The 72,089-nt window shown below is 42.8% G+C and overlaps 4 protein-coding genes across 9 annotated transcripts in view; 1 reads left to right on the top strand and 3 right to left on the bottom strand.

The window, feature by feature from the left end:
• Window positions 1-13,002, bottom strand: part of unkl (unk like zinc finger) — a 24,494-nt gene extending 11,492 nt beyond the window's left edge. The window contains exons 1-9 of one of the 2 annotated variants that reach the window (XM_023816564.2): window positions 12,860-13,002; window positions 11,868-12,077; window positions 5,495-5,671; window positions 5,342-5,407; window positions 2,014-2,147; window positions 1,792-1,927; window positions 776-893; window positions 544-628; window positions 20-171 (exon numbers count right to left, since the gene is read on the bottom strand). In XM_023816564.2, the coding sequence (XP_023672332.1) occupies window positions 20-171; window positions 544-628; window positions 776-893; window positions 1,792-1,927; window positions 2,014-2,147; window positions 5,342-5,407; window positions 5,495-5,671; window positions 11,868-12,077; window positions 12,860-12,924 (1,143 nt within the window). In that variant the 5' untranslated portion in view covers window positions 12,925-13,002. The remainder of the gene's footprint in view (window positions 1-19; window positions 172-543; window positions 629-775; window positions 894-1,791; window positions 1,928-2,013; window positions 2,148-5,341; window positions 5,408-5,494; window positions 5,672-11,867; window positions 12,078-12,859) is intronic. The other variant, XM_023816566.2, reaches the window with a different exon arrangement.
• Window positions 13,001-16,028, top strand: LOC111846422 (histone H3.3A). 4 transcript variants are annotated; one of them, XM_072705271.1, is made up of 4 exons: window positions 13,001-13,084; window positions 14,406-14,536; window positions 14,615-14,768; window positions 15,570-16,028. In XM_072705271.1, the coding sequence occupies exons 2-4, from the start codon at window positions 14,409-14,411 to the stop codon at window positions 15,696-15,698; spliced, it is 411 nt and encodes a 136-aa protein (XP_072561372.1). In that variant the 5' UTR covers window positions 13,001-13,084; window positions 14,406-14,408; the 3' UTR covers window positions 15,699-16,028. The 4 variants fall into 4 exon arrangements, with proteins under 4 accessions (XP_072561372.1, XP_023672337.1, XP_072561374.1 ...); XM_023816569.2 differs by lacking the exon at window positions 13,001-13,084 and adding an exon at window positions 13,266-13,424; XM_072705273.1 differs by lacking the exon at window positions 13,001-13,084 and adding an exon at window positions 13,513-13,531.
• Window positions 16,029-31,575: 15,547 nt separating this feature from the next.
• On the bottom strand, window positions 31,576-35,220 carry gper1 (G protein-coupled estrogen receptor 1). Its single transcript, XM_023816573.2, has 3 exons — window positions 35,154-35,220; window positions 33,386-33,537; window positions 31,576-33,195 (listed from the first exon to the last, which is right to left on the bottom strand). The coding sequence occupies exon 3, from the start codon at window positions 33,141-33,143 to the stop codon at window positions 32,034-32,036; it is 1,110 nt and encodes a 369-aa protein (XP_023672341.1). The 5' UTR covers window positions 33,144-33,195; window positions 33,386-33,537; window positions 35,154-35,220; the 3' UTR covers window positions 31,576-32,033.
• Window positions 35,221-49,918: 14,698 nt separating this feature from the next.
• LOC111846430 (probable G-protein coupled receptor 146) lies at window positions 49,919-57,913 on the bottom strand. Of its 2 annotated transcripts, none has more exons than XM_023816577.2 (2): window positions 57,695-57,913; window positions 49,919-52,263 (listed from the first exon to the last, which is right to left on the bottom strand). In XM_023816577.2, the coding sequence occupies exon 2, from the start codon at window positions 52,255-52,257 to the stop codon at window positions 51,433-51,435; it is 825 nt and encodes a 274-aa protein (XP_023672345.2). In that variant the 5' UTR covers window positions 52,258-52,263; window positions 57,695-57,913; the 3' UTR covers window positions 49,919-51,432. The 2 variants fall into 2 exon arrangements, with proteins under 2 accessions (XP_023672345.2, XP_023672343.2); XM_023816575.2 differs by having other exon boundaries at window positions 49,919-52,473; window positions 57,695-57,911.
• Between the last annotated feature and the right edge of the window lie 14,176 nt (window positions 57,914-72,089).

The raw sequence follows: 72,089 nt of genomic DNA, 5'->3' as shown, positions 1-72,089 counted from the left end.
TGGAGGCAGTCTGACTTACGTTGCCTGGTTGGCTGCTGGTGGCCGTGTTCACTGCGGTTCCCCACTCGCTGATGGGACCCTCGGAGTACGGCTGGGAGTCACCCTTGGCCTGGGACCCCGTCTGCATCACCGTGAGTAATGATGTCATCGTCTCTTCAGTGGAGGGAATTCCTAAAGGAGCAGAGACACAAGTAAGCAGCCAATCAAATCAAAATTACATTAATCATGTTCAGATATATTAGCTAAGGTATTATCTCATATAATCAATGCTAAAATAATCGGTTTTATGAGGTATATAATTATATATAGGCATACAATCATAAAATGAGGTATTTATATATTTAAAATTTAAAAAATAAACTGTTACAAATGTTTATTTCTTAAAATCAACAGAAACTAGTAAACTATTTAAAAACAGAGTAAACCCGATGTTATAAAAGCATTTTAAGGCTTAACCAAACATATTTCAGACGCTGGTTAGAATGCGAATGAGCTGACACTACAGCCCTCAGCAGGACGGCCAAACGCTGCCCCTCAACTTACTTTCCACGTGTGCAAAAGCACAGAACGGCCCCCTGGGACAATAACCAGTCTGCCTCATGTCATTGCACTTTGTGGATTTGTAAATCTAAAAACAAACACAAACACACCGTTAGAACACCGTCACACGTGACGCATGCCAGGCGGACGCAGAACAGACAGTAAGATCGCTAGGCTACATGCAGGACGCCTGCTGGCGTCGGTGCCGCGGAGCCGGCCTGGGGGCATCCCTCACCTCGGGGTGGAACTGCTGCTCGGTGCGGGAGTGGCAGCACGGGCAGCTGTCCCCGCTCTCACACTTGGACGGCTCCCCCCACTCATCCCCGTGTTTCACATTCGGACAGGGCGTAGACCTGAGGTAGCATCCAAACCGTGTTATTCCAAATCACACCCAAGGGGGGCACCACTACTACTCAGACTGACTCAGTGTTTACCAGAGTTAAAAATATATAAACATACAAAAACTACAAACACAAAACTAGCATGCACACACTGTACTGTAGCCGTCTACACCATAGCCATCAACTTTACCTTATTTATACTCCACTGTCATGACATGCCCACTGCTGCTATCTGCTTATAGTGTTCACATTGGCGTTTATATCATCCTGTTACTGTATCCTATTGCTGCTATAAATCAAATGCTGGCACTTTTATTTATTTGGTCTATTTCCGTCATTTTTATGTGTATCTTCATTGTTGGTACTTGGTGCTTATCATAACTTAAGTGCCAGGCTGCGCAGAGCCACACAAGTGTTTCATTGTATTACAGTATATCCTGTACTTGATACATACAATAGATCTTATACAAATACACCTGAAAGCATAAAAAGGTCCCAAAGACATGCCAGAAAGTGAATATTACAAGGGTGGCAGGTAGGGCTGGGCGATATCATATCGATATTATATCGCACATGTGCAATAATCACCAGGGCTTCAGATGACAGGTGAAACATTTGGCCAGGTGCCAGCTTTTCAGTGCTATACGGATGTATATTTACGCCCACATGTTAAGCAGAGTAGTAGTATCGCTAAAATATTAATGAGGCATTGTATGACGCCCAGCCCTAGTGGCAGGGGAACTACACAGGTCCTGAGACCCTGACCGGGATACGGGGTCGGGAGGCAGAGGAATGAACTAAACACGTTTTTCAGCAGCATGCAAGACTTAATAAGAATATTGCAAGAGTACAGCTCACATATTTGAAGGTTCCATTTAAAGAGAAAACGCTGTGTGGCAGCGCGTCTGACCTGTACTTGAACTTGCGTGGATTGCGCCGGCGGTCCCGGCTGTTGTGGTAATGGGGGCAGGCATAGCCCTGTCGGCACAGGCGAGGGGGCTTGGTGCACTGCTCAGTTTTGTAGTTCGCTAAAACAAAGTTGGTGTCTAGAAAAAGAAAATTAACAAATTACCTTTAAATTAAGAGCTAAGGAGCTACAAAGTTCATGCTCTTTGCTTGAGCAGTTCCATACCTTGCCAGCGGGGGTCCTCAGTTAGCGTCTTTTCAATCATAGCTTGGCTGGCCAGTACCCCAGGTTGCAAGTCAGGGATTCCCTCTCCGGTACCCAGCTGCCCGTTCTGTAGCGCTTCCTGTGCCTGGATCTCTCTGTGAATGCAGTCAGTAACGCAACCTGTAACCAATGCCATTTCTGTAATACCCCATTACAATCACTTAGCAGAATGACCGGAGCGTTCAGAAAATCCTGGGCCTGATGTCTAAGTTATCTGACTGTTCAATTTGCAAAGCAATACAGCATCCATGCATAAAAATTGCCATGCAAATGCCAGACATTCTGATAATTATATAGTCTAATAATGTCAATACAACATTCATTTTAGCAATCTTCCCACTGAGCTGCATGTGAAAAGCAGAGCAGGACCCCCCAAAATCGGGGGCAACGGAACATTGCTGTTCATCTCCCCAGCACCACTCCCTACTTCCCAGTCTGGGCTAGTTAAGTGTGTTTGAAAACTGATGTTCAACCGCAGGGTAAGGAGTGACGAGCATTTTTAAAGCATATACTCAAAGCACAATGGACACCAGTGAAGCCCCAAACGCTGTTTTGGTTTCCATACAGAATTTTTCAAGCAGCAAAAGCTAAGACAGTATCTGACAGATTTGGCTTATGCATGAGAAGCCCATGGAAATGTATTGCTATTTTTAAATGAGTGACAAAAAGGCTTCCTTCTTTTCTTATATTTATATAAATGACCATATGGTGTTTAATGCCTGTACATTTCATCTTGCTATAGAGTCTAAGCTGTGAAAATACACTTGCCAACATGGCACTAAGCAAAGTGTCCAGAGAGGCATTTTTTGGCGATGACACTACCTATAAGACAGCAGCTCAGCGGTTACACTGTCTCAGTGTTTGGTTATTAAATCATAGCGATTGGTTATTATATCATTATTAATGGTGAGACAGCAGCTCAGCGGTTACACTGTCTCAGTGTTTGGTTATTAAATCATAGCGATTGGTTATTATATTATTATTAATGGTGAGACAGCAGCTCAGCGGTTACACTGTCTCAGTGTTTGGTTATTAAATCATAGCGATTGGTTATTATATTATTATTAATGGTGAGACAGCAGCTCAGCGGTTACACTGTCTCAGTGTTTGGTTATTAAATCATAGCGATTGGTTATTATATTATTATTAATGGTGAGACAGCAGCTCAGCGGTTACACTGTCTCAGTGTTTGGTTATTAAATCATAGCGATTGGTTATTATATTATTATTAATGGTGAGACAGCAGCTCAGCGGTTACACTGTCTCAGTGTTTGGTTATTAAATCATAGCGATTGGTTATTATATTATTATTAATGGTGAGACAGCAGCTCAGCGGTTACACTGTCTCAGTGTTTGGTTATTAAATCATAGCGATTGGTTATTATATTATTATTAATGGTGAGACAGCAGCTCAGCGGTTACACTGTCTCAGTGTTTGGTTATTAAATCATAGCGATTGGTTATTATATTATTATTAATGGTGAGACAGCAGCTCAGCGGTTACACTGTCTCAGTGTTTGGTTATTAAATCATAGCGATTGGTTATTATATTATTATTAATGGTGAGACAGCAGCTCAGCGGTTACACTGTCTCAGTGTTTGGTTATTAAATCATAGCGATTGGTTATTATATTATTACTAATGGTGAGACAGCAGCTCAGCGGTTACACTGTCTCAGTGTTTGGTTATTAAATCATAGCGATTGGTTATTATATCATTATTAATGGTGAGACAGCAGCTCAGCGGTTACACTGTCTCAGTGTTTGGTTATTAAATCATAGCGATTGGTTATTATATCATTACTAATGGTGAGACAGCAGCTCAGCGGTTACACTGTCTCAGTGTTTGGTTATTAAAGCATAGCGATTGGTTATTATATTATTACTAATGGTGAGACAGCAGCTCAGCGGTTACACTGTCTCAGTGTTTGGTTATTAAATCATAGCGATTGGTTATTATATTATTATTAATGGTGAGACAGCAGCTCAGCGGTTACACTGTCTCAGTGTTTGGTTATTAAATCATAGCGATTGGTTATTATATCATTATTAATGGTGAGACAGCAGCTCAGCGGTTACACTGTCTCAGTGTTTGGTTATTAAATCATAGCGATTGGTTATTATATCATTATTAATGGTGAGACAGCAGCTCAGCGGTTACACTGTCTCAGTGTTTGGTTATTAAATCATAGCGATTGGTTATTATATTATTATTAATGGTGAGACAGCAGCTCAGCGGTTACACTGTCTCAGTGTTTGGTTATTAAATCATAGCGATTGGTTATTATATCATTATTAATGGTGAGACAGCAGCTCAGCGGTTACACTGTCTCAGTGTTTGGTTATTAAATCATAGCGATTGGTTATTATATTATTATTAATGGTGAGACAGCAGCTCAGCGGTTACACTGTCTCAGTGTTTGGTTATTAAATCATAGCGATTGGTTATTATATTATTATTAATGGTGAGACAGCAGCTCAGCGGTTACACTGTCTCAGTGTTTGGTTATTAAATCATAGCGATTGGTTATTATATTATTATTAATGGTGAGACAGCAGCTCAGCGGTTACACTGTCTCAGTGTTTGGTTATTAAATCATAGCGATTGGTTATTATATTATTACTAATGGTGAGACAGCAGCTCAGCGGTTACACTGTCTCAGTGTTTGGTTATTAAATCATAGCGATTGGTTATTATATTATTATTAATGGTGAGACAGCAGCTCAGCGGTTACACTGTCTCAGTGTTTGGTTATTAAATCATAGCGATTGGTTATTATATTATTATTAATGGTGAGACAGCAGCTCAGCGGTTACACTGTCTCAGTGTTTGGTTATTAAATCATAGCGATTGGTTATTATATTATTACTAATGGTGAGACAGCAGCTCAGCGGTTACACTGTCTCAGTGTTTGGTTATTATCGTATTATTATTAACGGCGAGACAATGGCTCAGTGGTTGTTTTTATTCCGAACCTGGTTCTGTGTGTAGGGTTTGCATGTTTGGTTGATGGAATATTATATAGGGATATGAATCTCAGTAATAAATCAAACGGAATGCTTAAAAGTATCCTAAAATTAAGATAAAACTCTGACCAAAATTCACAAAAAAAGTTCACACATCCTGTTACCAGCCTCCATAACAGCAAGCAATCTAGATCTAACCACAGGAATGGGGAACCACCAAACTTCCTTATAATATAACATAAGAAGAGCTCACTGCACGATTCTATTTGCAGCAAGAGCAAGCAGCTATCTGCTGAGGGAATATCGACAGGCAAAATCCTCACCGGCACCAGCAGCCGACTTCATGGTAGCGAGCACTGGGGACAGTGTCATGTCGCCAAAGAAAGTCGCTAAGGGCAAGACATCAGGTCTGCTATACATAAAGACGTCAGGGAACATTTTTAAAGAAGGCATCCGTAAAGCGCGAGGATCAGTACCGGATGTCATACACCGGGGGGCGCAGGTCATGCGGACCATGAGCAAAGGCGCAGTGCAGGCCGTTCTTCACACAGTGCCCCCTAGCATCCGTCTCATGGATACATGTGCCGGTCTTGTAGTAGCGCAGATGGTATTTCCTCTCTGTATCGCCAGTTGTTCGGTGTAGGTAGGGACACCTAATAACAGGGACAGACAAAGTTTACTATGTATTATTTATTATTTCAAACAGGAGAACACTGGACAATATAGCATGCATGACAAATCAAACTCTCATAGTAAAGCAACGTAAATATAAACATGATATCAATAACAAAGCAAACTGAAGTATTTTAAAATGTGGTATTTTTACAACACAAAAGTCCTTGCACGTCAGTCATATACTGCAGGAAAGATGTTAGGATTCTTAGACCTGATTCTAAATTTCAAAGACAGTAAAGACAGGAGATTTACATTTTTGAGATGCCAGAATTTTTAATTTTATAGAATATGAGCTTTCCTTGCTCATATTTTCATGGAATTTTAGCTTACATGACCAGTAATATTTAATTTGCAATAAAGACCAACCACTTCAATTTGTGGGGATATTATATTAAAATTACAGTTAGAAAAACTGAGTTTTTAAAAGACAATAGAATTTTAGTAATGATTTATTTCAGTGTTGCATGTTTAATAATTTATTCTCAGAAATACAGGAGGCAGCACTGTGGACCAGCTGCCTCTGATATACGGAAGTTACTGTGTGTGTGTGTGTGTGTGTGTGAGTGTGTGTGTGAACGTGTGTGTGAACGTCCTTATCATTGTGGGTCATGTAATGATCGCCTTTCTAAAGTGTGTGGGAGTTCATGACAGTGCAAAGGAGATGCTCAAAGGAGATAGCGGGCTGTTCTTTTTAAAACTAAACTTTTTTTGTGTCATTTGCCCTTTAAGTTTGAATAGCAGCAGAACTCAGCTATTTAAATTCACAAACCACCACAAACCATCTGATGTTACATTATGCTTTTTAATGACCTAATTCATTACGGAACTTGTCAGTGGGGGAGACGGGGGAGACGGGGGGGGGGGGGGGGGGGGGGGGAGATTCAAAATAAAAAGTGTGCATCATATTTCTCTCCAGACTTTTTTTATTTTATTTATTTGTTATTCAACTTTCTGTAAGAACTCTGTTTACCATCTCCTTTCATGACCACTACATGCTGCACTTTGACAGCACGGTGCTCTTTGTCCGAGATCAAGTCAAATATACACAAAATAAAATAACAAATAAGACTTCTAATAAGTGCTACGCATGACCACTTTACTGATTAAGACCAGCCTTGTGTACCATCCCTGTCGAGGCAGCTAACACAGGACAGTAAAGTATGACTGGACTACAAGTCCGTCCGTCCGTCTGTTCATCCACCCATCCATCCTGGTATTTAGAAATCCTGGTATTTTTAAATTGTGTTGTACATCTTAACCTTGAAGTGGTATAAGATAGCTGTACAAGATGTTTGAGACGTGCACACAGACAACTGCATAACTGAAAACAAATTCAGAATAGTTCTGACATTATATACTAATTATGTACTGATAGCTAACCTTCTTACTAGTTAAACTGAAAAATCCCTGCGGTAGCCATGTTAACCCAGTACACTTGAGAGTTTTTACATGTATTTTTTTCATGCGTTAATCCACAGCAGATTTCAGTAGCGGGAAGGGGTTACAGGTCGTCTGCTGTCTGGGATGCTTCCCTCATTCCCTGTAATGATCAAAGGCAGCCTCGAGAGAGCACTAGGAAACGCCAGAGCTAACCATCACCTACTCCAGTAAGTATACTTCGGATTCATTTTCTGTCAAAGGGTAAAATTACCTTGGTTTGTTTAAGACAAAACAGCTTTGTTTATTGACCGCTGATTATCTAGAGTACAGAATAGACTACAATCACAGTCCATGGCTCAGAAAATATTCGGAATGATTTGCTAGACGGCCCAAGAATCAACAGCCTTACCCGATGCTTCGTGTTAGCTTAGCGAGCGACTTTGGCTGGACTCCCAGCTCCAGCGTGATGTGCTCAACACCTCCAAAAGGAAGGCACATAAGTTGTGTATAATAGATACTTTATAGCTACTGCATTTACACATTTAACATTAATGATAAAAACATTTCTGGCTTTAACCAAACTAGCTGTAAGAGGATTTTCTTCAACAAAGGCTTGTAAGTTTGGAGGCTGTATCAGCAATGACCCATCGTCCAAGAGCCACAAATTTCCTTCGGTACTTTTCTTATTGATTAAAAAAAATCCATATACTGAAGAGTGGACCTGGACTATTTTATGACATTAATGTCATGTAATGTCATGCATTCAACGTAATGCATAAATTCAACACACTGCCGTGCAAAGGTTTCTCAGTTTCAGTGCCAGCGTATTTACCCTGCTTTGCCTTTGTAGTGCGCCAGAGTCCTTCCAGGTTCAACCAGCCAGCTAAGCAGCACCACTATCCACATGCCTTTATGAGATTGTTTCCACTGCAATTTATGTTCATTTGCAAAATCCCAGGTATCTTCATTAACCACAAAAAATGTTACAAGAAAGTGACATATTCGTATATTGTTACATTACTTTGGATTAGCAAACTTTTGTCCAAACACGAACGCATTGCTGGCAGCACTGGCCCTAACGCTTAAGGTGTGCCTAGTCAAACACAGGACTGCAGCTGGGCCTTAATGCATCTCAATGCCCCCATTATTTGCCTACAAAAATGTCTCCTTGGCATTACTTACACACCAAACAGGCGGTCTATTTATTATTATTTTTTTAAAAAAGGCTGACAGCATCTGTAGATACATTTTCACCATGCTGTGGTTACAGGCTGTGATTGCTGTTAGAGATTTCTCAGTGGTCCTGTATTAGGCAGCCAATGTGAGTATGTGACCCTGGCCTTGCATGGCAAATATTTGGCATTACATTTTTTGTGATACATATAATACAGTTGACTTGTCATACGCATGGGTTCCACATCCGCACATTCGACCAGCTGCAGACCGAAAATATTTGAAGAAAAAAAAAATCCAGGAAGTTCCAGAAGGCAGTCTGCACAGGAATAAGATAATGCTCCTCCCATTGCACAATCAGCACTTTACCGCTAAACACACCAGATAAATTCACCAGCCTCAAAATGTTTATCATTCACATTCTCTGCGCCTTAAGTACCATGACTAGGTGTTAGTTAATCTGAGGCAAATTAAGCTCCATCTGTTTATATTTAGTATTTATAGTCTAATTTTGGAGTATAAGTAGAAACTAATTTATTTAGTAATTATTTGTAATCCAAGAGTAAATCATTGGGTCTATATTACTACTATTTAAAGTCTCTCACATATTTTCACTTCATTTCACATTTCACTTACATTTCAAGTTTGTGACAAACTTGAGGACCTTAGAGACTCATTACCTTGCCTGCACAGCTAGAAGTGGTCATAAATACTTTAACACATGTAGTTCAAACAAGCCACCATCTTGTACTGGATCTTCTAGGGGTCTTTTAACCATCGTCATGAAGCTGGAAAAATATCTTGGATGTATTGTATCCAAAGGTGGTTCTCAAACGGGGATAGTACAAGTACAATTTACAATAGGATTTTTGTACAAAGTGGCTACAAAGTTATATGTAAAATCCAGCCTCACATCCAAGTGACAGGCTCTCTTATTGGATCCGAGTTCTTCTCTGTTAATGACCGTAAAACAGAAAATACACCCAGAGCTGCCCAAGAGGAACTGAAGACTTAAAATGATCTGAAAGTGGGTTTTGTAATCATATATCCTTGCGTTATATTCTATGCATATCCAAATATCTAGCTCAGGGGTGGCCAATCTTATCCGCAAAGGGCCGCTGTGTGTGCGGGTATTCGCTGCAGCTCCTTAATTATATTACTAATTAGAGGACTGATTGGCTGAGCAGTCCTCACACCTGGGTTTGAACAGCTGACCTAAAGGTTACCCCAAAAACCTGCATACAGACCAGCCCTTTGCGTATAAGATTGGCTACCGCTGATCTAACTCATCAGATTCAGGTAAATGTGAACGTTCATAAATAAAATTCCCTAAACATGCCTGGGAAACTGAAAAGTATTTACACCTCCTTGAATGAGGAGGATAACTACCACTATTAAATTAAGATTTTAAAAGACAGTCTGCTGCTAAAAGACCTGACTGAAAATCTTTTAAATCGTTGTTCCAATTCAGCAAGTGGCAGGGAAAAAAAGCAGGAGGGAATTAGTCTCTCGACACATAAAACCAGACACAATTTAGTCTGTTCGACAGATAATCACAGGAACTGTGACAAAGCAATAAAAACGGATTCATAAGTATTGCAAGAGATTATGGGGAAAACTAGCAACTCATTTAACCTGCTGTTATTCATCAATCCAGGCAAGCCTGTAAAACACAGTAGCTGGCGAAGAATAGCACTGACATGACAAGATTACCGTGAACGTCATGGTCCAATCTGATTCCCTAGCAACCTTTACTAATGCTTTTATTTCATTTAATCTCCTACAAGGTCAACTAGCCCAATAATAATCAAATGGTTGAGCTTCACTGATAACTCCAACATGTAACAGAAAGCTACACAACATGTGCAAAGCACTACTTCTTTTAAATTTAATTCTGCATCCTCTGACTTGTAACTTTCTCTGGCTCCATAGAAAATGCCTTAATTATTCCATGATCTGCACACAGAGACAACTCCAAAAATTGTAAGAACATATATACAATATATCAGTCTTCGCAAGATCCTGCATTTCAGTAAAGATACTGTATTCCTTTACTGTGGCCAAAGACAACAGATTCTGTAATGTCTGTATTTAACTAGGTCACAGCATCAGCTCTGAAAATGACACTTAGTGTTTTGATTCCATCACTGATTATATGGATAATTATAGCATTGATCTTGGTGAAAGCTGCAGCCAAACCTTTCTTCTTTACAAAAAGTAAACTGTAAAAATAACACCAGTCCTATCCATCCATCCACCATAGCTCTTCCAGTAGTTGTCCTGAGCCAGCAATACATCCAAGGAAACAGGAGACACTAAGAAGAAACATCTTGAATGAAAAGCCAGTCAGAATGGTAACAGCATGTTATATAACATGCCATGATTTATGGTGGATTATCAGTCATCAACAGTCTTTAGCAGATTTCCTAATCGTGAAACAAACCTGAAGCAACACCGTTTCAATATATGAATGAAGCAGAAGTACTGTAACAGTTTTGTATTGTCATTCATGCAGGTGTAAAAGCTGGACTTTTTAAACGAATCTCCTATACAAAGATCTACCAGGCAAGCTGCTTCAGGCACAGCCTATACCACCGAACAGCAAATCTTAGCAATCTATCAAACACCAAACAACATTTGCTTATGATAAACTTATTCATTGGTCATATATAGGTTCTTCATTTAAATTGCTTATTTAAAAGCAAAACACTAAATATTACACTGTAAGATAAAAACTGTACCAAAGGCTTCTTAAAGAGCCCAGACCAACAGATCCTAAACACAGATAACAGGAATTGTTACCTCTGGCAAGAACAGTTGCGGAGGCTAATAAGCATGAAATAAAGGTGTGAACAACTCACTTTGAGAAAAATAAAGCAGACCGTGGTCACACTTTATTAACACCTCTGATCTGTTTCTGATCAAGCTGAAAATCCGCCATGGTCCCCTCGCTGCAGCCACAATCACAAAGCAACGCTCATGCTTGCAGATAAATCCGGTCACACAAATCCCTACCAGGCTTTAACTGGTACCTTAAACAAACTGCATTTACGAATTACTTACTGACTGGTCAATGGCATGAACCTGGTGACTGAGTAATATAAGAAATTATAAGAAACTTTCCTCACACCCATAGTTAAAGAGGCAAAACAATCCTGTAATTCAGTATCAGCGTGTGTGTACGTATGCATGTGTGTATGCTTTTGTCCACAGCAATCGACGCAAGAAAGATTGAGAGCAAGATCAACCAGAATCTCGGGGAGAGTAGGGGCTAGGGGCCATACTCAAGGGTCTAACACTGATATGGGTAATCTGCCAACCGCGGGATTCAAACCCATGAATGTCCGGATATGGTTACGGATGCCTAATCTCCTGAGCTGCATACGTTATGGTTAAACGCTTTTAAATCCACATGGTAAACAAGAGGTGATTACGTAACAAACCACATGTCTGTCAGGGAACGAGGGGAATAACATTTTTGAATCTGAGTAGTATTACAGGAACAACCTCTGTTGTGCCATGAAGATCGTAAGCAACCTGCCAACAGCAAGATTAGTAGCAAATCCGATGTCAACTGACGCTTGCAATTGCAGCACCAATTCTCAGCGTCTTTGTACTTACTCGTCGCCATCTGGACACGTGCCTGTAGTTTCGTCGTACTTTGTACAATAGACGTCAGGGCTGTAGTTAAAGGTCCCATCCCTCCTCCGAATCGGGCGTCTTCTCCGCTGGTTCAGAAAATGCCAGTGGAAACACGTGAAGGGTCTATGCTGAGTGCACTTGTGTTGCAAAAACAAGGGACATTGCTCCGTCCTGAACTCCTTTAAATAGCTGCAGAGAAGATGCCAGCGTTAATAGAAATACTTTTCTGAAAGTCGATGAAAGAACACCAGACGGGAAGCTTTGAATTTACTTCGGCGTTTACGCTCGATGCCTTGTGATCATACATTTACTAAAACTGCCCAATTCCAGCGTTTCCCACTCTACCCATTACTGAACTGCAGGCACTAAAAACTGAGCGAATGCGGGGTAAGTCAGGAAAAAACATCCAAATCACAGTTTCAAACGTTTGCAGAAAAAAAAATTATTTTTGCAGATAATATGAATCAGTGGGAGCTGGGTAAAGCAGTTAGCTTAAACACGGCAGCGCGCTATTCCGGTACACATTACGCACTTTATGAGCGTGAAAGCAGCTCAGTGGGCCGCCGCGTACGCAAAGGGGGCGCGCACGGAGCAGCAACACGGGCCGTGGCGGAGGGAGAAAAACAAAATACTAGCGCCACCGTAACTTAACGGTGCCAGGTACGCCACCAGGAAACGAGCCCATCTGCACAATGTCTACGGCGCGCTTCCATTATCAGCCATCTAATCTTTGGCTTTAATCGAGGAATTAAGTTAATTAATTTGACTTGCAGTACACTTAGCAGCATAGCTAAATGTGGCCGTGTAGCTACGTGTATTCGACAGAACTTACTAAAGGGGGGAAAAGCGCCGTTTTTCAAAAGCACTTTAGCACCATACTACAAGCCGCTACGACCATGCGACGCACTGGCACCGTCGCGCAGTTTTTCTCCATGACGCGTGCGAGTGGTTCTAACGCGGGCTTTACTCACGTATAGTGGGTCGGTTTCTCGGTCTGAGGAGAAGCGCTCGCCGCCGTTTTCGAAACCGACGGCATCTTCGGTCAAAACAATGGAGAGCGCCTGCGCGACGGCGCGCGCCGCTCGCCGCGCATGCGCGACCGTACTCTCACTCACTGAGGGGAGCAAAGCTGCTGGAGACACGCCGGGCACAGCCACGTACAGAATACGTATCCTCCGTAAAACAGCTCTTACAGAGTAAGCGGAAATGGCAGTACCTTGCCGAATTAATTGTGCGTAACTGAAACCAGTCCCTTCCAGGCTTATGGTTAAAGACCATTGCCTTGTGATATTTCAGCTACAGTTTCACAATAAACACGACGTCATGAAAGCATGATTTTAATATTTGCAAACAGCAAGAAATTGGCATGACGACACGGAGGATGGGCGTGGGCGGGGCTTGGCCGAGGAGGGCGTCACTACCAAGACAAATATTCGGTTACGGGGCGATACTTCGGTGCAGACAGCCTTTTTAAAAATTGTTTATTTTGTGGTCCCTCTTGGTTTTTTAAAGGACACTGGTTAGTCTTGATTTGGTGTAAGTATGTTTTTTGTTGATATATAGTATATCTGGAAAGTTGCTGTGGTGAGGTGTTGTGTAAGCTAAGCGTTCCTTCCTGGGTGTCCGAGGCAGGGCGGCCGCCGGTAGGCTTTTCTCCTTCCCATAATGGACTCCATGCAGTCTTGCATGGCCATGTTTGTCTGGCCGGCTTTCCTCAGGGCGCCATGTTAGATGGCCAAACCTAAAGTGGGACCTACGGGTCCCTCTTCTGTCCGTAATGGAGGATCGGCCTGGGAATTTTAACAAACCAAACCCATCACACGCCTGGAAAATCAGCACCTGACGCAGTGTGTTTTTATGGGGATTATCTGTTACATTTGTCTGTTAAATGAGGTTGTTGGAGACCCAACGAAGCTGCCTGGATAGATGCTGCATAGCATGAGTGCTTTAAGCAACTTGGCGGCGTCCAGTGACAGCTGGGCTTGTGGCGGAGAAGCCGGATCAAGCCTTTGGCTTTTGGTCGCTGGATCCTAAGTCACCTGGACGCCATCAGTGATGTTCACCTGGCCATTACTGCCATAATATTAAGCCAGTTTGACCGCTTTGAAGATCTGTATGAAACCCAGTTTGTTTTTTCCTCTTGTCGATGTGGGTTCAGGCCTTTTTTTTTTAACCAGTACGAAGCTGTTCCTTTTAGTTTGCCAAGCAGAGATCAGAGTCGGATTATTAATTTGATACCGCCATTTTGAGCCTGTATTTATGTGACAGTAATCTTGTAAAGTACGCCTTAACCTACCGGTGACCAGTCGATTTTTTGAGCCATGAGGTAACGAGTGCCTTGTCATTTTCTTTTCTTGTGAGTTTATTAATAGATATTGGGTCAGCGACGATTACTATACCTCAATTAATGGCGTATTCAGTATGGAAACTGAATGGGGGGTTCCTTCGTTGTTACATTTGGTTGATTTTTATGATAATAGCCAGTTCGTTGAGAAAGCACTCTTTATCATCTTTCAGAACATGGCTCGTACGAAGCAGACTGCCCGAAAGTCCACTGGCGGGAAGGCGCCCAGGAAGCAGCTGGCCACCAAGGCGGCGCGGAAGAGCGCGCCCTCTACCGGCGGCGTGAAGAAGCCGCACAGATACAGGTAGGCGCGCCTCGGGCGGCCCTTCTCCATGCCGTTGAATTCTCCGCTGAGACTAATGCTCCCCATATTTCCCTAAAGGCCAGGCACCGTGGCGCTCAGAGAGATTCGCCGCTACCAGAAGTCCACAGAGTTGCTGATCCGAAAACTGCCTTTCCAGCGGCTCGTTAGGGAAATCGCCCAGGACTTCAAGACTGATCTCAGATTCCAGAGTGCGGCCATCGGTGCTCTGCAGGTGAGAGTTTGTGTCTGGTGTATTAATCAGATTGACTTTTGAAGCTTGGCGGCCTTAGCTGTGATTTCCATATAAAGGGCCTCGGCTGTTACTGTGATCTGTGAATGATCTCGGGTCTCTTTTAGGCCCAGTACAACCACTACTTGTTTAGTGACCAAGTTCTATTCCAACAACCAGGTCATTAAGCTAAGCGTTAAGTGAAAATCACAGTAGGCTATGAATAACTGCGACTGCTCACAGCTTAACTGTAGGTTTCCATACTTGATCCTGTCCTTCCTAAAGTGGACATTTTGGACAACATTTTGTACATTCTGAAAGATCACTCTCGCTCCGGCATGTGGTGTTAGGAGTACAGAATATGGTTGCAGTTGGTTGCATATCATGTGGTGCAGGGCATCCAAGTCTCATGCAGGCTTTGCTGTAGCCAGAATAGCGTGCTTGCTTTTAGTCTCTGAGAGCTTCTCTTATGGAAACAATTTTATTTCCCATGACCTTTTACAATGACTATTTTCATCACACGCAGGCATCTCCCAACACGACAACACGATAACTAGACAAATTTTAGTTCAGTCTGATTCCTCTGCAAGTAAACATTTTGGCTGCTTTAATCTGCCTCAGCTCCCACCTGTTTTCCTATATGAGTAGTATGTGTGTAGTTATCAGGGGTTAACTGGGGTGGGCGTGTGTATCCCTCCTGTGGCCAGTTCAGAGTTGGAATGAGCCTTGGATCTCGGCCCAGTCTAGCTTGGCAGATGAAGAACGGCAGCTGACTTAAATCACTATGTCTGGTTTTTGTTACAGGAAGCCAGTGAGGCGTACCTGGTTGGCTTATTCGAGGACACTAACTTGTGTGCCATCCACGCCAAGAGAGTCACCATCATGCCCAAGGACATCCAGCTAGCACGTCGAATCCGGGGCGAGCGTGCCTAACGCGCCTAAGTCTGGGTGGAGCTTCCACTTTTGTTTTTATTTTGTAAAATTTTCCTTCATTTATACTCACCCCCGTATTTAGGTTGTTTTGTATCATATTAGCACTCAATGGTTTGCATTTGGGAATAGTAGCAGGGTTTTTTTATGTAAAACATTCCTCCAATGCCTTCTCAGGTTTTTAAGATTTATATTGTACATTGTTATACCTCTGACTCTGTGACAAATTAAGTAGCTTGTATGCTTTGGGGATTAGGCAGCTGATTAGGAAACGTGTAACATCTGTCTTTGTATTGTGATTATTGGGTTGTAAATAAACTTTCTACTACCTCACCTTCTGATTCTGCAGAATTTCTTCATGTGAACTAGCGGTGCCTTGCTGTCTTTGTTTCGTTTGGGGGGGGGGGGACTCTCACCAAGTCATTGTCTGTAATGACATTGTAAGCTCAGGGTTTTATCTTCTTATCGGTGCATGTAACATGTCAGAGTCGGCTTACCATGGTAATCCGTAGCACGTCATCAGCCCAGCAGGTATGAGTAACCTGGCTTTGAGGATCTGAGAAATACTCCCTCGTGTCCAGTGGCAGTTCTTCAGAAGTACAAATAAACACTAAACCTGGAAGTAATTTTGCTCATACAGTGCTCACAGGAAGTCTTGGGACATTTACTTAATTCAGTAAAAATATGTCTTTATTTGCTTATAAAACCACATTTATTGGTTTTATAACAAAATCATTATTTGTTTACAAAATAATATGTATCACATTAGAAACAACAATTTAGTTTTAAGCAAAACATTCAAGTAGTAATTCACTGAAGCCCAAATTATAGTTCTGAAATAGCTGTTCTAAGTTAACAAGTTCATTGACAAGCAGTCTCATTGGGGGAATTTTAATTATTAACACCTTTGTATAATATAAAACATCAAACATTTGGGATACTAATAGATACAATTGCAATTAATAGCGAAATGGCAAAAAAAAAAACAACTGAATTAGTAGAAAGAAAATGTTTGTGCAGAAGATATGTGCAAATGTTAAACATTGCTTGTCAATTGTGAAACCAATACATTTGCGACATTGTTACAGAATTAAGCAAGCGCCCCGGACTCTGAGCGCAGTATTACTTCATATTAGAAGCACTAAAGCAAAGAATATTTATAGAATGTAATTCTGTTCTCCCTCGCTAGATGGCCTCACCATGCAAGCAGGGTTGCCTGAAAACAAGAACAAATGTCCCATGAAACGGCTACCCCTAGCGGCATTGTGCGAAGCTCAGGTGGCTCATCTTAAACGTGGAGCAATCAAAGCAGATGTTACCCTCTTTGTATGCCCAGTGCAACCCAATTACCAGCAGAAAGCTCTCCACCACAGCAAAATCAATTGTGAAAGGAGACACAGATTTTCACAAAACTGTCATTAATTTAATATCATCGCTAGAGCATTTACATTTCTGTTCCACAATGCTTACTACTATGTCACAATGAGCGAAATTCGCCAGTGAGGAATCCTCACATCTATCAAAAGGAGCATTCTGATTCAACACTGCTGTTTGCTACGCTGTTTATACTGTAGTATACTGAGCTGTTAGTTAAGTTCACCCCAAACGAGCTTGATGGGCCGAATGGCCCCCTCTCGTTTGTAAATTTTTTATGTTCTTATGTAGTAATTCTGCAACAAAAATATGCATATGTGATATTGATAAGTTTAGAAAACTATTCCCTTTGAAATAATTCATTCTTAATTCGTTTTTATTGACTCGGACAAAATGAGAACAATTAGCACGACGAGTCTTGATACTAGATCATAATAACGCAATAAAGTTGCCTTGCAGTTCAGTTGTGTGGCATTTTTAGGTGCTGTTTGCTTATTGTTTTAAATCACCGTGGACTTTGCATATCTAATTATCAAGGTGTTTCACTATCGATAACTAAACCGTGTCACTTGTTTAAATTACTACCTCCTATTTATTGTTTGTTTGTTATACTGTATCAAGTAATTGTTATACTGCTTTCAAGTAATTAAGTTGCGATGTTATCCTTGGTGCTGCCACTAGAGGGAATTGCTTCACTTCTTTGAAACACAGGCAAATCAATCTGGATATGCTTTCTTTAGATATCTTACTTTTTGGTAGAATAATTTCCCTTTAAAACAGTTCAGAAAGACGTAACTGCCAGTAATTGTGGACCAAACCCCGTCAGAAATATTTTCTTATAAATATTTAGCTTCATGAGGGATACAATGGACAAGATGCTGTGTATGGGACAATGGGGACACATCAGAGCAGAATCTCCAGCATACGAAGTAAATAGCAAATACAATACAAAACAGATACTGGTGTGACATACGCAGTGACTCAGGGCAGAAATGCAATAAATGAAAAAAAAAACCAAAACATTTACTGTAAAATTAACAATTGAGTTTCTGTCAGGGGAGTGCGGGAAACAGGCATGGCCTCATTTTGGATGGAGACGGGCTGGATATTCCCCCGTTCTTCCTGATCAAATAAGCGGAGTCCTCCAATCTTTCAGTCCAGTCTGTGCTTATCTGTTGCCGTCCATACTGATCTCTGTCTGTTCCTTCAAAGGGAACTCACCAATTCCATCTTTGCAGTATAGATCTCTGTCCATCTTTGCAGTATAAAGATTATATAGCAGTCATCACATGTCTGCCTTTCTCTGCGTCTCCATTGTAGGTGAAAGGCAGAGGTTTGCCATATGAGGAATCCCTCCAGTCCTGACTTGCACGTCTTCCCAGTCACCTGCAGCACCCGTCCACAGATCATCTTCAGCTCAGCATTTAAATTTACAAATGCAATCATAGTCAGTTGTATTATTCAATAGCCTTTCTGTTCTTTGTCTGTATTCCTACCTCTGCTATTTCTTTCAATCTTTTTAATTACTCTCCTGAAGGAGGCAGTGAATCACACCACTGCTTACTCCAGTCAAATGGCAGTGATTGAGGATATATGCACCTATTATCAGGGTATTGAAACTGACAGTCAGGATAATTGTCCTAGAATAACAGCCTTTGTCATACAAATACAAATGCCATATTTTGTATGTCTGTCATACATGTTGGTCACCTAAATCAAACCTTGTTTTAGGTAGTGAATGTGTCAGCTGACAGGAGCTGCAGTTCTTAGAGTTGATTCAGTTGCTATGGTTACAACATCCAAGATGGAGCAAAGTAGTCTAGAGAGACTGAACAACCTGAGACAGGGAGCAAGCAAATGCCACCTTTCAGATCCTTCTACACAGGGATTGTAAAACGTGTTTGCAATGAAGGGTTTGTAACCCTCTTCTAGTATTTGTGGAAATGTTTTTGGTTTGTTTTTTGTTTTTGGTTAGAAAGCCGCTATACAACATTCTGACAGATTTTCCAGCCACTCAACCCTGTCTTTCAGAAGATTAGCTGTGAGAAAATGCTTTACTGGCTTGGCTATTAATTGGGCCATTATGAGAAGCCCTGGGCATTGAAAGCCTGTGATTTACCTTGATTTCAAGAACCCTTTGCTGAACTTGAAACCCTAGAAAATAATGGATGAATGTGCAATGCCTTCTGTAGCACTGAATCTCATAAAATACCCTGCGTTTTGATTTGAAAAAAAAAAAAAAAAAGCTTGGTATCCTTACTAAAGTAAAATTCAAATGTTCAACCAGCTTTGTTGTACATATTGTGTATGTTAAGACCACTGGTGCTTTTTTGTGCTTTAATGATAACCCTGGACATCCAATACCCAGAATATCGGTTTGTGAGTGATCGTCATTCTCATTCTCACAGTTCAACAACAATATCTGGGCCTCTCAGATAGCAAGTTCTTCTGGTTGCATGTCTCTGTCTCTGCGTATTAATCTATCTGCTTTTTTTGTCGCTACATCTCACCGACATCTAAATGAGATACTTACACTCCACTGTGCCGTTGACCACGCCCGCCTTTGACGCTCGGCTGATCCTAGCTGCACATGCGTCACTCCTCATCTACTCACAGTAGCTACTTGTTGTAGCTCCTTTTGGCCATCAGTTCTCAACACGCTGTTACTTGTCACCACATCTTTATATCCCGAGTCACATGCAGTCCAGTTGTTCATTGCTGAGCGATCCCCAGGGAGGGCGCTGAGGGATCCCCAGGGAGGGCGCTAAAGGGATCCCCAGGGAGGGCGCTAAAGGGATCCCCAAGGAGGGTGCTGAGGGATCCCCAGGGAGGGTGCTAAAGGGATCCCCACGGAGGGCGCTGAGGGATCCCCAGGGAGGGAGCTAAAGCGATCCCCACGGAGGGCGCTGAGGGATCCCCAGGGAGGGAGCTAAAGGGATCCCCACGGAGGGCGCTGAGGGATCCCCAGGGAGGGCGCTAAAGGGATCCCCAGGGAGGGCGCTAAAGGGATCCCCACGGAGGGCGCTGAGGGATCCCCAGGGAGGGCGCTAAAGGGATCCCCAGGGAGGGCGCTGAGGGATCCCCAGGGAGGGCCCTAAAGGGATCCCCAGGGAGGGCGCTGCCTCTCTTGGCTCCTGCAATACATGTCATTTGTGAAAGACACTGTCCATGTATTTTCACCGGAGAAATTAATGTCATTATCTCTGCAGAATGGTGGAGTTCATGTCTGGATCTTATGAACAGTTAATACAAAATAAATCAGCATGTACAAGATCTAGAGCAGAGCTGACATTTTCCCCAGTTCCCTCATTTTTCCTGTTTTTTTGAACAACACTAATTTCCCAGGCTAGGATGCCTCAGCTGGAATAACAGTCGACGGTTTTCCCTCTTGCATCGTTCCCAGGCCGCACCTCTCCTGCACCCAGCTGCTTTTTCCACAAATAGTGATCAGAGCTTCACCGCATGCTGACCATGTCTCGCCCTACGGTCACCCAGCTCACATTTTAATCCACTCCAGAGGCAACCGCTGAATTGTCTTTACCTCAACACAGACTTATTACCAGTCATCGTTTTAGCAAAGAAAGGAACTGCGTGAATTCATGGTGGCAGTGCGTGGCTCTGTGGGTGAGGATGCTGTGTCTGTGAAGGTTGTGGGCTCCAATCCCATGCCTACTGTAATGACATCACAACTGGGCCCCTGAGTGAAGCCCTTAACCTGCTCTAGGGCAGCTGACAAACCCCTGCTCTCTGATCCGTAATCATATCTGCTAAACTAATGTAAACATAACATACACATTCAGGAAGATTCAACACTTTTTCCACACTCTGAATCAAGTATATTTTGTGATGTTCATGCAAGTATCTTGATAATCCACTAATACTGGTGCTTTAAAAATACAGTTATTTTTCAAAACCTCTACACACAATGCATACGGCTCTTTAGCTTCATGTCACCAGCTACAATGCTAGGAGATGGTACATTTTATGGTTATGTTCTCGACCATTTAACAATATTTCAGAAACTATAAACCATTCGTCTGTAGTGCAAAACCTTGTCCAATGTGTAAACGAATCATAAAAAAATTAAATGCATAAATATTACAGAGTTGTGATGCTTTTAAAGTAGCTTACACTGCTTTTTATTTCATATATATATATATGTGTGTGTGTGTGTGTGTATGTGTAAGTATATATGTTCTGACTAATATATTGCATAATACACCTAGACCTATTTGATGTTTTAGTAAAGCCTTTTAACCTGTTGTACACTCCTTGGATTTAAATGTTTATTTCTTACTTTCACATGAAATTTCATTTTTTTTTTTGGATTTGCTGGTGCTGCAGTTTGAAAATAAAGACAGAAGATCAGCTGGATGAAGGTGAGATGACGTGCAGGATAACAGACTTCTCACATGTCATCCCTGACATAAGTTTGCTGATACAGGAGAAAATGAGACTGTTTTATCTTGTATCTGGAATAACAAGGAACAAAGCACCCGCTGCTGGACTGCTTTGCTTTATTTGCAGGTTGCTGTTCCCCAATGTGCTCTGCTAGAGTACTTGCGTGCCTGGGGGGTGCAGTATCTGTGTCTGCTGGAAACTGACAGCATGCTGGCGATAGGCAATAGGCCGGAGCAGCCATGACATCCCAGCCTACTTAAAGTATGTGTCATTCTGTACAGCAGAAAAATGCTAATTTTGCTGCAGTGAAACACAGCTCAGGTTCTGCAATGTAAGTATAGCATATAGACTGTAGCATACTGACATTCTGTTCAAGCTGCAAAGGGGATTCCCTCGTTTTTGAGGTTTGCTGATAAAAGTTGCTATATACCAATTTGTGCAGAATGTGACATTTTGATTCTGTTTTTAGGCGTTTTCACACAAAGAGAATGAATGTGATTTTTCCCCATTAATTTTGGAAGTTTGACTGTAGAAAATAAAACAAATGTGAAGAAACAACAGAAATGTGGAGAAGGATCAGCTGTTTTTTTTTCTTTGTTTGTAGTGACATAGGAACAGGAGTCTTGATGGGTGTGCCGGTATAAAGCATAGTATAAAGCATGGTATAAAGCATGGTAATAAGCATAGTATAAAGCATGGTATAAAGCATAGTATAAAGCATAGTATAAAGCATAGTATAAAGCATGGTAATAAGCATGGTATAAAGCATGGTAGTAAACATGGTATAAAGCATAGTATAAAGCATGGTAGTAAGCATGGTACAAAGCATGGTAATAAGCATTGTATAAAGCATGGTAGTAAGCATGGTAGTAGGGCTGTCACGATCATGAAATTTTAACTGACGATTAATTGTCATAAAAATAATTGCGATTAACGATTTAATTGTCTTTTTCCTGTTCGTTGTATAAAGTGAACATATTCATAGTTTAATAATACGCATACACCTTATGAAGAAACCCTGTTTATTCACTTTGAACCTTATATATAACATATAAAAAGGCAGAAACAGTCAGTAACCAGTAATAATTACCAAACCTATCATGACAATACAACAGTCAATATCCTTTTCACACATAACCGATCATGCTCATTACTGGCTAGGCAGATTCCGATTTCTTTTAAATCCTAGAGAACCTCATCCTTTAGTTGGTTGTATAAATTGGGGATTGCAGTTTTGGACATGTAAGTTTTGCCTGGTAATTCATATTGCTTGTCAAAGTTTTGCCTTGTTTCTATTGATCGCGCGACAATGCGTCACAGCGAGCAGTGATCAAAGTTCAACAAAATTCAACTTTGACCACGGTGCTCGCACAAGCTCCGTGAGCGGCGCGCGGTACCGCTCTGGCGCTGCGCTTGCGCTTTGCTCGGCGCAGCGCGAAACCGTCCTTGCGCCGCGCAAGCCTTAGGAAATAATGGATTTCAGAGCGCAGCGCATTGCGCGCCGCGTTTGGTCTGTGAAGCCGTTTACTCTGCTAGAGTGGGACGGTGCGCGGCTAAATAGCAGCGTACGGAAAAGACGTCATTAATCAAACCAATCAAACGGGAGTAACCGAATGAGAAAAAGAAGATACAAGCACAAATCCAAAACTGTACTGCAAAGACTATTAAATAGTGAGTAAAAACATTTCAATTTATAGGTATAAATAACGATTATGACAATTATCCAAAAAATGATCGCGGTCAGCTCAAACTATCGCGATCAGGCAATTAATTGATAATTGCGACAGGTAGTAAACATGGTATAAAGCATAGTATAAAGCATGGTAGTAAGCATGGTATAAAGCATGGTAGTAAACATGGTATAAAGCATGGTAGTAAGCATGGTATAAAGCATGACAGTAAACATGGTATAAAGCATGGTAGTAAGCATTGTGTAAAGCATGGTAGTAAGCATGGTATAAAGCATGATAATCCTGCAAATGTGTCTTATTGTGATTCCTTTACTGACCCATTTCAGACTGATGTTTCGTTTATGGAGGCTAGACAACTGAGTGACTGCCAATGTGTTCCAGTCTAAGTATCAGGTAAGTTTAATCAGGCATGAAGTAATTCTAGTTCCTCACTGTCTGTCTGCTGTGTACATTAGGAAACCAGAACTAATTGGAATGACTGTATACGGTCATTGTGTTCTGTCACTCATTCCATTCTCTCGAGGGTCCTACGCAAGCCAATGTCTGCTGTGTGTATACTGAGAATTCTGCTTGTGGAATAATTTATTTTGTTGCTTTGATAGGATTACAGACTTCCCCATTATACGATTAAGTAAAGACACTCAATACTTTAGTGAAATAACCTGACATTGCAAAAATGCATTATCATCAGAGGTCTGTCCCAGCTGTCTATGGAAATATTACTTACTGTGAAAATCTATCCAGTCTTCTCCAGCCACACAATGCAGGGTTGTGGGGGTATTGTGAAAATAAATTATTAAAATAATTTGATAAAAAAACAGGATGCCATGTATTTTGAACATAAATGCTGGTCCAGTGAAATGCATTTTTAAATCTTGAAACATCCAAAATATATCTTTCCTAGATGCTATACAGTGTATGAAACAATAGTTGCTGGACTTACCGGTATCATAATAAAAATTATATTAAATTGTATTAAAATCTGGCATTCATTCAATCAGTTTTTGGTTTGGTGATATACAATGTCATTTCAAGGTATAAAAATTCAAAGATGTTGTACATGTCAGTTTCACACAACAATGGAGAAATGGTGCATCAGCCTATCTTTCTCTCCATTTAAACGTTCAGCATGTATGCTCAGACCATACTCTGTGATCAAAAGGCTTCTCAGTAAGCTCACAGGAATCTCTCAGGTTATAGGGATTTAGTGTCATTTGTACTTTTTGCACTTAAACTAACAATTTGCCAAGAAAAGCAGGTGTTGGTCTCTCAGGCATCAAATTCCTGCTCCGCAGTCAGACACAATGGTTCTGGCCTCACCGTGTCGAGCCCCCAGCATCGCCACACCCAGCTTTACCTTAGCATGCTGGGGAGAGGGGCAGCAAGTGGAAAATAATAATAAAAACAACAGAAAACAGGCCTTGACACCCAGCACTCATGCATCCTACCTCCCAGGCTGTTCTCAGCCTAGAAACTTTGGGGGCTTTTTCCACAATAAAAGGCTTTTTCCTTTCTCTTCTTGAGCCTTCGTCTCCCGAAAAAGTTCAGCTTTTTCGCCACTTCACATACTCTCCCCCAAAAACGATCACAGGCCCAGAGCCAAAAATCCAGCCTTTCTTTCTGTTAGCTAGGCTGGCTGGCAGTGACAGCCGCTTATGACAGATAAGTGATAATTATCTGGGTAATAGTGCCCAGTGCCAGACAGATCTAAATGAAATAGGACTATATCTGATAGCATAACCGTCAGAATACAGTCCATAGTAATGCTTCAGCCTGCAAATGTGTATTTGTATATGCATGCTGAAAATGGACTTTCTTGTGTAAATTCTGTATTGGGAACATTGACTGGTAAATCAGATCAAACGTTAACAATGTAGCAGAGTTCAAAGTATGAAAAGTGTAACTAAATGCAAATTGAGGTTTAGTAATACGATACTATAGGTTTCTGCCCGTGAGAGTGAATCGAGCCACATGTGGACAGGATCTGTATTTGCAGGAATTCTGTTTCCAGGGCAACATAGATTGGGTAGATGGGAGTGACAAGAGACAACAAACTCACAGGAAAGGAAAACTGCCATTTTAGGGGGGACCACAAAGAAAACACCCCCCTCCCCAAGATGACTGCTGGCTATTTCCCCCCAAACCCACATAATCTATCCATCAGCGTTCCATAAATATTCATCCAGCACACTGCTGTGGGAAGTCTTAAGTCTATTCTAGGAGACATGGTTCTGGGAGACACAGTTCTAGGAGACACGGTTCCAGGAGACATGGTTCTGGGAGACACAGTTCTAGGAGACACAGTACATGCCAGACCGAATCTTACCCTCACATGGTACACGCTGATACATGTGTTTCTACGCGGGCTGATGGTAACTTGCTGCTCACATAATCATAGAAATATGGTGGCTTATGTTGATTAATTTCCCCTCGCTGATAGAAAAACATGTAGTTTAAGTAACTTAGTGTCCCTAAATTTCCCCCTGGGCATGAGTTTGTGAGTGTGTGCCCCGTGACGTATAGAGTTTGTGAGTGTGTGCCCCGTGACGTATAGAGTTTGTGAGTGTGTGCCCCGTGACGTATAGAGTTTGTGAGTGTGTGCCCCGTGACGTATAGAGTTTGTGAGTGTGTGCCCCGTGACGTATAGAGTTTGTGAGTGTGTGCCCAGTGACGTATAGAGTTTGTGAGTGTGTGCCCAGTGACGTATAGAGTTTGTGAGTGTGTGCCCCGTGACGTATAGAGTTTGTGAGTGTGTGCCCCGTGACGTATAGAGTTTGTGAGTGTGTGCCCCGTGACGTATAGAGTTTGTGAGTGTGTGCCCCGTGACGTATAGAGTTTGTGAGTGTGTGCCCAGTGACGTATAGAGTTTGTGAGTGTGTGCCCCGTGACGTATAGAGTTTGTGAGTGTGTGCCCAGTGACGTATAGAGTTTGTGAGTGTGTGCCCCGTGACGTATAGAGTTTGTGAGTGTGTGCCCCGTGACGTATAGAGTTTGTGAGTGTGTGCCCCGTGACGTATAGAGTTTGTGAGTGTGTGCCCCGTGACGTATAGAGTTTGTGAGTGTGTGCCCAGTGACGTATAGAGTTTGTGAGTGTGTGCCCCGTGACGTATAGAGTTTGTGAGTGTGTGCCCCGTGACGTATAGAGTTTGTGAGTGTGTGCCCAGTGACGTATAGAGTTTGTGAGTGTGTGCCCCGTGACGTATAGAGTTTGTGAGTGTGTGCCCCGTGACGTATAGAGTTTGTGAGTGTGTGCCCCGTGACGTATAGAGTTTGTGAGTGTGTGCCCAGTGCCTTGGATACAGAGCAAGCTCACCTGAACACTGAGCTGAATACACGCTTTTGGAAAATAGATGGACATTTGAAAGTTATTTATGGAAATGAAAGTGTAATAAATACATTCAGTTACAAAAAAAGTGAAGCACCCAGACAGAATGGTGACAATGAAATGAAAAATAAAGTGAAAGGTCATGTGACTGTATGGCAACAAATATAATATCGGATCAAACAGATAACGTAGTTGGCTGCATAGACAGACTGCTGGTCCCATGTTATAGGGTGTGCCCCCCCCGGGCCTGGATGCACACATCGATATGGTGCAGAAGGGAGTCGTACAGCCGTTGTATCTTCTCTTGGGGCAAGTCGGCCCACAGCTGTTGTAACTGGCCCTCGAGATCCTGCAGATTGGCTCTGGGTCTGAGTTGACGTCTGAGCTGATCCCACACATGTTCGATTGGGGAAAGATCGGGGGACCTGGCTGGCCACAGGAGGAGCTCAACATGACGCAGGCAGTCCTTAGACACACGTGCCCTGTGTGGACGGGCGTTATGCCAGCTCCATATAAATCCAGTCATCTACATAGCCATCGCTGGTTTGCACGTGTACCAAATTACATCCAAAATGGACCATTACTTCTGGGTGCGTAACTTTTCTGTGTATATAAAGCAGGGGTGGACAATCTTATCTAGAATGGGCCGCTGTTTATGTGGGTTTTTGCTGAAACTCCCTAATTAGATCACTAATTAGAGGACTGATTGGCTGAGTCCTCACACCTAGGTTTGGAGCTAAAGGTTACCCCAAAAACCTGCACACACACCGGCCCTTTGCGGATAAGATTGGCCACCCCTGGTATGAAGTAAAAATATAAAGTAAAAGACATCCCATCCAGAGTTGCTGCCTTGTGCCGTCCGCTGCCAAAATCCATGACCCTGAGCAGGAGAACTGCTTGGATGATGGATGGATGAATGGACGATACAGTAGATGATGAATGGATGATGGATGGATATTCCACCTGAATAAAAAGTGAAACCAACCACCTATGTCAGTATGTAGAAAGTTAAAACAGTAAAAACACACAGGTCTAAGGAACTGAGATGACCAAAGATATACATTTCAAAGCAAACAGAATAAACAGCCGCAGAGAATCCAGATGGCTGTTATCAGCAGTGAACAGCATTATTTCGTAACACTCCTAACACTAAGCATGTCTTAGAGTTGCTGGAATGTTGATGTTGTTCAACATTAACCTAGAAACCTTTGCGATGTACTTGATATCTCAGCCTATATAGAGAGGTGAATCCAGCTTTGTTCATATTTTTATTTATAGCTTTATAATAATATAATATTATATTTATCCACTATCTACAATGACAACAGCAACAAACAAATTTATTTTTTGTATAGCGCGTTTTCACAACATTACATTGTCCCAAAGTGCTTTACAGCATCCCCACCCAAAGCCCCCAGTGAGTAAGCCATAGGCGACAGTGGCAAGGAAATACTCCCTAGAAGGAAGAAACTTTGGGAGGGACCAGACTCAAAGGGGGGGCCCATTCTCCTGGGGCCGGCAGGGAGAGTCAATGCTATCTGTAAAGACACAATATTATACAAAATCATATGGTAACATCTGGAAATGTCAATATTTCACAACATTTTGCAGTTTTTTTTAAAAAACATTGGAAGGTTGCAAAACCAAAGAGCAATGTATTCTTTTAAGTTAAAAAATTGATCAAACTTGTAAAATAACATTATATCATAAAAAATAGATTCTCATTTCTGCTCAAACGAAAAATAAAAACAAACCACTGGCACAGTTCAGACTGTTTCACGCCTGTCGTTTATTATGTGGTAATTCAGCAGGAATGAAACAGGCATAAATAACAGCCGTATTGCTGTTCGCATTTATATTCAAATCCAGTTGCAGAAATTTGTCTGTCAAACTGCCTACTGTCTGCCTGTTGGTCATGTTGCTTTCATATAAGCCACCAGTGTTATATGTTAAGCATAACTTGAAAACAAAGATGAAAAAATAATTTGTTGTTATCAAATGGTTTTCAACAAAAAGCAGTGCATTGTGCAAACACGATGAAGCTGAAAAATGCTTTATTGAAACATCTGACAATATAAAATTCAATAAACTATGAACTTTGTTTTTATTCATCTTTGGAAAAAACATTTTGTAATCTTAAGAACTGGAAACAAATACTCAGTGGCTGAGTTAAATATTACATTCACATTTAAGGCCAGGTAGCAAACTAACTGTATCTGGAGACAAACAGGTCATGCTGTGGAAATAAAGGGGCACACATATTAATTTCACTTGGAACCACTTCTTTTTTGTGTTAATGTAAGTGTTGTTGCTATGATGGTTTTTGGTGTGTTTGTAAAGGATCTTCATACTCATTCTGTGTTATTTTTCTCCATTTAAAAGGTGTGTCATTTAAATCCTGCTCCCCTGCACCTTCGTCCTGCTTATGAGGTCTCTGTCCCTCAACCAATCACGCCAGCGGTTACTTACACTGTGACTAATGCATTCTGGGGAAAAAATGGAAAATCATGCAGATCCCATGGGTGAGATTTTGAATGCCATTGTTCCTGCATTTTACTTTTGTTCATCCGGCATGGAAAATAAAGTCTAAGCCGGCCATTTGGAATAGGTTCAGACACAATGTACAATACACAATGCAATGACTTTCATATAGATATTGCACAGATATTGTGTATCTTGCACAACTAGTCATTTTATAGACATATATAGATATCCAGCTTAATGACAGCTAGCTTGATTACGGTGTGGCTCAAGGATAATAATGATAAGAAAAATTTCAACAAATTATTATTCTTATTTTTAAATCAAACATACTCTCAACATGGAGTGTCGACATGCAGTTATAGAATGTCCTGTATTTTCATAATATCAGGAACACAAATAACAAATGCGTTGATACATAGTTGCACCACAAATACGATAAAATTCAGCAAAGTCTGGATTTTTCATTGTACGGGATATTAATAAGGAACGGTGGTCACTTCCATGGTTACCTATGTGTTTTGTCTTGTGCAGTGTCTGGTTAAAGCATTTGAATATCTAAGATTAACTTCCTTAATATACTACATCTATTGTATAAGTACCGATAGTCAGCTAGCAGTTCCGGAGTCATCCCAATTACCCAGTAGTCAGTAATTTAACATTCTCTCACTGATCATATATAATGAGTAAAAGTTATTTTGACTGCATATTCAGATACACTCACCTAAAGGATTATTAGGAACACCATACTAATACGGTGTTTGACCCCCTTTCGCCTTCAGAACTGCCTTAATTCTACGTGGCATTGATTCAACAAGGTGCTGAAAGCATTCTTTAGAAATGTTGGCCCATATTGATAGGATAGCATCTTGCAGTTGATGGAGATTTGTGGGATGCACCTCCAGGGCACGAAGCTCCCGTTACACCACATCCCAAAGATGCTCTATTGGGTTGAGATCTGGTGACTGTGGGGGCCATTGTAGTACAGTGAACTCATTGTCATGTTCAAGAAACCAATTTGAAATGATTCGAGCTTTGTGACATGCTGCATTATCCTGCTGGAAGTAGCCATCAGAGGATGGGTACATGGTGGTCATAAAGGGATGGACATGGTCAGAAACAATGCTCAGGTAGGCCGTGGCATTTAAACGATGCCCAATTGGCACTAAGGGGCCTAAAGTGTGCCAAGAAAACATCCCCCACACCATTACACCACCACCACCAGCCTGCACAGTGGTAACAAGGCATGATGGATCCATGTTCTCATTCTGTTTACGCCAAATTCTGACTCTACCATTTGAATGTCTCAACAGAAATCGAGACTCATCAGACCAGGCAACATTTTTCCAGTCTTCAACTGTCCAATTTTGGTGAGCTCGTGCAAATTGTAGCCTCTTTTTCGTATTTGTAGTGGAGATGAGTGATACCCGGTGGGGTCTTCTGCTGTTGTAGCCCATCCGCCTCAAGGTTGTGCGTGTTGTGGCTTCACAAATGCTTTGCTGCATACCTCGGTTGTAACGAGTGGTTATTTCAGTCAAAGTTGCTCTTCTATCAGCTTGAATCAGTCGGCCCATTCTCCTCTGACCTCTAGCATCAACAAGGCATTTTCGCCCACAGGACTGCCGCATACTGGATGTTTTTCCCTTTGCACACCATTCTTTGTAAACCCTAGAAATGGTTGTGCGTGAAAATCCCAGTAACTGAGCAGATTGTGAAATACTCAGACTGGCCCGTCTGGCACCAACAACCATGCCACGCTCAAAATGGCTTAAATCACCTTTCTTTCCCATTCTGACATTCAGTTTGGAGTTCAGGAGATTGTCTTGACCAGGACCACACCCCTGAATGCATTGAAGCAACTGCCATGTGATTGGTTGATTAGATAATTGCATTAATGAGAAATTGAACAGGTGTTCCTAATAATCCTTTAGGTGAGTGTATATTGAACTAAGACATTTTTATTTTCTATATCTTTGATTTTACGAGTGAATATTTTGATTGTAAGACATTTGTTAGTTTATTTGCTCTAACAGTGACTCTTATCAAATATTTCTCAGGCGGGATAAAATACTCAGTCTAATAATTATATATTGATAATTATATGGCCAGATTTATTTCTTCTGCAATAAATAGATTAACATTTAAATTAAGCACTTTATTGGGATCAATGTTCAATAGAAAACCTTTAAATTTGAAAATAACTATAAATAAATAACAAACAAGCTACTGTTATCATTTTGCTGAATACACGTTATTATTATTATTGTTGTGCGTGACCATTTTCAAAATCCTGGGCCATTATGGTACGTCTGTTGTCATTTAAAGTGCCATGTATTGATATACATTTTTTTTTAAACAGCTCATTTATATGTTGAAGAACTTTGTTAATGTGACTGTATTTCTTGGTCTATGTTGTGTTACAGTTAAAGCATTTCTTGTTACATAACAGTCAATGTAAGACATATGGTCTTAACACTGTATTATGCTCCCATTTGTGACTGACAGGGATCCTGTTTACTCACATTTACATCCTGCCAGTTTTAGTCAAAGTGGACGACAAAGTTTGAGTAAACAGTAGAAGATCAGCAATAACACTTTCAAATAACAATTTCTTACCAAAGCCGTTTATTGTCTTCAGAACAAAAGATATTTGGTGCATACTGATAAGCAGGGGAAACAAAAATAATAATAATAAAAAAACCTCTAGCTCTGAGTGGAAATTAGAATTTGTTATCCAAGTGTTCATTGTAGTAAATTGCTTTTGCTTACCTACACAGTGCAGTATGATTGCATTGGTAAAACGAAACTACAAGTCCTCCGATGTCTATTCTATTTTGTTCCTTTGTTCCTGTTTTATTCCTCAAAACCCCCTTTTGGTGTATAAACCCAGTTCCTGAAAACCAATCCCAATTTATGGTTCTTGGCTTGTCCTATTAATTTATATACGTCTTATAAAAACTGAGAAAAGCATAGTTTGGATCATTCACAAGTGTCGGACTTTGATGCTCTAAAAAGGATCTTGCTGGCTTCATGTCGCGCTTTCTTGCCTTAGCTCCACAGCGTCCCCTAAACCTCTGAGACTTCGCTTCTAACAGGAATGCGTAAATCCAAAGTGTGCTGGCAGAAGCGGTAGAACATAGACCAGCTGGCCTTTTGTTTTATGAAGAGCCTCAGTTTGTCTCGGAAGGTCTCCCCCAGGAAGCTGTAGATGATGGGGTTGAGGCAACTGTTGGAGAAGGCAGCCAGGTTGACGACGTGGCCGGTGAGGGGGTAGTCATGCCAAAGGGTGGCAGCACTACGACGCAGGGGGTCGGCGGTGCCCTGCAACAGCTGGATGCTGATGAAGACATTCTCAGGGAGCCAGCAGATGAAGAAGACGAGGACGACGACTACAATCATGCGCAGGGCCTTCTGCCTGCGAGGCCAGAGGCCTCGGTGCTTCTGTGCCCGCATGAGGATGCGTACGATCAGGGAGTAGCACAGCCCAATGATGGAGAAGGGTACCAGGAATCCGATGGTCACTTCAAGCCACTGGATCTCAAAGACGTTCGCAAAGCAAAAGTGCACCTCTCCCGTGTGCTGAGTCTGCACTATGGTGAAGGGCAGCAGTGTGGCCAGAAGGGAGGCCATCCAGATGAGGCTACAGCTGACCTTAGCGTGCTGCATCGTCCTAAGGGGGCAGCGGCTCATGGTGCTGGCCAGGGCCACATAGCGGTCAAAGCTCATCCATGTCAGGAAGAAGATGCTGCTGTACATGTTGACCTGGAGGAAGAGGGACATAAAGGTGCAGAGGATAGCAATGTCGTAGTACTTTTCATTCAGGTTGAAGACCTCGATCAGGGAGTCTGCCACTAGGATGAGGTCGGCCACCGCCAGATTTACGAAGTACAGGTCTGGGATGGTCATTTTGTCCCGGTGATTTAGGTTAACCACTAGGATGAGTATATTACCGATGAAGCCGATGGGAAAGAGGAAGATGGTGTACAGGCAAGAGAGGAACAGGCTGATGATGTAGAACTGGTACGTGTCTGAAGTCTTTGCCAAACCAGTTGTATTGAAGCTCGAGGAAGCGTTGAGTTTCTCTGTGTTGTTCTCGTGAATCTGAATGAGAGACGATGGCCACGCTTCCATGCTGATCATTTCTTGGGCTCGCATGCCCTGAATGGCAGGTAGCATGTCCGGTAGCCGCCGCTACATCTTGCCGCCGTGAAAAACCCCAGTCCTTTAGCTAAACAGGGTTCCTCGTCTAAGTGGTGTTCACATTGTTGAATTATTTATACCTCTGCTTTGTTTATCACTTAATCAATCTCTTAATTAGACTACAGCCCATCACTTGATAGAAAATGAGCTGGACAGAGCAATCCAGAAAGAAGGACATCTAGGGTTTAATCATGCCGCTCTTATCTGTAGGGACTCACGTGACCTGGATGATGTCCTCAGGTACTCTTTTCCGCCATTTGGACACTTGGCTTTCTGCGAGTGCCGCTACGAGCGCTGGCTTCTTCAGGCTCGGCCATTAGCATGTTAATTCAGAGCCACAGCTGCTGATGCTAACAGTGCGACACCTGAGCTGGAAAGGAAATAGGAGCAAAAGGTCATTATCTAAAAAGTCTATTAGGTGCCTTTGTGTACATTTGCATTGCCTGTCTGGAAGCCTTTGTTGCCACTTGAGGTACTTTCAGTATATAATTTCAGGTAACAGGCCTCCTATAATATATTATATTCTAGTGTTAAGTGAATAGCGTTATGAGGTCGAGCTTCTAGCACTGTGCTCCAGCCAGTTCTTCTCCTGTAGTCTAAGAGCACAGGGCTCAGGTGAGGGAATCACAACAGACTCATGTGACAATGCGAGTGTTTATATGCCAGCCCTACCCTTACATTCAAGGGTGTAACTTTGGGTTGAACATTCGTGGGTGTGTGTGTGGGGGAGTAGAGGTCTCCAACCATTTTGTGATTATTTGGGGGGGGGGGGCTATATTGGCTGGTTTTGATTTTTGGGGGGAATTACAACCCCCCAACTCCGGTTATTTACGCCCATGCTTACATTCTATGATAAATCATCTACAGCTTCATTGAAGCCTCTCAGTCACACACATGTTTAAATAAAAGAAGTTCTAATTCATTTATAAAGTTCATAGAAATGATAGAATTACACTAAATTCCAGGCACGTGTGTGTATGTATGTGTGTGTGTGTGTGTGTGTGTGTGTGTGTGGGGGGGGGGGGGTGATAGGTTTCTTACATCCAGTTATTATATCTTATTATTTCAGCTAGGTGATGGTAAGGTGGCTGTCAGTTTTAAAATGCAAGGCGGGAGCTTAAACAGATGCATTGAACAGGGCTGCTGAAATCCTCTTTCAATCCCGCGTCACGGTCACACCTAAATACGCTTTTTAAATGACATGAGGGTTAGAACCTCATTAAGTGTCATGATTAATTACATTTGCATGTCTTGTCGGAGTTAAAACACATGTATAAAAAGACAGTATAACAGTGACTAAGCCATTTTCTCTTCAGCTTTCTATGTCACTCTACAATGTCCGAAGTAACATCTCGCTTTACCATAATAAATGTCACTTTTTTATTATAATTTTTTTAATCGCCAAATGTATCAATCAGTCAGTATGAATTAGTCAGAAATAAATAGTTTCTGGATCCTTTAAGAATTATATCTCACCCGTTCCCATTACAGATAGCTCATGTTTAACTTTTTATACTAAGTTTTTCCAGTTCACTTATGAAGAATTTAATCATAACCGTGTTCGTTACGCGCCGGTTATTAATTGCAGTTATTCTACAGTATATTGCTGTATTTTTAAATGACAAAGACAGTCTACATTGTAAGGAATAGTGTTTGAGACAGTTTCTATCGAACGAATGTATGCGGATTTTAGAGAAATAATATCATTGCCCATGTCCTTTTTGTTTAATAACTTTTATTGGTTATGGTAACGACGCGTGATCTAATGTATCTATAATTACTCCTTTTGTTTTGTAAACAGGCAATATTAATAAACTTTATTAAATCTATTTCCTTCAAACGAGTTTTACAAAGCGTTTCGTCAGATTTTTCTAAAACCTTACAGCCTTTATAAGGAATTTGTTGTTTGTAGCCTGAAAGACAATATAAAGCATTTAATTAGCGTGATAATAACATCGATCCACAAAGCTGCCCTATTCGCCCTACCTGCGTCTAGTCCCTCTGTCCCGTCAAATTTCCACCGATTTCGCGTCTTCGCAAATCCGCACTAACTACAGCGCCCAGTAAGGGAACAGAGCGCAGGACTGCAATACTTCGCAAAGTCATCCCATCAGTGTTTACGGAGCGTGCAGTTCAGCGGGGATAACAAAAAGGAGAAAGACACACAAAACAAAGCATATCAGCAATTTTAAGCCTAATGGCATCTTTCAGATGCGGGACTGAATGTGTAGCGCAGGGCTAAACCACAGCTTTCAAGGGAGGTCAGTGAAGGGTAATGGCAGTCATGTTTGCAATGACACGCGTGCATTTTTTCCACTATTGTGGAATTCGTTTACACGTGTGTGTGTGTGTGTGTCTGTGTGTGCATTGTTAGGAAATCTATTTTAAGCAAATATGGTTTCCTTATACAATTACTGAATCCGTACTGATTATATAGACCGATATATATGTCATCTAACGGTATGTAATTGGACTGTGGGCAGAAACAGCAGTACAAAGAGGAATGTGCAGCTCCACACACAGTGCTAGTAATGAGAACTGAACCCACAACCCTTGAGGTGTGAGGTTGCTATGCTAACCACTGATCAGCCATAATATATTTATTGTTTGTTTAAAGGAAAACGATATTAAGATCTTTAATCCACCCATTTACTGTAAGCCTGGAACACGTCAAACAGGAAAAGTGTAAGTTATTGGTCTTGATTGCTATTAAAGCAAATGAGTGCAACTGGAGTGTAGAAGTGTATTGAAGTAAAATCGCCTTGCATGACAGATCGAGGCTCCTCTGCAAAAATGTTCAGGGTAAAGATTTACACTGAGCTAAAAGTAAAGTACAATTATAGAATATTATCCTGGAACAGAGATGTCTGTTTTATTTTTTGAGAATATGGAGATTCCATTTTGCTTTTACTGGTCATACAGAATTGGCCTAATTATCTAACTGTGCTTTTCGACTTTTTGTTATATGGTATACAAGGCAAACTGCAGCGTAAATATTACATATACGATGTATTTAGGTATATGAGAAAAGAACAGGAATAGGAATAAACAAAAAAATCCCAATTGTTTGAAATGGGTTGAAGTTGTGTGTTATTCTATACTGCCTGGATTGTCTTGAATGTGCTCAGTTGGACATCTGAGCTGCACATGTGAGGTACTCAGCTGAAGCTGAGAATATAATGTGGGCTGATAACAGGAGAAACAAGCTTTTAATGGTTGATTATCCGTCTTCCATAAGTGCTTATTTGGACAGGTGAACCGGTGCCTAACACAGGGTACCAGTAGAGGACACCTCCAGTCCAGCGTGGGACACGTACACCCACAATCACCCCCTGTGACGAGGCAGACAGGCTAGCAAGAACACCCACAATCACCCCCGTGACGAGGCAGACAGGCTAGCAAGTACACCCACAATCACCCCCGTGACGAGGCAGACAGGCTAGCAAGAACACCCACAATCACCCCCGTGACGAGGCAGACAGGCTAGCAAGTACACCCACAATCACCCCCGTGACGAGGCAGAGAGGCTAGCAAGTACACCCACAATCACCCCCTGTGACGAGGCAGACAGGCTAGCAAGTACACCCACAATCACCCCCGTGACGAGGTAGAGAGGCTAGCAAGTACACCCACAATCACCCCCGTGACGAGGCAGACAGGCTAGCAAGTACACCCACAATCACCCCCGTGACGAGGCAGAGAGGCTAGCAAGTACACCCACAATCACCCCCTGTGACGAGGCAGACAGGCTAGCAAGAACACCCACAATCACCCCCGTGACGAGGCAGAGAGGCTAGCAAGTACACCCACAATCACCCCCGTGACGAGGCAGAGAGGCTAGCAAGTACACCCACAATCACCCCCGTGACGAGGCAGAGAGGCTAGCAAGTACACCCACAATCACCCCCGTGACGAGGCAGAGAGGCTAGCAAGAACACCCACAATCACCCCCTCTGACGAGGCAGAGAGGCTAGCATGTACACCCACAACCACCCCGTGACGAGGCAGAGAGGCTAGCAAGTACACCCACAACCACCCCGTGACGAGGCAGAGAGGCTAGCAAGTACACCCACAATCACCCCGTGACGAGGCAGAGAGGCTAGCAAGTACACCCACAATCACCCCGTGACGAGGCAGAGAGGCTAGCAAGTACACCCACAACCACCCCCGTGACGAGGCAGAGAGGCTAGCAAGTACACCCACAATCACCCCCGTGACGAGGCAGAGATGCTAGCAAGTACACCCACAACCACCCCGTGACGAGGCAGAGAGGCTAGCAAGTACACCCACAATCACCCCCGTGACGAGGCAGAGAGGCTAGCAAGTACACCCACAACCACCCCGTGACGAGGCAGAGAGGCTAGCAAGTACACCCACAATCACCCCCGTGACGAGGCAGAGAGGCTAGCAAGTACACCCACAACCACCCCGTGACGAGGCAGAGAGGCTAGCAAGTACACCCACAATCACCCCCGTGACGAGGCAGAGAGGCTAGCAAGTACACCCACAATCACCCCCGTGACGAGGCAGAGAGGCTAGCACGCTAACTGCATGTTTTTGGACTGCAAAAAGAAAATGGCCTTAGACTGAGGCAGTCGTAGGAACAGAAGCCGCAGACATGTGACCCAGTACTTATCAGCATCCACAGGAAGCGTATCACTTGACATTTTTCTAAGTGGGCTTTGAATTTAGCAATGAAACTTGCTCACAGAAGGGCACTTCAGATTAAAATTATAGACTAGGCTGGACTACATTAACTTGGGCAGAAGGCTAGATGACCCATACGCAGTAAGGAAAACAGAAAACCAGTTTAAAAGTGTTTACATTTACTCTACTTTAATGAATCCGTTTGAATGATTTCCAACCATTCGTCTTCTATCAACGATAACCAGTTCAGGGTTACTGGCATTGGAATGAGTAGGTGTTTGCTATAGCACAGTACATTATGCATTTATAAACCTAAATTATTGAATGTGGTTTGATGTCTTTCACAGTTTTGTTTTAGAGGCAGTTTTAGAAGAAGCCTAAATGTGAGCAATCATGACGATCCTGTGAAAGAAGCATCGCCCTTCGCTCAGAAATGTCCAGTCTTTATTAAATAAGATTACAGTGAAGGTTATGTGGACTTATGGAAGGAACCCAGCTACCAGTGTAAGATCGCTGATGGTCAAGGTAATTTCAGATAGTTCAAGATCAACTCAGCTCAACTCAAAGGACTTTCTCCTTGCCTTAAATATGGTGCATTAGTAATATTTTAAAGATTTACCGTCTGGCAGCCTGTCTGTCTGTGTTTGTCGAGGTGCAGTTTGCATCCTTTTTGCATGTCTACTTATGAGCTAGCCACAATGTCTTAGGAGATACGTGGCAAGCACTCATGATGACAGAATGGAAGTTTAGGTGGTAGCACTGTTGCCTTACATCTTCTGGGTTGAATCCTGCCCTAATGCTGTGTGTGTTTGAATTTATGCGCAACACTCTATGTTCAACTGGAGCAGCAGCCTCACTGGAGGGGTAGCTGTTGAAAATAAGCTTGTTGGTCGGTGTTTAAAACCAGCATTGACAAACATGCTGTTGCTGAAACATTTCACTGCTCAATTTTCATTTTGTTTCGCAAAAGAAGACATTTACCACATATTTTTATTATGTATTTTTTTGTATTATTAGTCAAAGATCTAAAAGCTCAGTTTAGGAAATATTTAAACTGTCTGAATTGAAGAAAATAGTGCACAAATATTGCATGTGATATTAAGTAAGGAAGTAATCCAGTAGTAATCCTCATACCTAAATACACTGAAGAAACTCATTCATCCATTGCCTGAAAATAAACTGCATGGATACTTGACAAGAAACCTTGATATATGTCAACAGTCAGATTCTGTTTTCGGAAATTATGAATGCCATTGTTTCACTCTTTTATTTTCTTTAAGCAAAATACTTTCCTGTATTTTGTATCGCATACACCAATAGGGATATTACACCAAAAATGAACACAGAACATCAAGCCTGAGTAAATTTCTTTTGCGTGGGTTACAGCATTACGCTTAAGGACAGACATAAATCTATAGAATTGCTCTTAGCCTGCCGCTTAAAAGGATGAAAATGTAGCCCCTGCTTCACCTGTAAAATTCACTGGAATGGGACACTTACTTCCGTGAAGACGGCCTTTGGTTCTCCGTGCTCCATCTTGTTGTCAAAGTCAGTGACCAGCACCTGATTTGTAATCCCCACGTCCAGAAGACCCATGCATGCTGCTGGGGTCCACTCCCTATCGCCCCCTACTGTTCAGCACAGCCCAGCAACACAGCTCCATCCAGCAGTAACTGACCACGAAGCTCCCCTTTGCTCCTGCGTTTGTGACACTGCCTGCTCGCACCCCGGTGCCTCCTCCTCTTCTTCGCTCGTCCCTCCTTTCTTCATCCCTGCAAACTGGCACTTTCATCATCGCAAACTGCGTTAGCAGGGAGGTTTGCCGCCTGAGGGGCTGCTCACTAATCAAGGGAAAATCTGGGAAGATTTTGTTATGAAATGAGCATTGCACAGGGTCATATTTACATTTTATTCATATACATATACATATAGAGGAAATGTATTTTTTAAATAGAGTAAATATAGGCAGTCCTGTACGTTTTTTTAAAGATTAATTATAGAAATTGTAGTGTTTCCCATGTTAATGTATGAGTTTATTTACATAAACACAATGTGTTAATTAATTGGAATATTAATGAAGAATATTTAACAAGGACAGAACCGTTAAATGCCTTTTTAAAAAAAGTTTCAGAAATTATATATTGTTATGTTTAGAAACATTTTAAAGCAGTCACGATTCTCTGGAAAGTGATTTTCCTGTCCAGAAAAGCATTTTGATTAAGCAAAATTTAGTACAAATTCTTCCATTTGACACTAATTAATAATAAAAATAATATTTTTAAAAATAATTTAAATAAAGTGCATTATCTATGTTCCAAAAGCCCAATGGTAAACTGACATTTTGATTTTGAATATTTTCTGGTTTCTAGTCCTTCATTATGCATATATGCCACTGGGAGCTTTTATGGCAGCCAGAAGCAGTGAGCTTTATGCACTGGAAGCTTTCACGCCAGCCAGAAGCAGTTAACTATATGCACTGAGAGCTTTTATGGCAGCCAGAAGCAGTGAGCTTTATGCACTGGGAGTTTTCACACCAGCCAGAAGCAGTGAGCTATATGCATTGAGAGCTTTTATGGCAACCAGAAGCAGTGAGCTATATGCACTGGGAGCTTTCACGCCAGCCAGAAGCAGTGAGCTATATGCACTGGGAGCTTTCACGCCAGCCAGAAGCAGTGAGCTTTATGCACTGGGAGCTTTCACGCCAGCCAGAAGCAGTGAGCTTTATGCACTGGGAGCTTTCACGCCAGCCAGAAGCAGTGAGCTATATGCACTGGGAGCTTTTATGCCAGCCATAAGCAGTGAGCTTTATGCACTGGGAGCTTTTATTATAGTATGTATAGTGTATTACAAGTGCAGTCAAGGGGTTTTGCCCAATATTGGAAAAATGCTTCATGCCCTTATTCCTTCTGCATAAAAACTGCTCCACTGCATGAAGCAGGCTGCTGAGTGACTTAATGGACTGAGCAGGTGGTTGTGCCTTTTAGGTTCGCCTTTTGTTGTGGGTTCAAGGCTAGTCAGTGGCCAGCCTCAACTATGTTTAGTTAATATTTATGATTTTGGTGTATTCCCGATGCCCTGCAATGGGTTGGCACCCCACAGCGGGTTTTTCCCTGCGTGGCACTCCACTATGGCACCCCCACAACCCTGAATAGGACAACGGATGAATGCATAGCTTTTTTCCCTGTGTATTGCTGCATTTCTGTACAGTTCCTTGTTCGCTCTGTTTGTAGTGATGTTCTCTACCCCAGTCTCCAGTCTTCCCTGGTGTTTGAACCTTTTGCTATCTGTTAATTCCCCTCACCTGTTCAGTGCTCCTAGTCCCTAGAGTTTAACTGCCCACACCTGTCTCTCATTTGCCATGTGATCTGTGAATAGGCTCCTTGTAGAATCACTCTTCCCAGTTATATAGTTACAGTTATATAGTTATGTTTTGGTTTCTTCCTGCTTTATTTTCACCCCTTGTGGTCCCTTTGTTTTCTGGTTTTCCATTTGTGTTTGATTTGTAAAAAGAAAAACCCTCTTTCCTGAGATCCCTACCATGGATTATCTTTCTACCATGTTTCGTACTTTAGCAGGGAGACTGAAACCTGTAAATAAAAAAGTCCCAGGAACATTCTACAGGTCTGTGGTTCTCAAACTGTGGGGCATAAGATAATTTTCTGAACATTCTATATAAAAATTGATGTATTTTGCCCCCCCCCCAGCTCCCCTGCTCAGCACATTTCGCTGGTAGGCAGTGCGATAGCCTTTCAGTGAAATTTATTGTGCGGAAATTAAATCATGTCACTTAGCCCTAGTCCTAGTCAGTGGCGACACATGAAAGAACAGCCACAGAACTGGTGTCCCTGATCACAATGAGGCACACAAAGTTCAGCTTTGAACAAGGAATTTTGGGGAGGTGGGAAGAGTGTGTAGGGTAGACTCCCTAAATACATATATGACATCTGGATGGTACGCTGGGGTGTATCATCCCACGATCAGGGGGACTGGCTCAGACCCCCCCAATCAGAACTCCGGTCCTGGTGGCCCTTTGGTCTGCTCATTGGCGGTGGGGGGGGGGTTAGGGTTTGGGACCCCTCAGTTAAATTTGTCAGGAGGGCTTCTCTGAAGGAGGAGATCCCTTGGTAAATTTTGCAGCGGGCCCCCTGCCCCCCTCCTCCTCCGCTATGGGGTCTGTCCTCAAACTGGTGGGGCTTTCCCGCATTGAAATATGGGAGCGGCAAAACAAACACTTTGATCACATTTAATCTCATCTTGTGTTTTATTATACTGCCGTCATCATATTAGGAGAACAAAGATTTGCATGAAGCATTAATACAACATACTGCATTTGTCATGACAGACCACATGTCACGAGCGTCATTTGTCATGACAGACCACATGTCACGAGCGTCATTTGTCATGACAGACCACATGTCACGAGCGTCATTTGTCATGACAGACCACATGTCACGAGCATCATTTGTCATGACAGACCACATGTCACGAGCATCATTTGTCATGACAGACCACGTGTCACGAGCATCATTTGTCATGACAGACCACATGTCACGAGCGTCATTTGTCATGACAGACCACATGTCACGAGCGTCATTTGTCATGACAGACCACGTCACGAGCGTCATTTGTCATGACAGACCACATGTCACGAGAGTCATTTGTCATGATAGACCACATGTTACGAGCGTCATTTGTCATGACAGACCACGTCACGAGCGTCATTTGTCATGACAGACCACGTCACGAGTGCCATTTGTCATGATAGACCACATGTTATGAGCATAGATTACATGACATGTTGTTATGGCACGTTTATGTGATAATGGCATTAGGACGCATTAGGCACAGTGCTGATTGTTCTCAGGATGCACTCCTGTCCTGCCATTACACCGCAGACAGACCCTCGCATTCTAAATGTCACATTACAGCAGTTCCGGCAGCTGAGCCCCCTCGGTCGGGGGCTAAGGGGGCATCGTAATTAATGAAAGACACCCAGGAGGCTCCTCTAATGCAAAGCACGGAGACCACGCACGTATTCCTGGGCACTGCGAAGAATGGCGGATTCATGCCTTCTGAAAGCCTTCAAAGAAAAAGCCAACATAAATAAGGACTGCTGATGGCTTCTGTATGGATCCTGTGCGACGTGATGCAACCGCGTGTGCCTTCCTTCCTGGACTCCTTTAACTTATAATACAATAATAATGTTAAGCTACTGGGGACCTTAAAGAAAAGCAGAAATGCTACACTTTGTTTCTTACACATTTCTGTCTGTCCATTTGTCAAGTTTTCAGCAGTTAGCTTCTTTGATTCTTCCTGCTTTTCTTAAAATGCCAAATTTATTCCCCCTTTGCTAAATAACAAACCCACTGCCAATTACAGAGGTAATGTCTTGTTTGGGTCGACCTAACAGTGTTATTAAAATACATTTCCCCTACACATCTGCAATGGCATTAGTAGAATTATAATAGTTCTGTAGATGTACAGACGTAGTTATACTGCCAAAAATGTATGTAGATGTAGGACAAACAGGATGCAGGTACTGTCCTGTGATATATTTTCCTAGAACTTAGAAGCAGTGTGGCTAACAGGCAATGAGAAGAGCAGGAATGTGCTGGACGCATAGAAATTAGATCAGAAGTTAGGGGAACGGGAACCTATACCCTGACTTTTTTTGGTATCACCATAAATATAAGCCTGGAAAGAATTAAATATTTTTAATCGCCTGCTGGGAATTTCATAAAGCTAAATAGATTAATACTGAACTGAAATGATATTATGTCTCAAAACGCAGATTAACAACATATACATGCAAAATATAAATGGCTAAGAAATGACTGAACAGGAAATCTGCCTGAAATACGATGGAGCAACTGGAGGGGAACCGTTTTTGTACATATTTTATAATTAGTTAACTCTTGCTTAAACTAACACATTACATTCAGATCTACTAAATGATATTATACTTGCATAAATGTTTTTATAATTAAATTAATAGGATAATCACATTTTTAATCTATGCTGTAGTCTTAATGTTACCATTTGCACATTCTGTTAAGACCAGGCATCAATATACTGTTCTCCACAATAATCATCCGTTTCCCTGGACATGAAAAATTATCCATATCACTTACATTGAATAATATATCAGGCCAGGATGGAAAACATGTGAATTGTACAATTACGTACCTGTATATGCCAATATACCTTATGAAAAAGTTCTGATCAGTTGTATTGTTATAGAACACGATGAATGTTCTTGCCCAGCAGGCATAGTAGTAACCATAGAAACGTCACTTCTGGCAGCGACATCTTCTCCTTCGGTTGGTATTACCTTTCCGTTTTGCAGAATACTGAACTTTTTCCCTTAAAGAAACAAAGGGGAAAAAATGCTAAATCTACATTCTTTGGTTGAATTTTTGTGACGGGCAATTGGCTGAACAAATCGGTATAATTCAGCCTCAGGCTAGCTACCGCTAAACCTCACTTGAACCATCTTTCAAGGCAAGTATGCTGGATACACCGTGCTAAAATGGCCGGAATGCCTATAGATACGGTTATAATCACGTCTTACACTTAAATCCACCAACAACATTCAATGGATAAAAATACATTTTACATACGCTCCTTTCAATCTCTTCATGGTGTAAGAGGACAGTCATAGTTGTAAAGTATCACACAGCCATGTGATAACTAATCATGTGTATTCGTTCCTTCTCTGATAGCTACTTATCCAGAACAGGGTTCTGTTGTGATATGTAGAGTATTTTTGTTACTTAATTGCATAAATATTGTCCCATTTGTTCTAAGAAGCTATTCTGTGTACAAAATAGGGCCAACAGGATTAAAGCCCTAACTTACTTCGTTATGGAACAACTGAATCCTCATGTTCATTTTTGCCACTAGATGGAGCCCTGCTATTGTGTTTGCTGACCAAAATAACGTAATCGTAATATGAGCCGGTGTGTCCTGGAAAAGAACAGACATGAAATCTGACGGAACACGTATTTGGACGAAGCTGCTATTTGGCGCGTTCTTCTAATGTGATCGCAGGAAAGAAACGATAGCAGCTCTCTCACTAGCTGGACTTCTGGTTTAATTGGGGTGAAATCAAATCAAATGAAGGCTCTGTTTTCGATTATTGTGCATCATCCGTCACAACGTGAAAATAAAAATAATATTGAGCTAAACGAATTAATCAGACTTTGCTTACTCACCCGTGGTAAATGCATACATAACATAGATGTGCACTATTTTTTGTAATTATTAACATCCAACTTTAACATGAATTGCAGCATGAATTGTATACATTGCCAGTTTCTTACTGAAATGACCTGCTGCTATGTTTCCTAAATGAAATGGGCTATTACTGAACATGTCGGTACAATAAATAAATTAATGAATACAACAAACAATTACGGAAAATTAATAGCATTCAAATGGTTCAAAAATTAATATTAGATGAAATTGGTCAGATTTATAGCCAGTCATTTTACAGGAAATGTGTTTGTCTGGGGGGGGGCTTTTGTTATGCCGCCTTAACTTGCAAAACATTTCTCGATAAAAACCATTTAAGGCATTATGAATGCTTTTAACTCTAAACAACATCAGACAGTACATCTCACCAATTTAGACGTTATGGTGAAGTGAGTTGACTGAGTTCAGCCATGTAGGTAGAGAATTTAATATGTTTACAATTTAAAAACTTAAGTGAAAACAAAATGTACAATTTGTAAAAATGAATAAGTAGAGATCGTGACACAGAGACCTGCCCAGGTCTGACCTTTTGGGATGGGACACAGGCCTCCGGGGGACGGGCTGTGAGGCAGAGACCTGGACAGGTCAGGCCTTTCAGGATGGAACACAGGCCTCCGGGGGACAGGCTGTGAGGCAGAGACCTGGACAGGTCAGGCCTTTCAGGATGGAACACAGGCCTCCGGGGGACAGGCTGTGAGGCAGAGACCTGGACAGGTCAGGCCTTTTGGGATGGGACACAGGCCTCCGGGGGTGGAGCTGTGAGGCAGAGACCTGGACAGGTCAGGCCTTTCAGGATGGAACACAGGCCTCCGGGGGACAGGCTGTGAGGCAGAGACCTGGACAGGTCAGGCCTTTTGGGATGGGACACAGGCCTCCGGGGGTGGAGCTGTGAGGCAGAGACCTGGACAGGTCAGGCCTTTTGGGATGGGACACAGGCCTCTGGGGGACGGGCTGTGAGGCAGAGACCTGGACAGGTCAGGTCTTTCAGGATGGAACACAGGCCTCCGGGGGACAGGCTGTGAGGCAGAGACCTGGACAGGTCAGGCCTTTTGGGATGGGACACAGGCCTCCGGGGGTGGAGCTGTGAGGCAGAGACCTGGACAGGTCAGGCCTTTTGGGATGGGACACAGGCCTCCGGGGGTGGAGCTGTGAGGTAGAGACTTGGACAGGTCAGGCCTTTTGGGATGGGACACAGGCCTCCGGGGGTGGAGCTGTGAGGCACAGACCTGCCCAGGTCCGGCCTCTGGAGACTGGCACAGGCCTCCAGGGGACTGGCTCTGAGGTAGAGACCTGCTCAGGTCAGGCCTTTCAGGATGGGACACAGGCCTCCGGGGGATGGGCTGTGAGGCAGAGACCTGCTGAGATCCGGCCTTTCGGGATTGGCACAGGCCTCCAGTGTACTGGCTCTGAGGCAGAGACCTGGACAGGTCTGGCCTTTCGGGATGGGGCACAGGCCTCTGGGGGACGGGCTGTGAGGCATAGACCTGCTCAGGTTCAGCCTTTCAGGATTGGCACAGGCCTCCAGAGGATTGGCTCTGAGGCAGAGACCTGCTCAGGTCCAGCCTTTCAGGATGGGACACAGGCCTCCGGGGGACAGGTTGTGAGGCAGATACCTGCCTAGGTCCAGCCTTTCTGGATTGGCACAGGCCTCCGGGGGATGGGCTGTGAGGCAGAGACCGAGGGGGAGGGGACTGTTTTTCATGCACTTCACAAAGTAAACACGCTCCTGAGCTGGGCCTTGCAGTTCTCAGCAGGATTATGGTGATGGAAATGGGCTAAAGGAACAAGCCTGTGTCAGCATACTGCGACATTGCAAGCTTTTTGCTAATTTATCCTGGTATCGGCTACAAATATTGTGTGGCACACATAATACGAACTTGCTCCACTGCCAATAAAAATCAAAACATGTTTTTGCATAAGATTTCCCATACTTGAAAGCTAAAATGTATCTAATGAGTCCGGTGGTGTGGAACACTGACCTTCAGCTATTGTGAACAAATTAATTTATTCCAACAGACTACTGATCATGGTAGAAAAAGAGAAACGTGCCTATGTGAAAAACTATTTATTTTTGAAAGAATTACATTGAAATACATTTCATTTTATAATGTTTTGAAGATTTCAGGAAATGCATTAGGGTTCATCTGGCTCTTTATATGGCGATTCCCTGACAGGAAAGCCGTCAGCCTGATCGCAGTTGTGTTTGTTGTTGCGTGCATTAATTAAAAGCCACAGTGCACCGGTGTGGCTGCTCTTGCCTCATAATTGCTTAAGCCGCAGGTGCTGTATTCACACGGCGGATCTAAGTGGCTACTGAACAATGGTGCAAATCACTAGTTTCTGAGTCACATGACCTTATTTCCCAGAGACCTTCAACTCAACAATTGTGAAGCCAACGGTCACAATTTTCGTTAATTATGCCTACAGTTGAGGTCACGCTAAAATAAAATACAAATATAATGTAATATAATTGCTAAGAAACATTAATCGTGCTTAAATAGAAGCATTTCAGTTTACAGAGATAATCATATATCGTTTACTCTGTTGTCTGTGTGTGGGTGTGTGTGCGGGTCTGTGTGGGTGTGGAGAGCTTGTATGTTGTATGGTTTGCTTTTCTTCTCCAATCCAGAACCATGCAGCTGGGTAAATTTGTATCTCTACATTGCCTGTATTGTGTATGCCTTGCATTGGACTGGCATCCCATCCAGGGTGTCCCCTGCCCCGTGTCCTGTGATGGACTGGCATCCCATCCAGGGTGTCCCCTGCCCCGTGTCCTGTGATGGACTAGCATCCCATCCAGGGTGTCCCCTGCCCCGTGTCCTGTGATGAACCGGCATCCCATCCAGGGTGTCCCCTGCCCTGTGTCCTGTGATGGACCGGCATCCCATCCAGAGTGTCCCCTGCCCTGTGTCCTGTGATGGACTGGCATCCCATCCAGGGTGTCCCCTGCCCCGTGTCCTGTGATGGACTGGCATCCCATCCAGGGTGTCCCCTGCCCTGTGTCCTGTGATGGACTGGCATCCCATCCAGGGTGTCCCCTGCCCCGTGTCCTGTGTTGCCTGGGATAGGCTCCAGGCCCCAGTGATTCTAACCAGGATTAGCTTATAAGATGTTAGCGAAAGGGTGCTCAGAAACAGGAGGGGGATCCGCGTAAACGTTAAGCCTGGATGATCGAAGACCCCGGGACCTGATGGTCTTGCTTCTCTGACTAACCACCGTCTTGATGAGGAGCCCAGCGCTGATCCGTGGACCCCTTCGTTTCTTTAAAATCCATTTTCACGTTTCATCGTACAACCATCCAATTAAACAGCAGCCTCTCTGGACTGCTCCATGTGAAGGATCCACTATCTAGTGCATTTATTTTCAGGCCACATTTTTATGTTATTCGGAATTAAATATCTGTGACAGTTAGTGTCACTCAGTGATCCGTGTTATGATTGGATGCATGCATTCAGGACCATGTGACTCGTGTCACGGATTTCCGGCATGTCTGTTTATATATTTGCCTTCGAAATCTGACTGTAATAAGTATCTGCAATAGCTTGGCAACACGTTTCAAAACAGACAAAACCTGAATACTAAGTCATGTCAGTAAAACTGAAATGTTAAGGGCATAGGAGCGAGTTTGATATTGGAGGGCACAACTCAATAATTAAATTGGAAAGGTCTTTTTGGGAGGAGGGGGGCAAATTAAGCCAAATTAAATATTCCAGGGATACAGGCCTCCCCGCCCCCCCAGATTCCTATGACCCTGACTGCATATGAAAGTTTTGAAGCTGATAAGTCTGTTAAATATTCCATATTTAATCTCCAAGGTTTTATTTTCTACCATCAATTCTTTTTTTTTTTCTAATTTCCCCATCAGTCTGATCTCAGATCAGCCGGAAACAATGATCAAATGTTCGTGGCCTTGATTCTGAGACCTGCAGACCGGCACGAGCTAATTAAGGAGTGCATTGGGTAGCAAGCGAGTCAAACAGGTAGGGCGTGAATACATCTTGTTTGGCAGCTCTGACTCCTGGAGAAAAAAAAAACAGCACATTCTGTGGAACAAAGCTAAGTCTAGAACTATGTACACAGCAAACACTTGGAAATATAGGGAGGTGATCTTTGCTCAAATCAATAAGCGTTTGTACTGTAGAACGGCTGTTATTGTTTCACCCTATCTGTAGTATCTACACATATCGTTAGCATTGTTCTGCTAAGTTCCAATGACCTTACAGTAGGAGTGAAAAACCCCCAGAATGCCAGCAATACTGGCATTTCAGCAGGATGGGGGGGTTGTGGCTGGGTGGCATGCGGTGGGTTTGGGCGGCTGGCACAGGGCCGGCTCTGCCCGATGTAAACGTCTGCTGTCTGAGCCCAAGACCAGGTCCTTTGGGACCTTATGTAATGTAAACATGAAGCCTTTCTACAGGCATGTTCAGTTATTTCTGGCTAAAGGAAACATAACCAAAAAATCACACCCCTTCGGGGAAAAACCACCCGCAGCATGTCTTCCGCTATAATCGGCAGACTGACTCAGAGAGGTGCGGAGCCCAGCAGCCCAGAGGAGTGAGGGGGGCATTTTCCTGCAGCTCCACTGTCTGTGCTCTCTGCACTGCAGCAAATGGGCAATGAGGGCTAATGGTCCTCTGACATAAATACTGCTGTGCTTCTGGCACTTTTACAAGTATTTTCATTTAAACTGAAAAATATGCTTGGCACCAGTTACACAAACACCGTGTTAAAGTGGGGGGGGGAAAAAAAAGATTTCACATGACAAGACAAGTCAGGGAAAAAAATACTCTGAGGGCTGTTTCCATCACGGAAAGTCAAAAACAATGTCTTTAAGATTGAGGAAAACAGACTGGAATAATATTGCTGTTTTATTGGTTGATCAGTCTTTGACTCAGCATATGTAATTTAGGTTATGTATCTAAATATATCTCTGAAAACAATACTGTATATTTATCTCAAAATACACTATATATAATTTAAGCACAGACATACATAAGTTCATACATAAAACTGTTTACATCTTAAAATAACCTTTGAAAATGTCAATATACCTGTATTAAATTAAATATAACATTTAAGCAATATTAAAATAGTTTAAAATCAGGCTCTCGTTGTAATTGATGCTTACTGCTACCGTACAGTTAACCTTCCCAGTCTTTCATGTGGATCCTGACTAAAGCTGACATCAACATGCTGGAGTCTCGTTCATAATTCCGTTCCTTTTCACCCGCCACTGAACGCACCCCTGCACAGACATGTTCAAATGTCAAAGCGTAGGGCTGTAATATCTGAAACCCAATGTCAGCATATATGTGGGGCTGTAATCAAATGGACTTTGATCTTACTTGAAACAACGATTAACAAGACCCTTCCTGCAAGCTCTCAATAAAACTCAAACGATTAAAAAAATTTGTGTTTATACATGTCTGCTGTTTTATGTGGGTTTTTATGCACTGGCTGGCCTACATTCAGCTATGGCAGGTGATCGATTCCCTTAGTGTCCAAAGCAGGGCGCTTCCTCAGCACCTGGAGCCTGGTATCAGTTTGCTGTGCGGCTTCCAGGCTTCACACTCACACCGCAGATCATTCTGAGCCGGATACAGAGAACTGAACACTCTCTGCAGGGTTTGCATCGTGATACTGGGAAGACCCATTTTACTGGTGTGGCTGTGAATCTTTTAGCTGGAGACAGGCCTGTATCTAGCAGGCCCGCCTTCCCGGCCGTGCATAGTGACGCCGTTCAGGGCTCGCTCTAAACAAACACACCGCACACTCGCACTCTCCAGTAACGGTCTATAAGGAACACAAACAAATATTATTATGACAACTGTGACCCCCAGCCTCCAATAAAAGACAGGCACAGTGCTCCCCCCGCCAGGAATCTACGGCATTCCCGCTTAACACAACACTATAATAATTTAATAACACAATCATAATTTGATCATGTTTTATGTAATGCCCTTAAGTGGAAACTGCAGCGTTAGTTTTACAGTAATATGCATAATGTAATATACATTGTGTACTTGAAAAATCTGTGTGCAAAAATTGTATTTATTTTTCTTGCCAGTGGCTTTGAGGACCACAGAGAGAACTCTGTGGTTTAATATTGGACTAACATCTCAAGACAAAAACAAAGAAATAAAAAATATGAAATATAATAATTGTTAATTAAATTAATGTTAACTTCATAAGAAGAGCCAGTGTTCCCAAACAGCAAGCAGCACCCCTCATTAAAACCCGGGTGGGGCGTGGGGGGGGGCTCCTTTAATAAAATGTAACAGCCTCAGGTCCATGTTTTCACCGTGCATGCCGGAGTAGAATCGCCATGGTAACAGGGAGGGGTGACACAGGGCGTGCTTGTTGCTCACAAGACCACCTGCTGCAGCCCCGGGGGTTCGTGGGTACATGTGCGCTCTCCACACTGCAGTTTCCGGAGGAGCCTCTGAAGCTTGAGTGAAAAGGTCCTGCTCATCTGCCTGTAAAGTAACGGTGTGGCAAAGCTGCTGGAGAAAGCCAGCAGCACAGACAGACCTCTGAGGAAGTTGAAAGCTACCACTGGCCTGGTGACATAGGTCCCCTGCACCCTGGAAATAGTGTGGACCAGCAAGATTATGTAGTAGGGCGTCCACAGGATAAACTGCATCGACACGGCAGCGAGGAGCAACCGGTATACAGAGGGATCCAGCCTCCCCAGATCCTGGTCCAGATGTGTGGGCTGTTTACGGATGCGATGGATGAGGACTAGAGCATAGGAGGTGGCGGCGGCCGGAACGACGTAACCGATCAGCAGCATTATGGTGTCGGCCACCTCCTTGTTCTGCATTTTCGAGCACTCGACGATCTTAGTGGAGACGTGGTTGCAGACATAAAAAAGCAGGGAGGAGAAGCTGGTGAGGACAGCGCCGCCCCAGAGGAAGCCACACACGTGCTTGGTGTTGTAGACGCTGGACATGTAGGTGCGCGGCAGGACGCGCTCGATGTAACAGTCCAGGCTGAGCAGAGTGGCGGAGTACATGATCACCAGAGACGAGACGTTGAAGAGGATGATCAGCGTGACGTGAACCTCGTCGCTGTAGCGCCACAGGGGCGAGCGGGAGAACTCGGGTCCCAGGAGCTGCATGGGCCCCACCAAACCCAGGACCAGGCTGGCCATGGCCATGTTGACGAAGTAGACGTCGGGCATGGTCATCGAGGCCTTGTTGGAGAGGTTCACGGCCACCACCAGCGCGTTGTAGCAGAATCCCACAGGGAAGAAAACGAAAAGGTAGGTGAAGGAAAAGACAGACAAGGAGAGGCCCAGCCGCTGGCAGAGCTGTGTGTCCGCTGCGCCGTCTGTGCCGTTGGCAAACGCGCAGCTCCACATAGCGGCCGCCCCTCAGGCTGCGGGTCCAGGCGCCTGATCCAGCTGCAAAAGGAGAAGAACGTCACACATGTGGTTTGCAATGATCACCACAGCATACCGTCTGGACTGTAAGCACGCTGCAGGCTGGTGTGGGCCTGCAGGACAAACTCATTCATGCATATATAAACAGACGGTAAAGGCTGGTTCAGACTTCTCCGCATGCGTACTAGCGGACGAGTCCGCTCGAGCATTTATGACGTGTTTGACGTCATCCTGCACTCCAAACGCCTGCTGCACTCCAAATTTGTGTCCGCACAGCGGTGCATGCACAGCTCTGGACACACTCTGCATGATCAGTTTGCTAGCTTCCACTTCAAATGCCAACATGGATGCCAACGGCGAGCATTTGGGGTAGTTTGCAGACCCTGCAATCATGTATGTAATAAATCAGTCGGCCCCTGGCAGACGGGAAGATGGCCGCTGGTAGATGGGAAGATGACCCCCGGCAGAGAGTGAGACAGCCCCCGGCAGACGGGAAGATGGCCACTGGTAGATGGGAAGATGGCCCCCGGCAGAGAGTGAGACAGCCCCCAGCAGACAGGAAGGCAGACCTCAGCAGATGGGAAGATGGCCCCCGGCAGACGGGAAGATGGCCGCTGGTAGATGGGAAGACGGCCCCCGGCAGACGGGAAGATGGCCGCTGGTAGATGGGAAGACGGCCCCCGGCAGATGGGAAGATGGCCGCTGGTAGGTGGGAAGACGGCCCCCGGCAGACGGGAAGATGGCCGCTGGTAGATAGGAAGACGGCCCCCGGCAGACGGGAAGATGACCCCCGGCAGACGGGAAAGTGGCCCACGACCGTATTTAATGGTGGGACTTTACTAATTATAAATAGACCTAAATAGATTAATGTTATAATGAACAGACCTGCACAGCATTCACCATGGATCCAGTTTGACAGACTGTACCAAAACACATTTTTGGGGGAGCCAAGGCAAGGAGGAGAGCTGATTTTAAAAGCGATTCAATGAATAAGGACCTATTTTAAGATAACCTGCTGATGGCTGAATTACGTCAAAAGAAACCATGATAGAAAGGAATGATTCTATTTGTATGCTTTGGGACAGATATATGCATCTTTAAAATTATTAATAACAGCAATAAATATTTGTAATGTTTTTCAATCACATATCGGCTTACCGTTCTTTTGCCATATTTGAAAAACAGAATGATGTCCAGTACTGCCTATCAATCACTGCAGAAGACTATCTGTGCTACTCAGCTGAGGATGCAAGAAACTACATTACCTAGCACTCAGGCACAGACTAAGGTACCAATGCAAGGCACTCATAAATCATTCAATAAAGAGACTGCATAAAGGGCATCGAAACCAGCAACAAGTTCCAAAATCTCATTATTGGTGGAGTTTTCAAAGTAAAGTTCCTAAGCATTTAATGCCTTAAGATACAGATATTTCATATGCAGGTTTAACACAGGAAAATGACAAAAGAGCATAATGCACCTGACTGACTGCAGGGGAACCCGCCTGACTGTCTGCAGGGGAATGTACTTACTGTTACTGAAAATGGATAGATGGATCATTAGCTCTGATGTTATTATCTTTGAACATTATCTACAGCAGGGGCGCCCAACTCCAGTCCTGGGGGGCCGGAGCCCTGCGCATTTTTGGGTTTCCCCTCATTTAACACACCTGATTCAACTCCTTGTCCTAATTACCGCACAGCTCTTGAGCTGAATCATTTATGGTGGAACAGGGAAAGAACTAAAGCTACACATCTAAAGTTTAAGATCAGGCAAGACTAATACATAAGACTGACACCTATATCATGATTTTTAATGAATACTGGGTACTACCAATATGTTTTCTAATATATTGTGCATCTTTAGTGATGTATATGCAAAACATACATATGAAAGCCACACATGAAATTCTGACAAAAGTAAGGACATTTATAGTTGATATCTTTTTGTAATAATCTGGGATTTGAGTGTCTAAACCCGACTCAAGCATAATAACTAATATTTGTTCGAGATCAAATACATGGCTGAAATGAAAGCTAACTTTACAACGCCTGAAGAAAGTTATTCGCTAAGCTCATTTCAGCACAATGCAATTTACACTTCAATTACAGAGGTCTTGCTGTTGCATAGACCCATGAAACAAAATGTGGAAAATCTAGCTATAACAGAAGTCTCTGAAAGTACCCTTACATACCTGGCTTTCACGCACAATGACGTAATGCACCCAGTCCCCATAAGATCATTCAGCTGAGAACAGCCTTTCCAGGTGACCAGTTTTCTCAGTGCATTTGTGAAAGGCTGATATTGTGAAAGGTGAAAGGCTCTGTGCATGGTGAGGCCTAGTCACTCCTTTGGTTTAGCACCACAGCCTCCCAACCTGGTCTCCGGGTCTCTTATCTCTTGCTGTGCACGACCGTGACCCGAGCAGAAACCATGAGGCCCATTCGTGCTACGAGCAGGAGGACACCCCCGCCTGCAAAGGCTACAGCAATCTTCTGCTCATCAATCATGTCACTTGTTCAGTAGACTGTACTGCAGCTTTTCATTCTAATGAGACTGTGACAAAACAGACATTCCACATTCCTGGAAATGGTTATTATATTTAAAAATACAAAACACCGATATGTTGTAGTCATTGGTAGATTGCACTATAACCCACACTTTACAGTCGACGTTCCACGTACTGTTTAGTTGAGCGAAAACAACGTACAGGCCAATGTACAGGAGAAAAATGATGGATTTCATTTCATACTACAAAGGTAGTAGATATATGATACCATATCATGGCAGCAAGACTTCCTTGCATTACAGAACCATTGTCATTTTGCTGGGTGTTCAAAGTTCAGTAGTGCTGCTTGCTTACTTCTTAACCTTTTGAAATATATCTGAAACAATCCAACTTTGTAAGCATGGTATTCCACCCATTCAATGAGCAACAGCAGATTAATGGCTAAAAAAAAATCTGAGAGAAGAGGTGTGTCCGTGGTGATACAGGAGTGGCGCTCTGCAAGTTCAGTGAACATGAATCTTTTTCTGACATTAGCCTTGCATGTCAGAAGTCCAGGTATCAGAGCATACCTAGATATGGCGGATTTACAGAATAAGGCAGGTTTCAGGAAAGAGTACCTGCCTTAGAATAAATATTACTTGACAGCAAACAGGCATTTAAAGTGAGCAATGTTTTAAAAGAATTACTTACATTATACACATATTTAATGTGTATAAACTAACATTTATTATATTACAAAGAATGTACATGTATATACATCCTCTTTATTTGCAAACAGCTGAAGGAAAACTACTATTCTGATTGTACAGTATTTCATTTGAAGCAACCACTCAATGTTCAATGCAGAAACAGTGATACAAAGAGTGTAAATCAGAGTACTGCTATTTAAAACAGTCAGGTCTGCAGTGCTTTGTTTGCATACCTCATTTTACAAACTTTCCTGCTATTTTAAATACCCATACACACCCGTCATTATGCCGTTACACCCAGTAAATCAAATTAAACATCACCACATTGCCGATATTCGTTAATGTGTCATGTTGAAACAATGAGAAGATGCATACACACATTGTAATTCAACTCAAATAACACGTCTGTATTATTAGCATTTTCATTACATGTTATTTGTCTTTAAACAGGTTATGAAGAAGGGTGTTTCATCTTACACGAAGTAGTCTGCTGCACGCCGTTTTAAAACTAAAGTTAAACCTTTATTTTCAAAACATTCAATTAAACAGTGATCATTCTTTTGTTATTGTTCATTTTTAAGGTTTCAAATCCATCACTAACACTATCGGGTTACACTGTTTGGATATACGCCCGGCTCTAATTGCCAATAAATATGAAGAAAACTGATTATAGTAAAACATCTTGACCCTGAATATATATTTAAGGACAGTCAGTTGAGAGATGGCCATGGACAAGCTCTGATAATGTGATATGATAAAGTACGCTTACTTTACGCTAAACACACACTGTAGCTCCATGTAAGGTTCCACAAATTTGTACTCCTTCACCAAAACATATAAATTACCCTCCTTTGTGTCGCGAAAAAGTGCCATTGGACAGCCAGTTGTCTACATGCCTGTCACTGCAGTGGAGGTCACGGCTTCCTTTGGCTCCCAGGAGATAAGAACCATGCTGACGAAATTATCACGTTACTATGTTTTTTCGCGATCAACCTGCCCCCTTGAAATAGCTTCACAGAGGACACGATAAACCTGAACATCGCACATGGCCAAATAGGATTCTGCTGTCGTACCTTTGTGTGGGCATCTATCCTTAATTTTGAACCTTTAAGGAAGAACATGTTGCTGAAATAGCCTTTATGTTGTAGCTTGCTTTCTCAAAGGATAAAAGTTTATACATAATAGTGCATCATGCATTTAAAAGCAGTTCAGTCATTCCAATAAAATAAAACAAGCTAAAAAAAAAAATTCACGAAAAGGGGAAGTAGATAATTTGTTCTAACAAACAATGACGGTAGTACACTGTCAAGATCATTCATAACATTAGGTTCATAAAAAGGTCATTGTGGAGAAGTAATATTGTTATTTATGTAACTGATATACAGTGAAATAATATTTCATAAGAAACGACTACAAACTCATTGCAAAACAATGTACGTTTCGTTTTTTCCTAGAATAACAACCTAACATATTATGCGGAATTGCTTTGGGGCTTTTTTAAAACTTGTTGATTCTATGCTTTAGTGTCATTCTATTTAAAACGTTTTCTTATATCTTGTTGGTATGTCGAGGTGTTTTTGAATTATGTTACCTACTGTGAAAAATAACAAAAACTGCCAAATATATGTATCTGAGACCCAGACGTCCCTGGTTCATTATACACGGTTAACAAATACACGATCTTCAAAAACGTAAATCATTTAAAATTTAAGGCTGTAGACAGATGAACCAGGATATTTAAAACGATCTTTTCCAGGATTAAAGCCCATATTGGCAAATGCAACCTGTTAAGCTACGCAATCCATCAGGTGAACTTTACGATGTTTAGACATAGATACGAGATCACATTTATAAGTGTCTCAGTATGTTTCAGCATGTGGGGTAGCGCATTCAGAAGTAGCGTGCATAACGAATGTGACAGCTTACTATGTCTCCAGCACACACATGCACAAAGAAACCCAGCCTGAAGATCCTTAGACCGGTTCAGTTCAAGGCGCAGAACCTGTCAGTGTGAAGCGGTGTGTTAAAGCGCTGGCAAACTCACCTGAAAATAACGAGACTCCCAGAGATGCTTAGAAGCATTAAGGATCCTCGGACGTTATTGACTGCATCTCCATTACTCTCAATGTCTACAATGTGGGCCAAACGGCAGAGATCCCTCCCTATTGACTGTACCGATGAGAAATGGTGATCCGCCTGCCGTCCCATAACAGAAGTTTCGCTTCTCGCCCAGGCGGAGCGGCGCTGGCTGAGCACATGCCGCCCTCCCCCCACCGCCTCTCAGGCAGCCGCATTGGCTGGCTGCCTGGGCTCCCTCGCACAGCATGGGGCGGCGGTGGATGATAGGGACTTTCTGCAGCCAGACAAATAAACAAACAAACACAAATTATATAATCAATTCTCACTTACATAAGTGCTTAGAATCAATGCTCACACGATTGATGCGTTTTGAGTAACCGAGAGAATAAGTACATTAAGTTTTGCTTTTCACAATTTCAGTGGTTTTCTACATGTGGGGAAGTATTAGGTTTTGTATATTAGATTTGCATTTGGCATTAAAAACACGATTCCTCATTAAATCTTGAGAGAAACGTTATCTTCTCTTATCAGACAAGAGTTAACCAGTTGACTAGTAGTGGGTGGATTGTGCTTGGTTGTAATTGTTCTGTGAAAAGGATTGGTATTTTATACCACACTAAAAACAAGGTTTAATTATAAGAAGTGCATTTTGTTTATAATTTTGCACATTATAAACGTACTCATCTCAAGTTTTTGGCGGTCTATATTAAGCATGTCAACTAGAACATCTCAATTTAGATGATTTCTTGGTTATAAAAGAAGTCTAGTGTTTATATAGAATAAAATTAAGGTTATACACCACAAACATTAATAATATAAACTTATCTGTCTTAATAAGCTAGCTGATTTTGGATACTATATGCAGCACTAGGGATGGTGTCTGTGGGAAAGGTGCAGGTCAGGTGCCGCGCCGTAATGTCCATCCTCAGAAAACCTAGAGCCGATGAACAGGATGAGCCCAGGCGGATCAGACCTTTGCGATGGACACTGGTGTTCGAAGCGTGTAACATTGTCTCACTGCTGGCAGTAATGTACGAGACAAAAAGGCATTTTTAGCTCCGCAGTAAAAGGGTACGTCCAGGTGGATGTGGGGTCTGGACCCAATCTGCTCGATTGTGGTGGAGTCTGTCCTGCTCTGGTTTGTTCCCCATAGGGTGAAGTCTCAGGTAGGTGTGGGAATAGGCACCAGCCTCTGGGTAACAGCAGCTGTGCAACTGTGGTGTGTGTCTGTGTCTGTGTCGGTGTGTCTGTATGCACCGAACAGTAGGCTGTAGTAGCTGTTGAGTCCCTCATGAGGGTCCTCTGTGGCTCTTCTGGCTGGCTTCAGGTACACATGGGGAATGATGGTATGGAGAGGTTTGATAGGGAAGAATGACCTCACAATAAGGAATATGTGGGCAGTGGTGGCTTAATGGTCAGGGAAGCGGGCTTCTAATTGAAAGATTGCTGGTTCGAGTCCCTGACCAGCAAGGCACCACTGAGGTACCCTGAGCAAGGTACCGCCCCCCCAGGCCCTGCTCCCCGGGCGCTGAATTAGCTGCCCCCTGCTATGTCACATATGGCTTAAATGCAGAGGACACATTCGTTGTTGTGTGCTGTGACGTGTCAACACTGATCACTAAATTCTAAATTGTTATTCAACCATTACTGTCTGCTGGGGGCCACCTTGATGTGCATGAATGGTTGAAAGATTACTGGAGGGATGCACCTCACTGGGATGACACAGCTGTGACCTGACTTAAGTTATTGTATGAATATGTACTTTGTGGACTTGGAAGTGTGTCACCATATAGTGTTATTAGCTGGTATCTAGCTAGTGTGCTGGTCACCCGATCATCTTGGGCTGAAATATGCAAACCACTTCCTGTTTCTTGTTTTCTGCACACCTTCTCCTAGATCTTCAGGAGGGCTGTCTCCTTGTCTCAGGGTTGAAGACCAGCATCTGTGACTGGGCTGACTGGTTTAGGGTTAGGGTTAGGGTTAGGGTATGCTCCGTCTTGTGGAACTGGAACTTTTGTTGTGAAAGCATGAACATGTTTTAACTGAGTGCTCCCTTGTTGTGACGTAAATAGAGGCTATTGAATGTTCTGCATAGAATGATTATCAAACTACTACATATAATTTATGGCATTTACATAAGTGCTTAGAAGTCTTATCTGTGAGCACATTCTGATATTGGTTCAATAGAACTCTGGTACGAATACTATCACTCTAAAAGTAATACAGTACAATAATAAAAAAACAGAGTATAATCCTGGAAGTGCTATTCAAAGTACTTCTGAAAGAGGAAGGTTTTCAGTTGTTGTTTGAAGGCACCCAGTGACTCAGCTGCTCGGACATCTGCTGTTCATTCCACTGCATTAGTGCCAAAACACAGAAGAGTCTAGACCAGGGGTGGCCAATCTTATCCGCAAAGGGCCGGAGTGTATGCGGGTTTTCGCTGCAGCTCCCTAAGTAGATTACTAATTAGAGGACTGATTGGCTGAGGAGTCCTCACACCTGGGTTTGAACAGCTGACCTACAGGTTATCCCAAAAACCTGCATACACACCGGCCCTTTGCGGATAAGATTGGCCACCCCTGGTCTAGATGCATGTCTCCCTTGGTCCCATATAGAAAACACTGGAAAAAGCCACTGAGGTTTTAGTTACCTGATTTACTAACCAATCTTCATTTTGCCGATATTTACTATTAAGTGTTAATCCCAGATACTGCAGTGAGTTCTTTCAGCTCAGGAGAGGGAATGGCCGTACCTGTTATATATGTACCTGGTAAAAACACGAATATCGTTCATCCTTTTTTCACTTGCAATGCTTGTTATAACGGGTTGCTTTCTTTTCGAGCTGGTTAATGTCATTCCCGGAAATGCTAGGAAATGCTGTGCTTTTTAAATTCATAACTGCATTGGATCGCTAAACTGGAATCGTGTGGATACACAGCCGGTCTTGGAGCCGCTGTCTGTGTTTCAGGGTAACTGGGGCATTTCCGATGGGGGTAGTTCGGGGTCAGCCTCCTCGCAGTCTGATAGTATGAATGAGAAAAGCCCCCCCCCCCTCGTAGTTTCCTGTAAATCTGGCTGAGAAATAGAAGAGAAGGACAACGTTGGACTGATTGGAAAATATAATATAAAAAATATAAAATAAAAAATATAAGAAACAAACAAATAGCCAGAAACATGCCAATGGAAGAAATAAATCATTTCCATCCTAGAACCTAGAACCTAGAACCTAGATTTTTTATTTTTACAGAACTTCCAAGTTATCCATGTGGGAGAGCACATTGATTTCCCAGTGATATCATCCAGTCGGATTCCAAGTACTTACCTAGTAGAGGGTCACTGGGGTGAACCGGAGCCTGCCCCAGAGAGGACGGGACAGGGGCAACTCTAGGACGTTTTAAATAGGGCGGCATGGGGGGGACCAAGCATGAGTCGGGGGGGGGGGGGGGCAACGGGAAATCAATTCAATTGAAATGCCCATTTCTCTCCTGGGGGGAAATATCAGCAGATACTGGAGCTGCCATCTTCTGGCGATATGCTTAAGGCAGGGTTGGGCAATCTTATCCGCAAAGGGCCGCTGTGTAGATTACTAATTAGAGGACTGATTGGCTGAGGAGTCCTCACACCTGGGTTTGAACAGCTGACCTACAGGTTATCCCAAAAACCTGCATACACACCGGCCCTTTGCGGATAAGATTGCCCACCCCTGGCTTAAGGCATCAGGACAAACACTTTAGCGGGAAGTGGGCTCTGTGTGTGGTCTCTGAAGCTGGATCAGACCTGTGCTGGCTTGTGTTCAAGCTTTGTGTGCTGTGGAATGTGCTGCCTGTGCTCCAGATGCAGAAAGCAGACTGTGGCACGGTGGCATCGCCATGTCTGGCCGTCTGTTTACTTATCATAAAAGATAATGAACTGCCACACACTCCACGTGCTCTTGTCATGTGCCTTGGGACAACCGCGCGCACACACACGCACACACACACACGCACATGTAGGGTAAACATATCCTTATGGGGACCGCTCATTCATTTCAATGGGAAAAATGCTAACGCTAACTATGATAACCTTAACCCCTACCCTGCCCTAACCATAACCATAAGTAACCGAACAAAATACAACAGTTTTTTAGTTTTTTCATAGCAGTCACCGATTTTTATAAAATACAGTTTTCCCTTATGGGGACCAGGAAATCGGTCCCCATAAGGGAAAAATAACGGATATTTATCACGTTATGGAGACATTATGTCCCCATAAGGATAGGTAAACCCGCTCACACAGACACACACACGTGCATGCACATACACTTACACACACACGCATGCGCACACATAGAAACACGCACACACTCACAGACACACACACACGCAGACACACCCGCACGCACACACACACACACATACACACCTATATTATGTATTATAATCTGTAATAATATATCTTAAATTTTGCTGGTCAGTCCCCCCCGGATCGGCTACTTGTGCTGACAGCTCTCGCACTCCCACCCTGATTAGTAAGTGTCACCGTCGCCCCCCCCCCCCCCCCCCACTTTCATTAGCATATTACTGACATTCACATCATTTTTAATTCCCCCTGGTTTCTCTTTTAGCTCCAGAATACAGCTGAAATGGCTGCTTAGGGCCTTCCCCCATGTAACCCCCCCCCCCAGAGAAGGTGGCGTGCCCCTGGGAAGATGGCTGCATGCTGTATCAATATTACATGTTTGATCATTGATATCATGGTTTACTGTTTGGCGGAAGATTGTAATATAACAATTAAGGTTAGTCATTGTGCCCAAGGCTATTGAAAAAGCAGCCGTCTAGGTCATATCATCAGCACCTCTGACTCATCTATCTACTACCCAGGGTCACGGGGAACCTGCAGACTATTCCAGGCAACAGAGGGCACACAGCTGATAAAGCTGTTATAATCATACTATAATAATGCCTGATCCGCATTGAGTAATATGAGTAATATTACTATGAGTAATACACACATATTTTATATGCTACAGATATTGCTTGAATTGATGCTGCTCATTTTTATAGTTAGGGTATTTTTACTTTTTCTTAGTCTGTCCTTTACTAATCACTATAATATCAATATTTTGTAGGAAAATAATATACCCGACCGAGACTTAAAGCGCGCTTGTTAAACAAAGGGCAACGCAGTGAGGCTGGACGAGGTTTGAGTTATTTGTTGTAGGTGAAGCATTTGGCGGCAGAATTCGTTGATACAGAAAAAGGCTTCAGTGTGAAGCATTTCAGAAACAGTGAAAAGTCCTTGCTCAAAACTCAAAAAACTAAAGCAGAATTAGCTTCTCGACAGCCAACAAGCCTTAATCAAAATGGTCTATTTACATTTTTCTTTTAAAAAAAAACAGCTGCCGCTACCCTATAATCAGGCGCAGATCCTGCGGAAACAGTTACTTCCTTCTTATCTGTTTTTCTGCCAGCTTGATTTTTCTCACTGAATTGTAAGGCCTAGCAGATGCAGATGAAATAGAGTAGAAGAAGTCGGGTGTGAAATTGACAGATCGAACAGTTTATTTATACTTTTAAAGGTGAAAAAACACAGAAGTGAATGTCTTTAATATAAATGCTGAAAGGTTGAGTTATGGGTCGTCACTTATGCATCAGAGTCGAACGCCTTCGGAATGCTTGTCTGTGGCTCTCTATTAAAAATGGCCATGACTTATTAAATCAGTTGCTCCTGTATGTCTCTCTATAGTAGTTTTCTTTTATTTTATTTTCTTCAGTCTTGCATTAACCCCTCTGCTTAGGACAGCTCCTAGTGCTGAACCATCATTTTTGCGGACCGGAATAGTCCAGAAACCGTTTGACAATTTGGTTCTGACTTTTCCCATCCCTACCCTGGGTTCTGTCTCTTAGATGACCTAAATAAATCCTGCCGGTGAGATTCAAGAAAGCTCAAAACAGCACTGTTTGCCGTCACACTTTGAAAAACCAGTTTTTCGTGACAGGGAGCAGACGCATGAGACGCAGAGAATGAGGGTGGAAAGGGGAATTCTGCTGCTGCCCTCATAAAAAAAAAAAAACAGGTAGGCAAGTCGAGCAAAACTTGCCAAAGTCATCATGTAACTCTCTAACCAAAAATCACAAAGTGGAAACCCAAGAGTGCTTGGCCATTGCTCCTCGTCGCTGTCTCTCCCTCATTTGTATCCTAAACCAGCATTTCCAACCTGGTCAACTGGGACCTCTAGATGGTGCATGTTTCTGCACCCTCTTAGCTCCTGGCCAGGCGGTCCACCTTCCTCTGTGAAGAAGCAAAACCGCGGACTGTCAGGTGGTCCCTGAAGATTGGTTCGAGAGACAGTGCCCTAATCAGTGGACAACAGGAGAGAAGGGGGGCCTGGCTCCTTGACGTCCCTCCTCATCATACACACCCCCACTAAAGATCAATCAGATCTACCAGGGACCAAATACAGGAAGACAGGAATACCCGTCAATATTCGGGGGGGTCCCATCTCCATATTGTTGCGCACTACTGATCTTGAGGCCTCTTTAAAATTTTGTTTTTGAGGCTTTCAGGGAGTCTCATGGGTTAATCGGGGGTGTCGGACCCCCCCCCCCCCCCGTATTTTGCACACTGAGGAGGACATATTTGCTCAGGCGCGTGGAATAAAGGTCAGAGCAGAGAAGGTTCCATAAAATCGGAATTACTTTGCATGTTTCTAAGTCACCTGTTTCTGAACAGAATATGCGATAGGAAGCTGCCTGTGAGATGATCATCCCAGCCTTTCTGCTCTTTTTTTCTAATCACACAAAATACTAATAAGTATCCCATAAGTAGGCTATTATTTAAATCCGTTCTTACCATTGCTGCTTTGTACTGGATTAATATATAGATTTTACTATGAGCAGAACCTGTTACTAGTGTCTTTGATATTTAAATGGAACAGTATATATTAAAGTCAGTACTACCAGTTAGTTTATTTATAGTATTATAGGTAGACTGGAAAACAGATTTTTTTTAATATAATTTCTTTCTATGTATACGGTACTTGGAAAAAAAAATCAAAAGGGCATAAATAATTCCAAAGACCTTGACACTCTTTCCATGCTCAAATGGGAAATGCACTCACATCACTCTTGCACACACGTTCTCTGTGTCTTGAAAATATGCCGTAGTTGGACTCATTAGTGCATTTTCCCACTTTGGCCCCTCAAAGACAACAGTATAGCGTTTAAAGTGTAAACGTTACGGCTTCAAACAGGTGCATTCAAACTTTTGAGTTATTCTGTACATGTGAGTCATACTCCTTGGCAGAATACAGTGACATATCAGTGCTCTAAGTCTAGCCAGTAGATTGTTTGTTTGCCAAGTTCCACAAGAAGCTTTATTTTTAGCACAAATAGTCTTTTTCACGCTGCACCGGAATGTACCAGACACGAGGATTGTGGATGCAGCAAACGTCAAGCTTCTAACATAGGTCAACCTTTTACCTATGAAATACATTCAGTTAGCATGCTTTCAATCATTTTTGTCTTGTACTTTGTGTCTGTAGGACAGACAGAGCTTATAAGTGCTTTACAGTTGCAATAGGTGAGATTTCCACATGCTCGGATGGAGCTGCATAGATGCCTGTAGATGTCTATACATTTATAAGATACATTGATATAGAAACATGTGCGTTTTAAATCGTGAGCTTTGGAATGTGGTATGGAATGTGTTATGTTGTAATCTGGAAGGACTGATCCCAGCATCCAGCAGGTAAAGCAGCCCAGCCCAAATGTATCATGTTTATAAACACGAGTCTAGGTTTGCTTTCTCCTTCCAGTTTTGCCCCGGGTGCCTGAAGGGAGTTGGCTGTGGTTTTGGATGAGCTCTCCAGTTCCACCCATATGACATTAATGGGACATGTGACAGATTCAGAGGCCACACTCTGCCCCGCATTTGGTCACATCTCATGTGTCGTAATGCTACACTATTTCCCAGAAGTCATCTGCATCATGTCCCTATACTAATCTGCATCACGTGCAAAACGTATGTATCCAGTTACCCTGATCCCTCTCCGAATGCTGGTGGCCTTTATTAATTCACTGCACAGACAAATTACCCAGATGCATCACAAAGGTACAGCCTTTGTCTTTCAAATCCTTGAAAAGATCAGGAAGCACCATGTTCTCGCTTCTGCCTGTAGAAGTTACTGTAAATGGTGCTGAGCCCTTTGAAATGCACAGGATACTTTCAGAGGAACAATATTGCAGACTGGATGGGGGAAGAGCGGTGAGCAAGCTATGATGTCGCCAGGCCCTGCCTCTGCCCTGCCAGCCCCACCCAAGCCCTGCCAACCCCGCCCCCTTCCTGTCAGCCCCACCCCTGTCCTGCCAGCCCCGCCCAGCTACCCTGCCAGGCCCCGCCCCTGACAGCCCCGCACCCTCCCTGTCAGCCCCACCCAGCTGCCCCAGACACCCTACTGCATGTGTCAGTGATCCCAAGGGCCGAGCATGATGAAAATACAGCAAACAAGCCTGTCTGGTCTGTAATAAATAAGCATGATTATTAAGTGTCCTTCAAACGTGTAAACAATGGTTTTACATGCAGAAAGAATTCTGCTGTAATAGAAATTGTGGGTGGGTGCCCTGTGCACTAAGGTTCAGTGATTGACATGTAAGTCACACGTCATCATAAAGGTTATTGTGCCCTGACTTTTCATGTACTTCCCTTGCTGCAGGTCATATATGTTGCTATATATAAGCTCCTTAATGGTTGTAAACAAAGGAGTAAGTGCAGGGGTTTTACGCTATTCTATGGAAGTCCAGGGTGAGAGAGCGTAGCACCTAGCAATGTGTGTGAGGCAGCTACACAGGATGTAAATATTATTTCAGGGTGTAGTTTAAGCTGATGGAGCAGTATTGTACGATGCTGTATGTGTTGTCAGGACGCTGGGGGCGTCGGGGGTGTATGTTGGTGAGTAGGAATGGGTTAAGTTAGCTGTTGTTACGGAGTGCTATGATGGTGATCCCCGAAGTGCTGACTTTCACAGTGCTCCTGTTTAGGCAGGTCCTTCCCACCAATCCCAGTCACTGCAACATACAGGCAGAGACCGACAAACTTCTAGAACAGTCTGACAGTGTTAAAGGAAACCTCATTCTGCAGAAGGACGCAGAATTTTGGCATTTCCAAAAACATATCCACAGTTTCTTTCTTTAATCATCAATCTCATGTCTATTTAAGCAGAATCCATTCAGCAATATTCCATTCCATTCCCAACATTTCTTTTTAGGTAAAAAATGCACTGGCATATGAGTTTTCAGAAAATAAGATCACACTTTAAAGTAAAATTTATAATTTCTTAACAAATATGCAACAATATGTAAGAAAATAAATAAAGCAGTGAAATGTGTAGGCTGTATCAGGACTGAGGCTGTAACCCCTGTCAGCAGATACACTCATATTTCACAGCCACATTACAACTGCGAGAGTCTCTTTACCGAAAACAACACCAGTAACTGGGTTCAGTGTTTCTTTGTGTCCAAAATATCATATGGCTAATCCATAATATCCCCAGAGAATTGCTTGTTTCAAAAACACAGGACACTTACACAGAACTCAGTTTGCAGTATTAGTATGACATCGACATTGTCTACTCAGTTGAATAACAATTAATGTAAATAAAAAAATTACTACCAATAATGTGACAGTGATAAAGGAAATCACATGAATGCTGGCAAATTGCACAGAAATGAATGTACATACACTGTTGTTTTAAATGCAGAAGTGCAGATAACAATTTGTTCTTCCATTTTTCCCCTGTATCATGAACCATTTATCCACTAATTATATATTGACATACACTCTTGTTAAGCACCTTCAGGCAACGCTGTTATGAAAGGCGCTATATAAAAATAAATTGAATTTAACAGAATTCATATGCCTTTGTTTCCAGGTTTATTTACACTTGTATGTGAAGTCTGTGCTCTAGCTGCTGTCCTGTATATCCAGTCTTGGGTATGTCTGTTTAATAAAGCACAGCAATACTTAAAGTATGGATCACCACTCCTGGATAACTGCATAATTAAGCATAATAATACCTAATTATGGATAACCACTCCTGAATAGATCAGTATATTAAAGCAAAATAATACCTAATTATGGATGACCACTGCTGGATAGACCTGCTTAATAAAGAATAATGCAACATAATGCATGCATCACCACTCTTGCCTAGATATGCATAATAAAGCAAAATAATACCTAAGTATGGATGAGCACTCCTGGACTGATCAGTAAAATAAATGGATAAAGCTCACTATCAGCGCCAGTGGGTGATTTCAGCTCCACCACTGGTCCCGCTGTCCACTAGGCTAAGTTCCCGTTTTCACTCCCCTGGGAAATGTAGCGGTGGTAGACCTATTGGGAGTTGTTTTGAAGTAAAGTCATCTTCCCCACTGCAGCCACAACAGCGAATCATTGGGCTCCCCCACCTGTCGAATCCCATTTTAACCCCTGAAAGTCACAGACGTCTTTGTTCCCAGTCAATTTCCCTTGATGTTTATGGAGATGTTAATGCAAAGTCTCCATATTACACCTTAGTAGGGATTGTGATTCACAGAACACCAAGTTATAACACACAGAACAGTTATAACATAACACGGTACCTTTTTCAAAGTTTGCTGAATTGTAATAATCAAACTGAACAATAAAACATACCATGAAAATTGTTTGGAAATTTACCACTTACATTTATTGCTTATATGGAGTAGTAAGGTAAGTGTTAAAACTGTTTTAGTTGCAACCAAGATGCCTGTGGTTAATAACTAGCCGAAACACATCATAGGCTGTAGTTTAAGCAGCAACAACTGATTTTCTCCCTTTTCTTATTATTACAATACACAGTATTTTTTGTATATAGAAATATGCTTTTTAACGAAAGCTCATGTACACAGAGAGAGAAAGACAGAGGATTTTCAGAACAATAACAACATTTAGTTAATAAATAGCTGTTAAGTAAGCTTGTATGCCTGAATGGAAGAAAGGAAGCTGTATTGAAGAAACAGGGAAGCTGTTGTTCAAACTGTGGCTTGTAAATGCAAGATGAGACTAACCAATACAATGATCCCCATTGATCCATTGTTAGCGGAACAGAATTTTTCTCGGTCTGAGAAAAGACTTTATTGTGTAGAACAGAGAATATCCTTATTATGGTAACAAAAACCCAAACCTCAAATGTAGCGTCTGTTGCTGGTTTGTACGCTTTTGTACACTGTGCACTTCTGGACGTGCCATGCTGGACGGTGTGGAATAAGTGGGTGAATGTAAGTAAGGTCTGGTAGGAAAGCAGGAAGTGGAAGAAGCCCTTCCACCGGGTAACAAAGAGCCCCATGGAAATGTAAAAGCAGGGCTTTGAAGCCCGTCTGTATTTGCATTTATGTCGCAGTCTGATTTGTCACTGGAGCTGCACTGCAGTGAAGTTTCTGAAGCAGAAAAGGACGAGATGGGCAGATGGATAAGAAGACATTGGATCAGGATGCTCTATGTGCAGAAAATGTAAATCCTGGAATCAGGAAGTGTGCGCAGCCTTTGTTGCATGATCCCAGCCGCTCTGATATGATCCTGCTTGAGCCTGACATTAATAGATCCTCGGGATGGCTTTGCTGAGGTAGAACTGAAACAAACACTAGGTGTCTTTAGAGCCCTGAAACTGAAACCAATGGGCATTGTGTGCTGCTGCTGTTCACAATGGGTTCCAGGAGAACTAGGGAGACGGCTCTGACACCTGTGAGCGTCTACCTAGCGGTTGCCATGGGCCCAGAAGCTCATCTTTCAGTGAAAGTTGGCAGTGGTCTGCGAGGCCGTCCAGAGTGTTTTAACCCCTCCAGGTCTGACATGTGTAGCATAACTTAGCAGAAACTCAGGGAGAAACTGGAGTCACTAACAGCGGGACTAGTCTGCTGGAACACTGCTGTCCTGTACGTTCACTGCAGCCGGCTGGAACACTGCTGTCCTGTACGTTCACTGCAGCCGGCTGGAACACTGCTGTCCTGTACGTTCACTGCAGCCGGCTGGAACACTGCTGTCCTGTACGTTCACTGCAGCCGGCTGGAACACTGCTGTCCTGTACGTTCACTGCAGCCGGCTGGAACACTGCTGTCCTGTACGTTCACTGCAGCCGGCTGGAACACTGCTGTCCTGTACGTTCACTGCAGCCGGCTGGAACACTGCTGTCCTGTACGTTCACTGCAGCCGGCTGGAACACTGCTGTCCTGTACGTTCACTGCAGCCGGCTGGAACACTGCTGTCCTGTACGTTCACTGCAGCGGCCACCTGTCACCTGTGCCCGATGTCGGCTTCCCTTTGCATGGACGACACATTCAGAAATAGATGCAGATTGATAGGTTTATCCCGTCTGTCTGCAGGTCTCATATTACCTGCCGTTATAAAGACATAAACCGCAGACAGACATAATAATAAACTGCATGTAGACATAAGACTCTGAATTAAATAATTAATTAATTTGCTAAAACACGGGAATGTGGGAACATTTTAGGATTTTCCAAAGTAGCATATTTATTATAAAGATTAAAAATATATGTAGCTTGGACCAAGGACCAATGAATAAATACCCAGAAAACACCATTGTGTGTTCTATATCTCACTGTAAAAGTATGTGCCTCTTATTTGGTACAAAGGATCAACAAAGAATATGTTCTCTGAATGGGATATTAAATAGACTAATGTTTACTAAGTCTTTTGATAAGCAAGTAAGTAAAAAAAAAAATGTCATTAGGTGTCAAAGATGGTATTAAAAATCAAATGGTGAAATGGAACCTTTTGATAACTGCGATCGCCATCCCATTCCGTGTGCCCGCCTTTTCTGTACTCTTTGCCGTTTTTAATAGGCACTAAGCCTCTCCATGTCCCTGACTGGCTTGGTGGATGGATGGGCAGTGGTTCAGCAAATGAGTAGAAACTTGATTTGTTTGGGGAAAAAAGTTTCTTCAAACAAATAGTTCAAGCTATTTCCTCCTTATCTGCCCCTGACTTTTTTTTTTTTTTCTAAATCAGCAAATATGTCCTGATATGGCCGCACCTTAGTTAAAACGGTGACAGTGCGGTCTCTTGTTTCACTCCGGCGTTGATGTGACCTGTGAGCACCGCACGTGCTTGTCTGTGTACATGCGTGCGTCTCTCCTGTGTTCTTTGGGCCGTCTGTCATTTTTTTTGTGTGTGTTCTCACTGATAGTTCTGGAAAAAAAGATGAAAGACTTTAGCTAAAAAAGAAAGCGGCGGGGAAATCTCTCATCAAGGGGGCCCAGAGATATCAGCGCCGGTCGGAGCCCTTCATCTGCTCCTCTGCTCCACAATGAGGGTCTTTCTCTTTTCATCTGATAGGACTCAGACACGCTACGCTGTTCTTGTATTGACGTATGCAAACTCATGCAAGCAGGACATGCATTTATGGGCATCCCATATGTGGAAACATACTGAGTGAGTTACATCGATGCGCTGTTTGCATCATCTCCCGAATGCTATTTGTCCTACTGTACATGGGAATCTTTACGATTTAATTGGCATGTTCCAGGAGTTTTTCAGCTGGCTCTTTGTGTTTTTGTTGGCGGCGTGTTTGGCTGCTTTAATCCAGTACTCCGGCTCCGTCACGTCACGCAGGCAGATCTCAACCAGTGGAAGATGGAGGGAGCTGACCTTAAGCACCATGCTGTCTAACTCAAACAGACGTGTCTAATGAGCTCACCATCACACACAAAAACATGGCTCTTCTCCTCACACAAACCCCTATTATAGAGCAGACAGGGTTTCTAGTCTCAGTGATGGGTTAAATAAACTCAGCTCCGCCACTCACACAGACTCACTCTAATGAAAGCCTACAGAGGAATGTCAATGAGGCCGTCCGTAAACTCAGCTCGCCTGCTGTGGCACATTAAGTGTGCATTCTGTTAACTCAAAAACTTTTAATTTCGGTAGCCTGTAGAGAATTTTAAAGCTCATTTATGTAATCATATTTAATTAGCCTCACAAATGGAAATGTTCAAACAGATTAGACAAATGTATATTTCTTAAAAATACCTTAAATGAAAGATTAACTGTTTAGATATGAACTATGACATTTTCTTAACCAATGTATCCACTTGTTATGTTGTATGTACTGTATGTCAAGTCAGGTGGTTTTTATTGTCATTTCAGCAATTTTCACTGATACAGTACATAGTGAAACGAGATGACGTTCCTCCAGGGTCATGGTGCTACATATAACACTGCATCAACACAGGACTGCATACAGTGCAAGTGTGCAGAAAGTGCAAACACTGCAAAAACAGTGCGACACGAGAGGAAATAGAAGATATGATAATAGGTAAGACAGGCTAAGTGTAAAGTGCAAT

This window comes from Paramormyrops kingsleyae, chromosome 22, assembly GCF_048594095.1.
Source record: "Paramormyrops kingsleyae isolate MSU_618 chromosome 22, PKINGS_0.4, whole genome shotgun sequence".
Lineage (NCBI taxonomy): Eukaryota > Metazoa > Chordata > Actinopteri > Osteoglossiformes > Mormyridae > Paramormyrops > Paramormyrops kingsleyae.
This window is presented reverse-complemented; position numbering and strand designations above follow the sequence as displayed.

Bases quoted from the DNA above. Each gene is read 5' to 3' on its own strand.
- LOC111846422 (XM_072705271.1), top strand. From the start codon at position 14,409: ATGGCTCGTACGAAGCAGACTGCCCGAAAGTCCACTGGCGGGAAGGCG. The intron at 14,537-14,614 runs GTAGGCGCGCCT...ATTTCCCTAAAG, and splicing joins AAGAAGCCGCACAGATACAG to GCCAGGCACCGTGGCGCTCA. The intron at 14,769-15,569 runs GTGAGAGTTTGT...TTTTTGTTACAG, and splicing joins CGGCCATCGGTGCTCTGCAG to GAAGCCAGTGAGGCGTACCT.
- gper1 (XM_023816573.2), bottom strand. From the start codon at position 33,143: ATGCTACCTGCCATTCAGGGCATGCGAGCCCAAGAAATGATCAGCATG.
- LOC111846430 (XM_023816575.2), bottom strand. From the start codon at position 52,431: ATGTGGAGCTGCGCGTTTGCCAACGGCACAGACGGCGCAGCGGACACA.